General features: G+C 50.1%; 2 protein-coding genes and 1 long non-coding RNA gene across 10 annotated transcripts in view; 1 reads left to right on the top strand and 2 right to left on the bottom strand.

Annotated features, from left to right (window-relative positions):
* Positions 1–7,627, bottom strand: part of Chi3l1 (chitinase 3 like 1) — an 8,156-nt gene extending 529 nt beyond the window's left edge. The window contains exons 1-10 of the mRNA XM_042682265.1: positions 7,514–7,627; positions 7,281–7,310; positions 5,900–6,101; positions 5,424–5,480; positions 4,717–4,867; positions 3,652–3,773; positions 2,312–2,435; positions 1,378–1,560; positions 323–439; positions 1–123 (exon numbers count right to left, since the gene is read on the bottom strand). The exon at positions 1–123 is cut by the window's left edge and continues 529 nt beyond it. Of these exons, the coding sequence (XP_042538199.1) occupies positions 1–123; positions 323–439; positions 1,378–1,560; positions 2,312–2,435; positions 3,652–3,773; positions 4,717–4,867; positions 5,424–5,480; positions 5,900–6,101; positions 7,281–7,310; positions 7,514–7,538 (1,134 nt within the window). The 5' untranslated portion in view covers positions 7,539–7,627. The remainder of the gene's footprint in view (positions 124–322; positions 440–1,377; positions 1,561–2,311; positions 2,436–3,651; positions 3,774–4,716; positions 4,868–5,423; positions 5,481–5,899; positions 6,102–7,280; positions 7,311–7,513) is intronic.
* A 3,615-nt stretch (positions 7,628–11,242) lies between these two features.
* LOC122109626 lies at positions 11,243–26,219 on the top strand. Of its 8 annotated transcripts, XR_006147721.1 has the most exons (9): positions 11,243–11,491; positions 15,710–15,797; positions 16,020–16,213; positions 17,133–17,226; positions 17,516–17,611; positions 18,049–18,119; positions 18,312–18,383; positions 23,176–23,256; positions 24,796–26,219. It is a non-coding gene; the product is annotated as an uncharacterized LOC122109626 (long non-coding RNA). The 8 variants fall into 8 exon arrangements; XR_006147725.1 differs by having other exon boundaries at positions 16,020–16,204; positions 18,049–18,383; XR_006147723.1 differs by lacking the exon at positions 18,049–18,119.
* A 4,231-nt stretch (positions 26,220–30,450) lies between these two features.
* On the bottom strand, positions 30,451–43,607 carry Chit1 (chitinase 1). The gene is made up of 11 exons (XM_042682140.1): positions 43,544–43,607; positions 42,284–42,313; positions 40,235–40,436; positions 39,628–39,684; positions 38,169–38,334; positions 37,847–37,971; positions 36,278–36,401; positions 33,780–33,962; positions 33,425–33,532; positions 31,987–32,113; positions 30,451–30,886 (listed from the first exon to the last, which is right to left on the bottom strand). The coding sequence occupies exons 1-11, from the start codon at positions 43,566–43,568 to the stop codon at positions 30,645–30,647; spliced, it is 1,389 nt and encodes a 462-aa protein (XP_042538074.1). The 5' UTR covers positions 43,569–43,607; the 3' UTR covers positions 30,451–30,644.
* Positions 43,608–69,414: the final 25,807 nt, after the last annotated feature.

Below are 69,414 nucleotides of genomic sequence, written 5' to 3'. Positions count from 1 at the left end.
ATCCTTGATGGCGTTGGTGAGCGGGAAGCGGAGATTCTGGCCACAGAAGGAGCCCCGGAAATCATCCAAATCCAGGGCCCACACCATGGCGCCCGCCAGCTGCCTGTTTTTCAGGTACTGCACCTGGTGGGGACAGTCAGGGGGTACAATTGGGTTCTCTGGGGCAGGGAGTGTGTAGGGGAATGTGCTGTGGCCCCCTTGCTGACCCTGGAGACCCAGTACCCAGCACAGCCCTTGGAGCCTGGGATGGAATCTGGCTGCTGGCAGCTGGGCCTCCCCCCGCCCCCCACTTGGTGCTGGCCGTGGCCTGGGGGAAGCCTACCTTGCTCTTGATGCTCTCCGTGTCATCGTACCCCACCCACTGGTTGCCTTTCGTGGCGTAGGGGACCTGCTGACCGAGGATTCTGTGAACTGTTGCACCGCGGAGGAAGTCACAGATCTGAGCAGAGAACAGAGCAGGGATCGTAGGGGGACTTGGCAGGCCACCAGGAGAGGCCATTCCCCAAATCTCCTTCACTTGCTTTAGTATGAAGCCCTCCACTAGGATCTGCAGGCTTCATGCAAACTTGTGAAAAGCAGATGTAAAGGTCCCTGAGTTCGGCTACTGTAGCCCCAAGGACTTAAGGCATCTGATTACCTTCTCCAAAACAAACTTTCTTTCTGGTAGCTCTGGTTTTGAACTCTGGACCTTGTGCTTGTGAGGCAGGCATCTACCATTTGGGCCATACTTTTTGTTACTTTTCATTATTCCTTAATCACACGTTATTTTTTTGAATAGGGTCTCGCTGTGTAGACACCAGCCAGCCTAGACCACAGTCCCCCTATTTACACTTCCCATAAAAGATGACAGGAGTATGCCACTATGCTCAGCTTTTTATTGGTTGAACTGAGGGTTGGAAGGGTCTCATGAACTTTTTTGCCTGAGCTGGCAAATTCCAATCCTTCTGGTCTCAGCTTCCCAAGGAGCTAGGATTACAGGCATGAGCCATTGAGCCCTGCCTGCCTCCTCCCTCTTAAGTAGGGGCATGGGAAATGGTGGGTTTGCACTGAAGGCTGACCCAGGTCACACGGAGCAACAGAGGCTGACTGAAACACAGGCTTTGCCTCTTGGCCATGACATATTTCTAGACTGAAAGGAAGATCCCAGCTCTGGGGCTAGAGGAATATTCTGGAACCTTGGTGGTGCTTGTGCCTGCTGGAGACTTTTAATAGCAAAAGTCATGACCTCCCCTGTCCTCTTCCTTGGGGATTCTAAGCCAATAGAACATATATTTGTTTCCAAAGCAGAAAAGGTGGAAATGGGATGTGAGGCTCCCCTTCCCTGGGGGCTCCTGATGGTGCTGGGGAAATCTTAGCAGCTCCCCCCACTCCACTAACCTCATAGTAGGCAAGGGTCCCTTGCTCCTGGGTGAAGCGGCCTGGTATTCCTGGCCCCGAGATTGGCGCCCCAACACCGGTCTCAGAAGAAGCCAGGGTGAAGCTCTTCCCGAAGGTGGGGATACCCATCACCAGCTTGTTGGCCGGGGCCCCCAGCCTCAACAAGTACCCCACAGCAAAGTCCTATGTTGGGGGAGGGACAGGAAGGAGGAGGAGCAGTTAGCAGAGCAGGTGGTGCTTAAACGGGGAGGTGATCTTCCCCGTGGACCTTGCTACCTGGACAGGTGGGTGCAGTTACACCATGCACCTGGGATCCTGGGCTCCTCTGGGAACCAGACGCCAGCTTAAAACTGATTTTTAAGTTTCATTCTTGAAAAGCTCCTTTGGACACAGGAAGGGATTCTTGGGTGACAGATGCAGAAATCCAGTGATTGGCTCAGGAAGCACAGCGAGCAAATGGCAGATGGAGGCTAGACTCCCACCTCTCAGCCCCCAGCCGCTCTCCTTTCTACCCCTGCTGCCTTCCCTGGCTTCTCCCCATAGGCCACATTCCCTGAGCCAGGGAGAATGCAGACTCAGGACCTCCATTTCCTTATCTAGGAAATGGAACTCGTGGCCACTGCCTGCAGGACTGTCCTGGGGCTTGAACTCAGTGCTTGGACACTGTCCCTGAGCTTTTGTGCTCGAAGTTTAACACTCTACCACTTGACCCACAGCTCCACGTCTAGCTTTTTTTTTTTTTTTTTTGATGGTTAACTGAAGGTAAGAGTCATGTGGACTTTCCTGCCTGGGCTGGCTTTGAACTGTGATCCTCAGATCTCAGCCACCTGAATAGCTAGGATTACATACATGAACCACCAATGCCCGACATGGAGGCAGGGTTTTGTGGTCCTCTTCCCCACCCCTACCCCATTCCCATCTTCCAGGTACCCACAACATTGCTGAATCTGTCAGGACTGGCATCCATCTGGCCCCGGAACAGTGGGCTGTGATGCCCTGTGGTCTGACGCCAGGCTCCATGGAAATCGTAGGCCAATATGCTCATGAAATCCAAGTGCCTGGGGGGGAAGGGGATGGAGGTGGGACGGGAAATTAGAAAAGCCCTTGGCCTCCCATCCAAGGCCCTCAGCAGGATGTGAATAGAGCAAACAGACAGCTGACAGACAGGCCAGGAACCCAAAGGCCTGTTTGTTGTCCAATGCTCGCTGTCCAGTGCAGCTCCCTTGAGCTACACTGGGATGGGGCTCTGGGTCCCAGGAGCATCCTCGAGGCACGAAGGGCTGCCGTGTGAGGCCCGAGCTCATGTGTGGGAGCTGGTCTCCACCTCTCCCCAGCCCTCCCCACCCCGCATGCTGGTGAAGGCAGATTTAAAATGGCATGGGCAGTCATACTTGCAGGGCAGGTGCCAGGACCAAAGGCTGGGGGGGGGGGGTGGAGGGAAGATTGGGGACAAATGGACAGCACCTAATGAGCTTCAGAAATTGGGGGTAAATGTCCAAGCCACCAACCTGCACCCATGTAATCTGTTTAAGTACCGAGCCTCCAAAGAATATCATCATCATTGGGTCTGCCTGTGTGCTTGGGAGAGACCCCGCGTGGCTATTGGCAGCACAAACTCACACACCTAAGGAGAAGCGGCTGCCTGTGGGGTGGGAGTCTCTGAGGACTCTCCAGCATCCTGGTCGAGAAAGCAATTCTTGCTGCTGGGGTGCCTTTCCGGGGCCTAGCACTCAGCCCGTTGTGGAGAGAATCTCCGGTATTAGCAGCTATGTGTCTATAGCTTCTACTTCCCTGTCCAAAATACATTCATAGAAACTTTCTTTTTTTTGGGGGGGGGGTCCGGTCGTGGGGCCTGAACTCTGGGCCTGGGCGCTGTCCCTCAGCTCTTCAGCTCAAGGCTAGCGCTCTACCACTTGAGCCACAGTGCCACTTCCGGCTTTTTTCTTATGTGGTGCTGAGGAATTGAACCCAGGGCCTCATGCATGCAAGGCAAGCGCTCTACCACTGAGCCACCTTCCCAGCCCCATTCACAGAAACTTTCTTAACTGGTCAACAGCTCCCCAAGTGAAAAAAAAGGACAGGGCTCCCCACTTGACAGATGGGGAAATCGAGACAGTGGGCTGGCGGAGGGTGTGACTTGGCCAAGTTCACACGGTGAGGCTTTGGAAATGGAGTCTCCTGAATCTTCATCGGATGCTAGGGTAAGGTGGAGGAAGGAGGGGGCGCACTCAGAGGCACGGGGGGGGGGGGGGGGTGCCCGCGCAGGGGACTCACTGAGCGATCTGGGCTACGTCATAGCTGCTGTCGATGACGACTTTGCCTGCGGACAATGCGGCACTGAGCAAGAGCTGCTCTGTTCCCGGCTGGACTTCCTTTGTGAACTCTGCCTTCATTTCCTGGGTGGGAGAAAGGCAGGTGAATAGAAGAGCCCCCAGCGACGCGGGAGAGATTGGCAGAGAGGCCAAGGTCTCTGACCTTTCCTGTTTTGCTCTGACCTCATTTCTGCCTAGGGCTGCCTAAGATTCCTCCATGATTTTATTAGAATATGGTTGGGCCAATCTCATCTCAAGCCCCATGCCCACCCATCAGCATTCAAAGGCTCCCTGGCCTGAAGGGGCCATCGGAAGGTTGGTTGATGAGGTTGTTTTCCAACACCTCTCTGCGCTTTGTTCTGCCTGGTGCATGAAATCCAAGTGAAAGAGATTGGGTGTCCACATGCCCCTGGGCACCTGGTGATGCCTGGGCCGGCCCCACATCCAGCCCAGTGCCCCTGAACACAGTGCATGCGGGTAGCAGGGGACCAGTGTGGGACTGAACAGGGGACAATGGGCGCTCCTCCAAGTGGGAAGTGGGGTTGGTCACCTGCACAGTCATGGCCTTCTGTCTCTTGGATTCCCGCCCCCCCCCCCCCCGCCACCTTCCCACTGTGGTTAGCAGGAGCCCTCCTTGTCCTGTATGATTTGGGGTCATGAGGCTGAGGACACTCTTTGCCTGTCCTTAGACAACTTCTAAAGCTGGGTGCTAGTGTAATCCTAGCTACTCTGGGGGCTGAGATTTGAGGATCATGGTTTGAAGGTAGCCTGGGCAGAGAAATCTGAGAGACTCTTATCTCCAACTAACCAGCAAAAAGCCAGAAGTGGAACTGTGGCTCAAGTGGTAGAGCACCAAGTTGGAGCATAAAAACGTAGGGACAGAACCTAGGCCCTGGGTTCAAGCCCCAGTGTACACACACACACACACACACACACACACACACACACACACACACAGCTTCTAACTCACCCATAACCCTGACACCTGCCCACCCTCCTCCCTGCCTCCTCTTGAATTGCCCAGCACCTTGATCAGGGTGGTAAAATGCCTCTTGTCTTTCAGTTTGGGGTAGAGCCAGGCCAGGTCCAGCCCATCAAAGCCATGCGTCCTCAGAAACCTGGGCACGGACTTGATGAATGTCCTGCGTCTCCGGAAGCTGGAGGCTATCCTGGAAAATCTAGGACAGAAATTACCCTAAGTGTGTTCAGCATCAAGATGCAGGTGCCCTGCCCTAGCGGAGGGGTTTCCTGGCCCTGGGGAGCAGGGGCTCTGAGTCATCCAGCTCCAACAGGCCTGGCTGGGATAGCTCCAGACTCCATATACAAGAAGCCCCAGGTACCTTGGAGCCCCGAAGCAGGGCTGCTGGAGGATTACCTGGGTGAATGGTGGGACAGGGTAAGCACTGAGCAGGCATGATCACTCTCCTTCCAAGACCTTGCTCCAACTCCCCCTCCCCAAGGCATCCTCCCACACCCCATGTTTCCCCCTTCTCCCTCTGGCTCTGTCCCATCAACTCTGGAAGTTCTTCGTGTTGAGGTTAGAGATGCAAGAGCATGGGCAGGCAACAGGAGATCTATTGTTGAAGGCTGTGTGACTCTCAGTAAGTTTCTCTCCCTCTCTGGGCACTGGCTTCTCAAATATACAGAAGTATATTTAGGCCTCTGTGTCTGGCCAGTCTGGAGTCATTGTTTCCCCGTCTCGTTTCTCTGTTCTGCTCCAGGAATGGGTCCTACCTTTGGGAACCAAAGTTCCATCCTCCAACAGAGAGGAGGGTCTTCAGGTTGGGGTTCCTGTGGGGGCGGGAAGGAGAGGTCAGGGGTGGAATGATGCAAATGCATCAGGGAGGCCACGGGGGAATTCTAGCTTGGGTGGCGAGGCTGGGGTTGGCTCTGGTGTCCTCCTATCTCCAGATTCAGTGTTTTGGTAGGTCACAGACTCGGTGGCAGGTCCTCTGAGTTTAGCTTCCTGTCCTGCCTCCCCACGGGGGGAGCCAGAGAGGAGCGAAGCAGGGTCACAGAGGCCCCTTGCCCAGGGAGCTCCACAGCGCCTCCTACAGTCTGTTCTCAGCACTCCAACATTGCTCAGCTTCCCCGAAGGCCTCCCATGCGGCCCTCCCTGGCCCTGTGGGCAGAGCTGCCTTACCCTGGGATAGGCCCCACGGCTCTGCCCCCCCCCCCCCCCCTCCGGCCTGGCCAGCCCGTGGTCTGACCTGGTTTTCAGCGAGTTGAGCGTGCCGTAGAGGGTCACGTCGTTCCACTCCCAGATGTCAATCTCATCGTTGCTTATGTTGGCGAAGCTGTAGATGATATGCGTGCAGAGGCGGTGGTCAATAGCGTCCGGGAAGCAGCTCCCGTCACCTTCCCTGTACTGGGACCAGTTGGTGTAGTAGCAAACCAGCTTGTAGGCAGAGCCTAAGGGAGAAATCAGGGTGGAACCCAGGCCAGGCCTCAGCAGGAGACTTAGCCGAGCAGCAGTGGGTGTGGTGGTGTAGTGGGAGGAAGGGGGTGGGGGTGATGAGCAGAGTCGTGAGCAGCATGACACGTTGCTCATTGGCTAGTGCTCTACCAGCTATGCCCCACCTCCAACCCCCAAAATGAGATTTCTTGAGGGAGGGCCGCTGGCTCCAGTTCCCTGTCCCTGGGGAGCCCCCCTGTCTGATAGAAACAAGGCCTAGTCTGAAAATGCTTGGAAAAGCTCACAGGTAATGGATGAACACGCTGTAGAGTTGTAGCCAGCATTGTGTGTGGCAGAGTGGGGGGAAGGCCGATGAACAAATGGGAAATGGGACTACGTGCTAGCACTGAGGACTTCCCGGAGACAGTGGCTACGTGAGAAGGCAGAGATCTAGCTCAAGACAGCCAGGGTCACAGACGCCCTTGGCCTTCAAGTTTGACACTGCAGTGGGGTCTATGACTCAGGAAGAGATGCTGGCTGCTCTTCTGTCTCCAGATGGAGGGGCACACTATCTGTGATGAAGGAACAGGAAGTTCTTCCTTCTCTCTTATTCAAATTCCTCCTGCTGCAAATGAAGCCCTTGGTGACAGGGAAAAGCAGTAGTATCCCTCATTGGGACAGCTCCTGCGAGGGGTCCCCTGGGCTGCTAGCCAAGGCCTTCACTGAACTGGAGCCTTTTCAAGTTTCTTTTTCTTTTTTTTTTTTTGGTCGGTCATGGGGCTTGAACTCTGGGCCTGGGCACGGTCAGCTCTTCAGCTCAAGGGAAGCGCTCTACCACTTGAACCACCGCACCACTTCGGGTTTTCTGGTGGTTCATTGGAGATAAGAGTCTCACAGGCTTTCTTGCCTGGGCTGGCTTTGAACCATGATCCTCAGATCTCAGCCTCCTGAGTAGCTAGGATGACAGGCGTGAGCCACCAGTGCATGCTGGTTGTTTTTTGAAGTGAGATCAATTCCCAGATGCTCACCATCTTGGTTGAGCAAGTCTGAGTATTTCCAAGCATTTGGGTCATAGAAGGAACTGGAAGGGTGTTCCCCTGTGCCAAGAGCTCTTCCTCCACGGCCCTGAGCCTGCACCCCACTCCAGGAGTCAGAATGTGGAGCTGGGGTGGGGGGGGGAAGGGTGGGGTACTCACAGCATTGGAGCAGCACCAGGACCACAAAGCCTGAAGGGAAATCCAGAGTCAAACTCCAGGCAGTTGCATCCATCCTTCCTGCCCCCACCCGAGGCCAGGAAGACACCAGAGACACCAGCCTCTTCCTCCCCCACTTCCCTCTCCCCTCCCCACGGCTTGCTGTCTGGCCCCTTCACAGCCTCCACCCCTCCCCGCCCCTGCTAAATCCAGTTGGCCTTGGCCAGCCCAGAGACCTGCTGAAGACACCCTTGGGCCCATCCTGGCTGCAGCTGAGCAGGGTATGCCTGGCACCCCTCTATTGCCTGTGGGATCCGGGGACCTCGCTGCCTAGACAGGGCCTCTTCCCTGGGCCCCACGCTTCCTTTTTATACCATCCCACTGCAACCCACTCCCTACCCCCCCCCCCCCACCACCACCACCACAACCGCAGTCCCAGGCAGGTCCTTCGCAGGAACTGAGCTGTGAGTCAATCCCCAGGCTGGCAAGAGGAGGTGGAGGCGTCCTGTGGTCCTCTAGTGGATTGAGAAAGCTTGGAGTTTTGAAAATGTTGGGCCAGACCTTCCTAAAACACCTGCCAGCTTGGCGGGGGGATGGGGGGTGGGGGGTGGGGGGGAGAGAGGGAATGAAGGGAAAGGGGGGTATGATAAAAGGATAGGGCTTGCCCACATTTCCCAAACTTTCCTCCTGCTCCTTCCCTGGCCACTTGTACTTGCCAGTAGCTTCCCAGCTTTTCTGGCAGCTGCTACCTGTGTTCCTCCAGCCCTCTCTGCCCAGGCCTGTTGCCAGGATGATGCTGAGCAGAATTGAGTTATGTAAGCCACAGCCCTCGAACAAGGCTGTTATTATATTGCCTGCCTGGCGGGCCCTCCCCTCACACATTCTGTCGCTACATGGTCCAGTCTAGGGCCAGAGAACCTAGGGGCTGAGTGGGCACGAGGGATGTACCACCTCTCTTCATGCACACTTTAGCAATTTATGTGCTGATTACCAAACGGGAAAGAAGCCAGAGAGAGAAATTTCTGAGAATGTTTGGAGGCCTGATGCTTGCTACCCCTTTCTAAAATGCCGGCTAAGACCAAGCCTAGACCACAGTGAAGTATCACGGCCTAAACACAAGAGTAAATTAGGACCAGGAGCAGGGCACAGAGCGCCCCCATCAGGAAGGGGCAGGAAGCCGCCCTTCCCTAAGCCCAGGCCAAGAGCAAGAGTGGCTCATCTTGTGGGAAGCCCTGGTGTCCGGGCCCCTGTACCACAACCACAGCCACAACCACACGACGTGTCTTAAGGAAGCTCTGCGTGGGTTAGCTCCTGTTTCTGGATCCTTCTCTTCCTCCTTTTTCTTTTATTGTGAAAATACTGTACAGAGGGGTTACAATGACATGGGCAAGATAATGAGCACATTTCTTATCAAGCATTGCAGCCTCCTGCTTTGTTTCCCCCTCCTCCTTTTCCTTGCTCTCTTCTTTCCCCCTCCCCTCTCCTCCCCTCTCCCCCTTTGCCTCCTCCTTTTTAAATTGTTTTGGCCAAAGTTGCAGAACAACTCCATTCTGTGTTCACTGTAAATTAATTGACAGTGAGTGAAAAGTTTAGAACTCCCAGGGCCAGAATGAGCCAAAAAGGCTTCTCAATCAAGTCCCTTTGTTTTTACAAAGTGATCTGACGGTAGCCTCCTTCCAGGGAGGGCTGCCCGGGCCCCACTTTTCTCTCCCTCTCTCCCTTTCTTTCTCTCTAAAGCCCCAACAGCCCCTCCCTTCATTGACTGCTTTTGTACCTGAGATGATTGACAGACATCGCAGCCAATGAGAATTTTTCCCTGCTTACTGGGGGGCACTGTAAGGAGGACTTCCTTCTAACGCTGATAGATACAGTGTAGTAGCATCTGCAGGCAAAAATTCTCCCAACAGGATGAAGGACATGAAGAAAACACTTCCTATTTTCATCTCTATCATCATAAAAATTATCTCACAGGCTTGGGGAGCCTTGGCTTCTGGTCCTGTGAGACCTTAAGCTCAGTTTATTAACTCCACACATTCTGTAGGATAATGGCATTGCCAAGATTGTTCACCCACTTTCTGTCTCAAACTGAAGCAGGATAGACAAGGGGAAAATGAGGTATGGAAAGCTTACAGCAAATACAGGAGATATTCATTCCAAAGTCATTTAGGGGAAAATGAGGCATGGTGAATTGAAGAAAATGAGGTCTGGTGAAGGCAAGTCAGAAACATGGTATTTAGAAACACAGAAGCACTAAATGCTTCAAAGGGAGACAATAGGATGCACTCCTTCCTGAGAGATGCATTTCTCACTCCAAGAATTCACATTTGTCTGGTAGGATGTATACCTTCCTGGAACAAATGCTCCAAACTTAAGCAAACTTACCCAAAATGCAGACAATAGGATCTTTATCTCAAGGATAAAGATCTGTTTTATGGCAGGATGAATTCTTACCTGGAAAGAATACTCCAACATGCAGAAACTCAGAAAAGGAAATACCAGGTGTCATTAGAGCAAAGGCAAAATGCCTGTCTTTTCATTACTTTGAAGGCAGACTCATGCCTTTACCCTATAAACACCCCTACCAGCCACGCAGCTGTGTCTCGCTCTTTCTTTCTTTCCCTTTGAGAGCATCCACACTCTGCTAGAGTGTGCCCCTGCCGCCCTGCTGGTCTGCTGGTCTGCTTGCTTAGTTTCTCAATAAAGCTCCACCAAGGTTTCTTATTATCGCAACTTGCCCGGAAATTCTTATTCTGTGATCAAAGTCAAGGATCCCAAGTGAAGAGTCCCTACCTTTTTTTTTTTTGGTCGGTCATGGGGCTTGAACTCTGGGCTTGGGCACTGTCCCTCAGCTCTTCAGCTCAAGGCAAGCGCTCTACCACTTGAGCTACAGCGCCACTTCCGGTTTTCTGGTGGTTTATTGGAGATAAGACTCTCATGGTCTTTCCTGCCCAGGCTGGCTTTGAACCACAATCCTCAGATCTCAGCCTCCTGAGTAGCTTGGATTACAGGTGTGAGCCACCAGCGCCCAGCCGGAGTCCCTACTTTTAGAAGGAAACTTCACAAACTTTCACCGGCATCTGGTGACAAAACAAGGGACTCACCTCACGGGTCATTACCTTTCACCTTATCTCACATCACTTCCCTCCCCTCCCTCTACTCCACTCAAGCGGGTCGCCTTTCAAATCCACACGTGCCAGCTACTTCCCCTCCACAGCTTGAAAGGGTCTGAGATTTATGCTTCAGTTCCATGGATCCTGTCAGATCCCAGGTCGAGACTAAGGGCTTTGGCCATTCACTCACAGTAACATGAACTTCACGTTTGGAGCGGACTTGGAGCCTAGGTGCCATAGGAGTGATGTTGGAGCTGCTCTAGGTTAAGGAACCAAGGCCTTTTGCCACAAAGGCCTTGCCTACGCTGGAGGGAGACGTTATCTCTATTACACTGGACGGCACACAGGCTGTCTTTTTCTCAGAAGTACTGTTTCTATCTTCCTAGGCTGTTTGGTACACAAACCACCAAACAGCAGCTGGGAACAGCCTCTAGCCAGCATGCCTGCTCAGAGCGTGCATCAAGGCAAGCTGCCCAGAGATGCCACCTAGCTTCTTTGACCAGTTTATCCCCATCTCTCTGTGCTGGGGGCAGTCATGAGCTCTTGGGGCAGCAGTCCTGAGCCTTGTCACCCCTGCCCATGGCCTGAAGTAGCAAGAGCTGATCAGCCACGAGGCGTAAAAAGAGGATGTTTTCCTCATCTCCACCTTTAAAGTCATTGAGCTCAGCTGTCTCTAACCACAGGCCTTCTGTTTCCTGTATTGCCAAAGCTAACCATGCCTACTGAATGCAACTTGTTATAAATATCTTAATCTGTCCCTTCCCTGCCTTATTAAAAAAAAAAAACCCACAATTGTATAAATAAATAAATACGTTAAACCGGAACCTGGGCTGCTTTAGTCCCTCAGATTTCTGGGTGCTGACATCCTACTTGGTCCTAGCTTTCTCTAAGGGGTGTGTGTGTGTGTTTTCCTAAATCTCCTATGTCTTCCCTCAGAGACAGCTTGACACAGCTGGTCCACGGCACTTCTGATTGAAGCTTGAAGGTGTCTCATCTCCAGGAAGAACAGCCCATGGAGAGTGCCATTACAGCCCAGCGCAAGTATACACGGATGTGGCAGTTTACTAACATCTGCGTCATTAGCCAAACTACAGAGTCAATAAGGTAGGACTGGGTCAGATTTCAGCCTCTGTCCATGCCAGTTTCTAATGTGTAATAGGTACTTATGAAAACATTCAAGGGGAAGCAGAAACATTTAAACAAGAAAACAATTGTGGGCCAGGCACTGGCGGTTCACACCTGTAATCCTAGCTACTCAGGAGACTGAGATCTGAGGATAGTGATTTGAAGCCAGCCCCAGGTAACCTGTGAAAGTCTTATTTATACTTAACCAGTAGAAAACTGGAGATGGGAGTGTGGCTTAATGGGTAGAGCACCAGCCTGGAGGAGAAAAAGCCTAAGCGAGAGGTCAGAGCACTGAGTTCAAGCCCTGGTACAGGCAAACACACAATAGTAAAGAATATAAATGGTCGGATTGGGAATGTGGCTTAGTGGTAGAGTTCTTGCCTAGCATGCATGAAGCCCTGAGTCTGATTCCTCAGTACTACATACAGAAAAAGCCAGAAGTGACACTGTGGCTCAAGTGGTAGAGTGCCAACCTTAAGCTCAGGGACAGTGCCTAGGCCCTGAGTTCAAGCCTCAGGACTGGCAAAAGAAAAAGAAAAAAGAAAAGAATACAAATTGTGGAAAGCGAAAAGGAGTCAGAATTCAGAAAGAATGGCTTGTCAAATGCAAACACAGCTGCTAAGAAGGGAAAAAATGAGCAAGACTGCCTGGATTGTGTAAACCACTGTGTTCTAGCAAGTTCTCCACTGTGACCACACATTTTCACTCAGCAGCCTGGCAAAAACCAGGTACCAAATCAATCTTCTCAGGACTGCAAATTCATAGGGGAAAGTCAAAGCTCATTGTTTCAGAGTCCAGAACCTATCAAGCTAACCTGCTTATTGGGGGAGCGGGTCTGCAGGACCCTGCACCCCCCTCCTCAACCCGCATCTTGTAATGGTCTGTAGTCCGATGCAAAGCTGAGAGCAATATTGCCTTTCCTTTCTTATGGAAAAAATCTTAAAGTGTGTAAGTTGCTTAACAATTCTCTTATTCAGCATCATTAAGCTATTTTGTTTGATTTCACCAGCATTTACTTCTATTCGAAAAGAGCTGTGGATTGGCACATTGCTTTTCCAAACTAGCACCAGGTGAAGTAGGGGCCCCAGGGAGTATCTGTCTGGAGACTTTGTCAGAAGCACCCTCAACACTGGCGCTTGTGTGTGCCAAGTAATTATATGAAATTCTTCTCGGAGCTACTTTCTCTTGGATTCCCATATTTGCTAATATTCCTGGCTTGCCAGGAAGTGGCATTATTTGCAACCTGTAAGGCCAGAAATCTGTAGGTCACAAACCAAGAGCAGCATTTTCTGGAGAATTTGTGGTTGGTTTCTGTAAGGGTGGCTGAAAGGAAACTCGCACGTGGGTCAAGGGAAGAGGGATTATTGAGAGAGGGCGAGAGCAAACCTCCAGCCCACATGATGTTGGACAATTTCTGCCGACGCAATGGTAAAAGGCCAGAGGTTCTGTGTGTTCAGCCTTTCTTTGCTCTCTCGGCTTGTCCTTCTCTCTCTCCTGGCACGGGGGCAGGCTGTCCCTGCCAAATCACCTAAGAGCGCCTCTCCCACTTGAGCCACTGTGCCACTTCGGGTTTTCTGGTGGTTAGTTGGAAGTAAGAGGCACATAGACTTTCCTGCCCAGGCTGGCTTTGAAATGGGATCCTCAGATCTCAGCCTCCTGAGTAGCTAGGATTACAGGCATGACCCGTTGGCACCCAGCCCCTTCCATTATTTTTGCTGGTAGAAAAATAACTAACATTGATTTATTTAGGTTATGAAATTACAAAATAAAGTACTAACTTAATGATCATAACCAATTATCTTTACTAAAAGGTATTACTTTTGCCCGACACCTGTGGCTCATGCCTGTAATCCTAGCTACTTAGGAGGCTGTGATGTGGAGGACTGAAATTTGAAGCCACACTGGGCAGAAAAGTCCATGTGGCTTCATCTCTAGAATGACCAACCAGAGAGCTGAACTAGAGGCATGGGTCAAGTGATAGAGCAGCAGCCATGAGCAAGAAAGCCTGAAGAAAGCTTCTGAATTCAAGCCCCAGAACTAGCACACACATACATACATACGACTAAAAGAAATTACTTTTTCTAATGCTAAAAATCACTCTGACTTAGCTAGACACCAGTGGCTCATGCCTGTAATCCTAGCTACTTAGGAGGCTGAGATCTGAGGATCTGAGGCTGAGATCTGGTTCAAGCCAGTCTGGACAGGAAAGTCCATGAGATTCATATCTCCAATAAACCACTCAGAAAACTGGAAGTGGTGCAGTGGCTCAAGTGGTAGAGTGCTTGCCTTGAGCTGAAGAGCTGAGGGACAGCATTCAGGCCCAGAGTTCAAGCCCTATGACCAACAAAAAAAAAAAAATTACTCTGACAATGTATTACCTGAGACTTTAATTTCTAAATCTTTATTTAAATTTAAACCTTTATATTAATAAGAATTTGGATGACTAATCAGTATTATTGTGTCCTTGAGAAATAAACATGATTTTAAAATAGCCTTTCTAGGCGCTGGTAGCTCATATCTGCAATACTTGTTACTCAGGCGGCTGAGATCTGAGGATGGTGGTTCAAAGCCAGCCCAGGCAGGAAAGTCCATAGACTTTTATCTCCAATAGATTATTCAGAAAAATCCGGAAGTGGTGCTATGACTCAAGTGGTAGAAGGACGACACACAGTCCCTGAGTTCAAGCCCCAGGACTGGCACACACACACACACACACACACACACACACACACACACACACACACACAATGTGTATATATAAGTGTGTGTATATGTGTGTGTGTGTGTATATCTATCTATCTATATACATCTTTTCTATTGTTTAACACAGTGAAGCATAAACAACAGAAACAGTTTGAAGAGCTTACACAAAAGCCTTTCGGTTATGTTCATGTATATCCTAACTTTTTTGTGTGCCAGTACTGGGCTTGAATTCATGGCCTCACACTCCTGCATAGCTTCTTCAAGACTGGTGCTCTGCCACTTGAGTCACACTTCCACTTGCAGCATTTTGCTGGTTAATTTTGGAGACATGAGTCTCATGGACTTTTCTGACTTTTTTGAGAAAGATTAAAAAATCTGTAAAAATAGGGAGATATGTCTGAAAAACAATTGATTTATTTTTATCAAGGGGAAAAGTAGGATGATTTTGTCTTAAACCAAAAATGTTCTTGGTAAGCCAGAACATAAAGAAAAACAATAAAAGGCAATAGGCTTAGATGGCCCAAAGGGAACTAAAGTTTATTTTCTGGGGTTTAAAATACTTACAAATAATGAGTTTGAAAGGAGCAATGTTGCGTGTTAAATTGTTTTAATAAAGTTGGCTCAGTATTGGATTTACATTAGCACTTCATGCGTTACTGCACACACAGGGTGAAGCTAGAAGCCTTCCTGTTTATGAACAGACTCAACCTTCTCCCAAGGGACAGAAGTCCCTTCTCATCTTCCACAAACCTGATTCCCTCCAGAAATGGGAAGATTATCTCAATTTGTCTGCAGGACATTTTTTTCATATTTGTAGAAGAGGTAATTTTTCTCACATCTTGTACAAGTTGGTGGAGCTCCAATAGAACAGCAGAATCTGAGCTATTAAGAAGTCAATCAGTCCAGGCAGTGATGGCTCACTCCTGCAATCCCTGCTACGCAGGAAGCAATTCAAAGTCAGCCCAGGCAGGAAAATTCATAAGACTTATCTCCAATTAATCAGGGGGAAAAAAAGCCAGAAGTATGGCTGTGGTTCAAGTGGTAGAGTATCAGCCTTGAATGAAAAAAACTAAGGGACAGTGCCCAGGCCCTGAGTTCAAGCCCCAGGACCTGCCACAAAAGAAAGAAAGAAATCCAAGCCAAGATGCATTTGTGTACACGAGGCACATTAATTTAGGATGGAAAACAGCAATGCTCCCACCTGCTTCACATACATCCTCAGACTCCAGAAATGCCAGACTTGGGCATCACACTGCTTTTGTGAGCGAGTCCAAGTATCTAGGACACCCTCCAGGCTGACTATTTTGGGGACCATTGTTTTGGATGACTCTGTCGGTTTGTTGTTTTCCTTCATGTCTAGCATGTTGGGTGAGGCTTATTCATGGCAAAGTGTCCTCAATGGTCACCACGTTTGCTCGGGTAAAGGAAGCGACGTGGCTTCCTCAGAGGATCCTGTGAACCCTGGTTGTTGTTGTTGTTATTGTTGTTTTCCAGAAAATCCATGAAGACAGCTGGTGTGAGTTTCCTCAGCCAACGTGAAATTGATTTATTGGTTCACAGGCAGGGTGGACTCCAGGGACAGGTGAGGAGGCCATACCCAGGTGGGCTCCTCTGGGGGTCTGGGTTTGCTGGGCCTGCTGGCGCATGTGGGGAGCAGATTGAAGAGAAGGCAGGGTGGAGACTTGCCGACTGAGAAGCTGGGTCGGCATTCTCACCCATGCCAGGGCACCTGGCTTAATTGAAGTGACTTTTTTTCCCCAGTGCCCTTGAGGTTTGAACTCGGGGCCTTGTATTTGCTTTGCAGGCATTCTATACGGAAAACCTTCAGCCCCAGTAAAGTGTCTTTGCTTTCCTGCACCACCTCTGACCTGGCTCTGCTGTGCGATTACCACCTTCTACAGGCAAGACGATTTTGCGACTCCTCAACTAAGCACTGAAGTTAGGAGCACTTGGAAGGAGGATATGGAGGACTTTTGCCATAGCCAAGAGGTGAATCAGGTAACAGCAAGAACTCTGAAGCCTCCCTTTCATCCTTAGATATTCTTAAAATGGAGAGGGAAGGAGAGGAGAGGAGGGGAGGGCAGGGCAGGGAGGGAAAGGAAAGAAAGGGAGGGGAGGGGAAGAAAAGGGAGAGGAGGAAGAGGAAGAGGAGAGAGGAGGGGAGGAATGGGATGTGGTGGGTGGTGAGTGGTCGGGATAGGGTGGGAAGGAATATAATGAGATAGAATGGAAGGGAAGGGAAGGGAAGGGAGTTGGGGTGGGGTACACTGAGGTGGGGTGGGGTACACTGAGGTGGGGTGGGGTGGGATGGCATAGTAACACGTTTTCTCCAGAGCCCAGAAAATGCCTGTGGAGGAGAATATTTGTACAATAAAGAGTTTGTGACAGACATAACATTGGTTCCCATGTCTTAGTCCCAAGTATCGTGAATATGTTCCTTACGTAGCAAAAGAGAATTGGGCAACATGTCTAAGAATCTCAAATAAGGAAGTTAGTTTGACTTTTGGGGAACCAAAAGTTGTTGTTGCTTTTTGTTTCATTTTTGTTTTGTGGTTGTGGGGGCTGAACTCTGGGCCTGGGCGCTGTCCCTCAGCTCTTCAGCTCAAGGCTAGCGCTCTACCACTTGAGCCACAGTGCCACTTCCGTCTTGTTTCTGCTTATGTGGTGCTGGGGAATCAAACCCAGGGCCTCATGCGCGCGAGGCAAGCGCTCTACCACTGAGCCACCTTCCCAGCCCCACAAAGGTTTCTATGTTGAACACAGAAAAGGGGAGGTGCTGGCGGGACAGAGGTCAGAGAGAGGTGCTTTGAAGGTGGAGGAAGGGTTAATAAACCATAGAATACAGGGAACTCCTTCTCCTCTTTGTCTCTCCATTTTTTTCCCCATCTGCTTCTCTCTCTTCTTGCATCTGCTCCAGTACTGGGATTAAACCAAGAGCCTCAAAGCCCTCTTCCACTGAACCACATCTCCAGCCTGTACACAGGTGGCTTCTAGGCAGTAAATGTGGCCAGGTAAGCGATTACATCTGGAGCTTCTTGAAGGAACACAGACCTGTTGACAACTTCATGTTAGCCTCATAGAACTCATCTAAGACTTCTGAACTCTGGAACTGTAATATACTAGTCAGTAATGCTTGAAGCCTCCCAAAATTCATGACAACTTGTTACAGTAGCCACAGGAAACTCATACAGAGATTGCTTTCTCCGCTGACAGCAAGGAGCAGAGAGCAGAGACGTCTCCTAGTCTCTCTGCTACTGCCCGCCTTCAAGTCCAATCACCAGACTTTGTTTGTCCCAACAGCCCAAGAGAATGCAGGCCATGGGCCTGGCAACAATCTTTCTCCTGCTAATCAGGGCCTGGAGGAGGTGAGATGACCTGAATGGAAATGAACTCCAGGTAGGCACTTGACTACGAGTTCCACATGGAGGGCAGGATAGATTTTGTGGCCCGGAGGTGCTCCTGTAAGGAGCTGTCACCAATGTGGCCTTGGGTCACTGCTGTTCCTTGGATGGGAGTCAGACTCAGCCCTTTCCACACTGGCTTGGCAACGTTGAACATAGCTCAGAACATTCCAATATGACTTGAGGGGTGGGGGAGTCTCGGGATGATGGGCAGGAAGTACTCGTGGAGAGCCAGCCTCCAAGCTGCCCTCTGCTCTGATACCACATTGAGGAAGCCATAAATCTGGGATGGATTCCTGCTCCTAGCTGGAGCCCAAGAGTCAACCATCTCTTACCTGCCTAAGGCCGGTCTTCCAAGCTTCTGTTTTCAATAAAGAGTTTGCTTTTCCAAGAGCACCTCTTCCTTATGGAGATGGTGCTCCCCGCCTACAGACAGGACCTGGCTCTCCTCCCAGGGCACCGCAGAACCCGGAGAACAGAGTCCAGCATCCCTACCAACTCAGGTTTGGTTAAGTCTTATATTATCCCCCGCAGTCCTGGAGGTTATTGGGGGTTTGGGGCTGGAAAACAATACCACATTCTTTCTCAACCCTGAGAAGGAAGAGTAGAGAAATGGGTACGAAGTGATGGACAGGTACAACGCAGGCACCCCTGCCAAGTCGTAGAATGGAGGTGTCGACTTTTCTCTCTTACAGATGGGGAAAACGAAAGCTTGGCGCACGTGGCGATTGGCACAAAGTCTTGCAGCTTTTATGTGGTAGAACAAAGTAAGAGCCAGACTTAGCTCTTTCCACACTGAGCGTGGGGGTTGTTTGAGAAAGGACAGCTTCCTCCTGGGGACCAGAGAGGGGAGAAGGAAGGAGAGCGCGCTGGAGAAAATCACGCGGCGCAGGCACACAATGGAAGGGTTGAAACCAGGTCTGTCCTAGATAACTGGTGTGGTTCTTGCCAGGAGAGGAAGTCAGAGGCTAACTATAGACCGAGGACCACGGCCCGGAGGAACTCACTCCGTCTCAGGATTGCAGCTTTCTCTGTGGTTATTTTCCACTGTCCTCTCTTTCCCTGCAATGCCCAGTGTTTAAACCTAGAAATGCAAAGGGGCAGCTAGGAAGCTGGTAGCCAACTTTGTCCAGTTCTGAGACTAGTTTGGAAGAGGTAAAGCGGAGAAAGGCCACGCTGTGTTGTTGGTGTGAGCAGCATGGAGAATTTTTAAAGGGAGGAGATAGCTGAATCCTTGGTGGTTTATAAAGAGGAAAAAGAGCTCAGTAGAGTCACTGGAGCCAGCGCCTGCCCACATCCCTTCTCCCAGGGAATTTCTGGGCCCCTGTAAGAGGCCAAGTATCAGGCTGAGCTGGTCCAATGAAGAAAAACACGTGCTTCAGTTTGGCTGGCCAGGGAGGTATCTCCAAGGAGGCAGCCTTAAGCTAGAATCTGAGGGAGTCAGGCATGCCAAGAAGAGGGGAAATGGCCGAGGGAGAGAATATAAAGTCCCAGAGAAAAAGGAGAAGCAAGTAGGCAGAGCAGTGTGGCTATCGTGGATTGCGCTAGGGGAGAGAAGCAGGAGGTGGTGGAGAGAGACAGGGTCTGGGCCCTGTAATCAGACACTCCTGACCTCTTAAATAGTGGCACAGAAGAGGATTGATGTTTTGGAATGCGTCTTACTTCCCAGTAGAAAACAGACATAGAAGGAAGCAAGTGGAAGAGGCCAAAGTATGAATGGCTATTTTTAATTGCAATTCTCTCTCTCTTTTGTATGTGTATGTGCCAGTACTGGGGCTTGAACTCAGAGCCTCAAGCTTTCTTAGCTTTTTCACGGAAGCCTGGGCCTCTACCGCTTGAGCCACACTTCCACTTCTGGCTTTTTGCTAGTTAATCAGAGATAAAGAGTTTTGAAGTTCTGTTTGTCTAGGCTGGCTTCAAACCAGAATCCTCAGATCTCAGCCTTCTAAGTGGCTAGGATTATAAGCATGAGCCACCAGTGCTTGGCTAATTGTAACCTTTTTGAGCCAGGTTCTTGTTCTGAATTTCCAGACTTAAGGGATCGTCCTGCCTCAGCTTCCCAAGCAGCTGAGATTATAGGCATGTGATACCATACTGGTTATGCATAGTTATTAACCAGGTTCAGGCGGGAGATTGGGTGCTGTGTACAGGTTGGTGGGTTACAGATGGAGAGAAGGCAGCAGACTCAAGACAGTTACTATGGGGAAAGCAGCAAACTTAAAGGTGTGTTGGATGGAAGGGGCAAGAGAAGAGGAAGAGCCAGGAGCTCCCTGAGGTCCTAGTGCAAGCATGTGTGGGAGGGGTGGGCACTGGAGGCAGGCACATACATCTACAGTGAGCTGGCGGAGTTTCAAGGGAGCAGACACAGCAAGCTGCCCAGTTGGTTTGCACAGCTGGAGGCCAGCAGGAGGCCTAGGACAGAGGTAGATACAGGTAGATAAAGATGCTATTTTAAAAGCTAGGCCTCAGTGGCTCATGCCTGTAATCCCAGCCACGGAGGAGGCTGAGATCTGAGGATCATAGTTCAAAGCCAGCCTTGGCAGGGAGGTCCATGAGACTCTAAGGCTAATCAGAAAAAAATCAGAAGTGGAGCTGTGGCTTAAGTGGTAAAACACTAACTTCCCTTGAGCCAAAAAGTGAAGGAACAATGCCCAGGCCCGAGTTCAAGTCCCAGTACCAACACACCCCCCCACACCCCCCCCCCCCACACCCCCACACACACCTGAGCAAAAAAATGAGCTCTTTGAGGAGAGAATAGGAGGAGGTCCAGGCTGAGTCTAAGGCAGCAGATGTATGGAGACAGGGTGAGGGGTGGGGAGTTGTATGTTGAGGGCCACAGAGCAGGGCAGTGGCTTCATTCCTTTATACACAGGTTCCAGGAGCTAGGAGCAGCCGGGGGAGTGGAACCCCAGGCAGCAGTTAGATGTTAGTGACAGCAATTAAGCAAAGGAAACTTAAAATGGAGGATTCTTCCAGGCCCCGACTTCGTCCCTACAGGTAAAAATGTGAAGCAGTGGAGAGACAGCTGTGATGGCGGGAGGTAGAGGTCCCAGGCTGTCTGTCTCAGAGACTCGCAGCCCATCAGCCTCAGCTAGGATCAGAACAGCCGAGGGAAAAACTGGGCGAGAGGGAGGAAAGAGGTGACACTGTCCAAAAAGAAAGGTGTTCATTATCCGACATATGTAACTGTACCCCCTTTCTACAACGGCCGTATAATAACAATAAAAATGGTTAAAAGATCTGAATAGCCCGTGGAGGTCAGAGGATGCTTTTTAGTCCCCTATGCACCTAAGGATTAAGGAAAGGCTTTGTTTCACACTAACGTGGATGGACAATGAACAGTGCCAAGACAATAGACCTTTAATTGACCAAAACTGAGATGCAGGCCCTTGAACCAGACCCTTTGGGCTCACATAGTAGGCTCAAGGCCTCCACAGCAACCTCAGTCCTGTAGGCTGGGAATTTCTCGTGCTAATCTCAATATATACTCAGATCCCAAAGGCTCATGCCATCATCTCACCTGACAAGCTTTCAGTCTATTGAAAGTATATTCTTTTCCTACTCAACTATCACTTTCACTGTGTTTCATGCCTTGCCTGAATTCTTCTCTGGCTGGACACAAGAATAATGAGTAATCTTGTCTTCAAGAGGCTCAGCATCTATGCTTGGGGCAGTTGTAGGAGCCTAGACGCACAATACAACATGGTATTTAGATAGACTGACCCAGGAGAAGGAACTAGAACTGTCTGTGGTCCTGGTCCTAGAAGCTGGGTCAGGCCTAATCTGTGGGACAGGCCTTAGAAACTGAGGCCTATTTCTGACCTGGCCTCCGCCCCCCCCCCCCCCCCCGCCCCTTGAGACCCCCTAAGTTCCTTGGAGCCCAGTTTTGTCCCTTCCCTCCCGCTGGGCAGGTGGTCAGCCTGGTTTTATTCCACCCGTGTGCCTGCAGGCAGTCCCTCTCCCTCCTCTTCTTCCTTCTCCTCTTCCTCCTTTCCATTCCTGTCCCAGCCACCCTCACCCCGCCTTCCTCTCAGATCCCCACCCCTTCCCGGACAAAACTGTTTTCTAAAAACCAGGGATTAATGTGACAGGGAAATGACCACAGCCTGGAGCCTTGCCCTTGATCAAGGCGGGCTGTTTTCTCAACAACAACAAAAAAGTTGCTTCATTTCCTGCTGTTGAGAAATTGGGCCTGTTGACCTGCTTACATTTCACACTACTTGAAGAAAACGGAGAAATCCGCCTGCACTGAGCCTCTCAGGGAGAAGCAGGTTAACCCTCTCCTGCTCACTGCCCAGGAGCTCTGCCCACCGCCCTCCCTCCCTCCCCAACTGCTCCTGATGCTGCTGCCTGGCCAGGGTCCCCCGTGGGGCTGGCACAGATCTGTCCAAGCTCCACCCATCCTTTTCTAGTGCTGATTCCCTTCCTTTGCAGCTCCCATCCCCGCCCTTCACCCGCCTGGTCTAGACACAGCCTGGGGGGCCTGGCTCTCAGCCTGGGGTCCCAACTCTCAGTCTCAGAGCTTCTTACCCAAGGCTGCTGTGGGCCCCCCCAACCCCCCACCAGTCTTGTCCAGGACTCAGGCTCAGTGCTGATGCCTTTACATGTTAAGGCTCCATTGATCAATCAGACAGCCTTTTTCCTTTCTTTGAACGTATTTGGTTCCATCTCTTTTCTTATGGCTCATTTTGAAGCATAGTACTTTGTGGGCATGTATTCGCCTCCTTTCTAGATTCTGTAAATTCCAAAAGATCAAGCCTTGAGTCTGGGGCCAAATCTCATTTATCTCCATCTACAACCTGAGCCCTGGGCAGGCTTTTGGAGGAGGTTCATTCCGACCGGAGCTCATGGGAAAGTGTTAAGCCAGGACATGGTTTGCTGGTTCTTGAGGAGAATGTCCCTTTGACAGCAAAGGAAGAAAAGTCTGTGCACTCATTCATTCATCCATCAGCCAACACTTTTAATTACCTACTATCTGCCAAATAGTGTTAGATGCCGGAGCTGTGGTCATAAACAAGACAGACGAAGTTCTGCTTATATGGAGATTTTCTTTAGTACAGCAAAGGACAATCAGCAAGAAAACCACAGCCAGGGTAAAAAATAAATAAAGCAGAGGGATGTGACTGAGCCCGGGGGAGGCGGAGGCTCTTCAGAGGAGAGCCATGGATGGGCCAGTGTCTGTGGAAGATCTCCAGAACAGTCCAGAAGAAGAAAATACATCAAACCAAGTGTGAGGTCAGGGAAGGCGGGAAGAAGAGATGGGACAGTCAAATGGCTTCAAAGAAGCAGAAGGAAAGAGCTGTGCAGCATGGTGAGCCAAGAACAGTGCACAAGGATAATCACAGCAGACAGTTCTGCACGGAGCTGGCTCATGGCAGAAATGGTATAAAAGCTCCAACTCAGATGAAGACTTGAATCCAGACTCTCATTACCAGTGGTGTGAGGACTTTTAGGTCTTACTTCCCTTATCTGCAAAAGACCTAACCTTTAAAGCTCTTGTTAAGATTAAGTGGTAGAGTACAAGTAAGCACCTAACTATGCTGGCATTATAATTTGTAGCTGGTAATAGTCTGAAAACTCGCTGTGCATGACGGGAGATGCTTGGAGCTGGGACAGTCCTGACTTAGCAGATGACTAAAGGTGTGTGCGTGTACTGCGGCCCTCATCTGCTCTTCCTTCCTTCTTCCTCCACTCTCCCCTGACTCTCCCTTTCATCTTTCTAAGTTTTGTTGTTGTTGTTGTTGTTTAACTCAGGGCCTGGGCATTGCCCCTTAGCTGTTTTGCTCAAGCTCTGGTACTCTACCACTTGAGCCACATCTCTATTTCCTGGGTTGTTTTTTTTTTTTTTTTTGCTGGTTAATGGGAGAAATGGAGAAATAATTGGAGAACTGGAAAGTCTTGTAGACTTCCCTCCTTAGGCTGGCTTTGAACCACAATCCTCACATTTCACCCTCCCCTTTCTTATGATTTTGTCTTCCTCTTTCCCCACCACAATTTCTCACTCTCTTTTCCCTTCACATTCTTCCATGTCATGTCCACTCAGCTGCCCCAAATATAGAAACCATATTTTAAAATACTGTCACTCCTGTTTATTTTGTACAGTTTTTCCTTTGGCTTAAAAAGCACTATTTTTCCATGTTTTCTATATCCTTTGAGAGTGAAAGTAAACAACTGTGGCATCCACACTGAAATTCAGTAATTTTATACAATGATAGGGCCCTTGATGATTATGCTTTTCCACTGAAGTCACGGCCTGTTAATAGAAAATGGCTCCCATCACTGGATTAAAGGCTTAGGAAGAGATTGTCTCAAGGCATCAGGGCCTGCTATCCCGTGGAGGATCCCTCCACCAGGCATCTGAGGAGGGGCAGCCTGGCTATTCTCCAAAGGCGAGGAGCCTCTGAGTCACTCCAGGGATGCTCTGGACAGAGCCTGGGCATCATGCTCCCCTGCTGTGTGGCTCTGGCTCTGTGGAGGCCTCGCAGAGAGGGACAGGTGAGCCAGGAGGGACTGCCGGGCTCAGCTGGTGGAGAACAGAACCCTGAGTGATCTGGAGAAGAAGTGGATGTAAAGGGCAATGTAAGACAGCTAGCCCTCCATTGTTGTGGGCCTTGTGCTTGGCCAAGAGAGGCAACTTTCCTATATGTGTGGGCACATGGGCATCAGGTGGAGGGGAGAGCCATGGCCAGCAAAGGCCTGCCTACCTGCCTTCCTGCCTTCCTTCCTTTCTTCCCTCCCTCCCTCCCTCCCTCCTTCCTTCCTTCTTTCCTTTCTTTCTTTTCTTTCTTTCTTTCTTTCTTTCTCTTTCTTTCCTTCTCTCCTTCCTTCCCTCCCTCCCTCCCTCCCCCCCACCTCTCTCTTGTTCTGGGGCTTGAACTCAGAACCTGCACACTGTCCCTTAAATTTTTCACTCGAGGTGGGCATTCTACCATTTGAGTCACAGCTCTGCTTCTGGCTTTTTGGTAGTTAACTGAAGATAAGAGTCTCATAGATATTCCTGCCCAGACTGGCTTCAAAAAGTGATCCTCCATGTCTCTCCTTTTGAGCACCTGCACTCTGTTGGAGTGTCTCTGCCTTTCTGCTTGTCTGTCTGTCTGCATGCTTAGTTGCCTGCCTGCTTGCTCATTTGCCTACTCAATAAAGCTCTGCCAAGTTTTCTTACCATTGTGACTTTTCTAGAAATTCAAATTCTGCCATCCAAGTCAATGACCCTACCTGAAGACTCCCTATTTTTAAAGGGACACTTCACAAACCTTCACCTGCATCCCATCAGAGTTTTTGGTGACAACGAAGGGATACTACAGGAGGTGGAACTTCTGCAGCTGGCTTTGAGCACAACCACAACCATTTTCCTGCTTAGAGCTTGGAAAGCCTGTGAGTTGACCTCCAGAGGAAGACACCAGCAAACTGCAGCGACCATGAATCCCCAGGTGTTGGCCTCATGGGAAATCCTTGACTCATTAATCACGCTGATGAGTGCAGTTGACTTAGTGTTATGGTGATGGTGGTGCCTAAAACTGAGTTAGCACTTGCTCCTGCCTGGCCAAGAGGCAGAACTTTAAGCAGAGAATCATGATCATTGACAATGTAACTGTGAACTTCACCCCGGGAGAGTGGGCCCTATTGGATACAGCCCAGAGGAAGCTGTGCAGAGATGTGATGTCAGAAATTGCCAGTCATCTAGAATCCATTTCCAGTCCACGTGGCAAACATGGCCGTCTATACACATACAGGTCAGCAAGAACATCTGCATCATCAGGTCAATGGAATCTCTGACCATTGAGGCTGTAACTGTGAAACTGGTGTTAGTTCATCTTTAATGGTCTCAGAATTCGGCTGTGAATCCATCAGGACCTGGAATTTTCCTTATTGGAAGACTGCTTATTACTTTCCTAATCTCATTGCTTATGATGGGTCTATTTAAGCGGTTTACAGCTTCTTTGTTCAGCTTAGGCAGCTTGAATGTCTCTAGGAATTTATCCATTTCTGCTAGAGTTTCCTTCTTATTTGAGTATAGGTTTCAGAAATAGTCTCTTATAATCTCTTGAATTTCTTGGATGCTTGTTGTGATGTTTCCTTTGTCATCTCTAATTTTGTTGATTTGAGGGGTTTTTGCTTCTTGTTTTCGTCACTTAACTAGGGGGGCTGTCAATTTTATTAACTTTTTCAGAGAACTGACTTTCTGTTTGGTTGATTCTATATATAGTTTTTTAGGCTCTACTACATTGATTTCTGCCCTAATGTTTATTATCTCTCTCCATCTACTACTTTTGGATTTGGTCTGTTCCTGTTTTTCTAGAAGCTTTAGATGAATCATGAAATTGTTATTTATTTGAACTGTTACTATTTTCTTTATGTAAAATGCATAGAGCTATGAACTTTCCTCACAGCATTGCTTTTATCATATCCCAAAGATTTTGGTATGATGCATGTTCATTTTCATTGGATTGTAGGAACTTTCTGATTTCTTCCTTTATTTCTCCAATGACCAAGAAGCTTGATCTTAAAATGAAAGTGGAGTAGTTTCTGATTTATTTCATGTCACAAAATGGCATGGAATAATCCAGCTAAGAAACAAAAATTCTAAATAAAGCTTTTTAACACAGGAGAAAAAAAAAAGCGATCCTCACATCTCAGCCTCTTTGAATAGTTAGGATTACAGATGTGAGCCACAGGCAACTGGCCCAAGGCTTATCCTGAAAGAGGACTCTTTCTGGGAGAGGGTACTATCTGGTGCCACGTGAATGATCAAGCCTTCCCTGTTTTGTCTCCTGAGAAGGGACACCAGTGCTGGGGATGGCTGGCGATGGCCAGTAGGTTGTCTGGTGGGAGGTGCTTACTGTACAGTAGAACTCCAAGTGAGAAGTGACTTGCCCCGCCCCCCCAGGGTGTACGTGGATGAAGGGGAACAGGCCACATGAACTGTCCTCCATGTAGCATCACCCTGAGTCTGAGTGCTGCAGCAGTATCGTTGTAACATCCCAGACATTGGGCATAGGACCCTGCCCTGGCTCATGTTATGGAGCTGCATCTCTCCTTCTCAGAGTCTACCTTTCAGGGTGGCAGGTGGGATGGAGGCTGGGGCAGTGCACTGAAGGCTGTGCTTGACCTCAGTAAGACAAGACCAGCAGCCGGTGGGTCTAGGCTGGTTAGGGTGGGCTGGAGTCTTGGTGGCCCAGCTGCTCTGCTTTAGAGGAAAGTCAGGGTCAAGTGGGCAGGGCAAGGTAGGAGTGATGAGCATTGGACCTAGGATCTTCCCCCTCTTGGTGCCTCCCCTCTCTGGCTGGGAAGTGTGATCTCCCAGGAACAGAGGGGCTGAGGGAGTGGGAGGGTTAGGAGGCTCTCCTGCTAAGCCAGGGCTTCTGGGCCACCTGGCCTCCATAGGTTATTATTGGCCTGGGTGACAGCTGGGAATGGCAAAGATACCCTGGAGAAAGGAGTGGGTGGGTGGGGCCGTCCTAAGCTCCCAAGATCTCCGTGCCATCTGGTGGGGCCGGGGAAGGTGGAGGAATGCTGGGAATGTCTGTGTGCGCCCCTCCAGCCCCTCCCTGGGCAGATGAGATGAGATGTCTCTGAGAGAATATTTCTCTCCTTCAGATGTATTGGGAAAAATCTCTGTTGCCCGAATGGCTGACTTAATTAAGACATCTGTCTGTTCTCTCTGTACAATGCATCTGGATATCGTGGAGTGGGTTTTAATCAATGTAAGAAGTAAAAAGGAACAGCAAGAGTGCCTACTAGTGGTAACCCCTGGACCAGGCCTGGCTCCCAGGAAAGAGGCCAGAAAAGCACAAGGAGGGGGTCCCTGAGGAGACAAACCTTATCACAACTGTTGATAAAATATGCTCCCCAAACCTGGCTGTGGGACCTTCAATCGTCTGGATATGCCCCAGAGACTTCTGGGAAGAGGGAAGGTTAACGGTGCCTGACTCAACCCTCTTTAGGGGCCTGAGGGTGTGAAAATGGGAGCAGAGGTAACTAGCAGCCTTTCTGACTTCATTTCAGATTGGACTCTTACTCAGGGGAAACAGAGGTACTGAGTTTTGAGTAAAGCATGAATTGTGACCCTGTCTCCTGTCAGCCCTACTTGGGAGAGGGTAGAGAGTATACTAAGATGGCTTCACTGATGAGTATTAACATACAGATGACTAAGGAGCAGATCCGTCCTTTTATCCTATCAGAAAATGGAAAGAGACAACTCTCCAGCTCATAAGAGGCTGGCAGAATCTTAATACCCCAGATCAGTTTCTTATTGGCTGGGGCAGTAGCTAAGAGAGCAGCCTCCCCTCCCCCAACAAATATAAGGAAGAAAAACATGTAGTCTCATTATACTCAGGAGTATAGAAATGCAAAAAATATATAAACAGTCTAGCAAGCTACAAAAATGATAATACTGCACAGCACAACAATGTGGCCATAATCCCAGTGATCTAAGATGAAGTTAACAGGGAAATGGATTAATAATGATTATTTATTAATAGAATAAAATCAAAACAAAAAGCTACTCAAGAGGCTGCAGTCTGAGGATCACAATTTGAAGCCAGCCGGGACAGAAAAGCCCATGAGAGTCTTAGCTCCAATCAATCACACACAGACACACAGACACAGACACACAGACACAGACACCCCCCTCCACCCCCCCCCCACAATGCAATTGGAGCTGTGGCCTATGTGATAAAGTGTCAGCCTTGAGTGACAAAGCTAAGGGAAGGAGCCCAGTACCTGAGTTCAAGCCCCAGAACAAAAAAGAATAAAAGAATGGGAGGGAAGGAAGGAAGGACGGAAAGGTGTAAGGTTTGGATTTAAGAAAAAGACTCACTCATGTAGATGATATGATTGTCTGTATAGAACACCAAACAGAATTTTCAGAATCATTACCAAAATGGACAGAAAAACTGGGCCCAGGGGTGCAAGTCTGTAATCCCAACGCTCAGGGGCCGATGTTGTATCCTTACCTGGGTGTAACAGGAGTTCCATTTTATCATGAAAACAAAATAAAAATGCAGGAGCATTGTAGCTCTTGATGAGATGCGAAACATTCAACAGTTGTGGGGGGTCATGGGGGGACCCGGGTCAGCTGGTCCTCCATGGCTGGGCTTGCCTGGGACCACAGTGCTCAGGGATCTAAAGTGATACTTGGCAGGAACACAGATTCATTTGATTACTCTTCACTAGGAAATATTTGCCATGCACCTAGTGCAGCTTCTGGTCAGGCAAAAAAAAAAGTTCATTCTCTCCTGGCTGGCTGCTGACGTTGTAAGCTGGAAGGGCTCAGGAGAGCAGTGCTCTGGTCATTAAAGAGGACTTGATGGAAATCCTCTTACTGGAGGGACAGAACCAATTTCGGCACTTGAAGAGAAAAGGGGGAAAAACAGCAATGATATGGTCCAATATTTATTAAGTCTCAAAAATGCGTCAGGGAAGAAGGAGGCCAATAAGACACATTCCTCGCTTTCAGCAGCTTGGAATCTGGTGCAGGGTCTGAAACATGGGATAATGTTAGGAGCATCTGAATGAAGTAGCCCGGTGCTGCAGGGTGACAGGCTGACATCACTGATGTCCAGGGCACATGTAAGTGTGTCTTGCAAGAGGTTAACCAAAAGCTGACTCTTTTTTTTTTTTTTTTAAACTGTGTGCTGGTTCTGGGACTTGAACTCAGGGCCTGAGCCCTGTTCTTTAGGTTTCTGCCCAAGGCTGGCCCTCTACCATTTGAGCCACAGCTCCACTTCCACTTTTTTTTTCTGTTTAATTGGAGATAGTCTGTCAGTTTTGTCTGTCTGTGATCATCAGATCTCAGCTTCCTGAGTAGCTAGTATTTGTAATACTAGCATGAGCCAATGGCACCCAATATCTTTTGAAGATTTTGAGACAGGATCTCATTATAAAAACCAGGCTGGGGAGAGCAAGGGAAGGCGTGACATTATCCAAAAAGAAATGTACTCTTGTGCTGGGAAGGTGGCTCAGTGGTAGAGCGCTTGCCTTGCATGCATGAGGCCCTGGTTTGATTCCTCAGCACCACATAAGCGAAAAGAAAAAAGCCAGAAGTGGCGCTGTGGCTCAAGTGGTAGAGCGCTAGCCTTGAGCTGAAGAGCTGAGGGACAGTGCCCAGGCCCAGAGTTCAGGCCCCACGACAGGACCCCCCCCCCCCCAAAAAAAAAAGAATACTCTTTACCTGACTTATGTAACTGTAACCCTTCAGTACATCACCTTTACAATAACAATTTTAAAATGTTTTAAAGAAACGAGGCTGCCCTCAAACTTAGCATCCTCTTTCCTCAGCCTCCTGAGTGCTGGGATTACAGGCATGTGCCACCACACATAGTGTGGCCCACTTTAGGCTTTGGTTTTGGACTTAAAATTGATTAGACTCCGGCTTCAGTTACAGTTCCTATAAAATGAGAATAATAATTGTGACCTGACAGGAACAGTAGAGAGGTAAGACCTGTAAATCACCCCCACCCCACAGCTTTAAGTCTGAATTCTCACTGAAATGCCCAGTGGCTGACAGCAGAGGACTGAAGACAGGGAAAGCGCTTCTCTGCCATCTAGTGTACATCGTGGGGGTGATATGCATGTGGAGCGCTGCAGGAAAAGTGCTTTGCTCCAAAGGCTCCTGAACTGAGGACCAGGGACTAGGTGCCACCCTGGCTGAGCCCTGGATCCTGTCACCTATGTACAGGAAGATGCCCACTGGAAGGTGAGACCCGCACAGGCCAGGCACACCCGGAGCGGACCAGCTCTCCCGCCTCTGCCCGCCTGTGTCAGCCTCCCTCAGGGCAGGTTCTGACTCAACAGTTGCCTGGAGAATCTCTTTAAGTTACCACACTTTGTGGAGAAGGGTGCAAACCAGAAGTTTATTTTGTAATTAAAGAGAGAAAAATGGAAGCCCTGGAGGAGAGCAGAAAGCCTGGTTATGAAGAGAACATACAGAGGTCAGCAGGGCCAGGCGGCAGCCCCCAGGAGCGAGAGGCAGGCTGCAGGGCCATCCCAGGCGCTGGCCCCAGGCAACAAGGGAGGGGCCAGGGGGCTCAGGCCCAGTTGCAGCAGTTGCAGGAGGTGCTGAACACCAGGCCTGATGGGCAGTTGAACAGGAACTGCCGGCCCCCTGCACAGGTGTAGAAGGTGGACAGGTCCCGGGGGTTGGGGTAGAGACCATCATCTTTGCCCTGGCAGAAGGTGTCATGTCCAGGGCTAGGACCCCGCCTAGGTTCCGAGGGCTGGCCAGGAGCAGGCACTTTTGGCTTTGGACTTGGAGGCATGGAGGGAAGACCTGGGAAGACAAGATCGATTCAACAAAACTGGTCCAGGAGGTCCCAAACCCAAGGTCCCTCCCAAAGCAGCAGCCGAGGAGACAGCCCGGGGACCCTCGCTGCTCGTGTGGACCACGCCACCACTACGCTCAGGAACCTGACAGGCCACACCTGGGCTACCCACACAGCAAGCAGTCATCAGCGGCTCTGAACCAGCAACAAAGCCCAACCATGCCAGGTGCTGGTGGTTGACACCTGTAAGCCTCAGGAAGCTGAGATCTGAGAGCTGTGATTTGAAGCCAGCTCAGGCAGGAAAGGTGAGAAACTCATCTTCGTTTAACCAGCAAAAAGCCACAAGTAGAGCTGTGGCTCTAGTGCTAGAGCGCCAAACTTGAGTGAAAAAGTGAAGGGACAGGCTCAGGCCCTGTGTGAATTCAAACCCCAGCACGAGACACACACACACACACACACACACACACACACACACACACACACACACACACACACACACACACACACACACACACAGCCCAAGCATGATACTGGTAAAGGGCACCGGAGGGCTCCATGCTGCAGGCTGAGCACAGGCTTTCTCCTTGCCCAGCTGTGGCTTCCAGGCTGAGCCTGCGGAAGAAAGCTCTGCTTACCAGGGAGGCCTTGGCCCGCATTGCCACACAAGGAAGACAAGGAAGAAAAGCATGAAAGGGAAATTGTATTGAGTTTCCTCAGATCCTGAGGTACATGAAATCAGGGAAACCACAATATTGGGGCAGAATTCTTTCTTTAGAAAAACCAACAAGTAGCCAGGTGCCAGTGGCTCACGCCTACAATCCAAGCTACTCAGGAGGCTGAGATCTGAGGATGGCGGTTCAAAGCCAGCCTGGGCAGGAAGGTCCATGGGACTCTTATCTCCAATTAACCACCAGAAAACTGGAAGTAGTACTGTGGCTCAAGTGGTAGAGTGCTCGCTTTGAGCTAAAGAGCTGAGGGACAGCGCCCAGGCCCAGAGTTCAGGCCCCATGACCTACCTCCCCCCAAAACAGAGAAGTCAACAAGTGTGGTTTGAGAGGGGGTGTGCCCCACCCCAAGCTCTACCTCTCGTGCCTGGCCCCTCACTTACTCAGCTCCTGCCGCAGCGTCTGGATGAGTGGGTAGCGGCCTTGGTTGCAGAAGGAGCCAGAGAAGTCATCCAAGTCCAAGCTCCAGACCATGGCCCCACCCAGGCCCTTCTGCTTCAGATAGTTGACCTGTGTGTGTGTGGGGGGGGGGGAGGTAAATGCTGGCACAGGGACTGGGGACACCGTGCAGGCCAGCCCCAGAGCCCAGCCTCTTCCTCTGGAGCAGGCCCTACCCTCCTCAGGCCCACGAGTGGTGGAGAGGTGGAACCAGCCTGGGTGGCTGAGCCCTGGCCGGGAAGGATATGAGCACAGCCAGGGTAGGGGCGGGCAGAGGCAAGGAGCAGTGCAGTGGACCATTTTGCCTTACCATCTCAGTCAAGCTGCTGCTTTAGGCACTGTCTACTGCTGGGATATGTTTGGATATCATGGCTTCCCACAAGATCCAGGCATGTTTTACTCCCCATCTTCATGGCTCTTCCCCCCTCCGCTCCCCCTCTCCTCCTCCAAGCTCCCGGGAGCACACAGTGCATTGGTGTGTTCCCTCAAAGGGGCTCCTCTGTCCCCTCAGCCAACAAGGGAGCTATGGTGCTTGCCCTAGAGGGGGGGGGGGTTGTTCCCAGTCCCTTTGAGGGTCTTGTTCTCAGAGACCAGCCTCCCCTACCTTCTCTGACTTTGCTCATAATCTCCTCCCAGAGACTCCCACTCCCTTATTTGCTTTTCACCCATTTCATACTCCCTTCTCGAATCTCCCTCCACCAGCATCACATTTCCTCTCACCCTGGATTCTCCCAGAGGATTTAGCCTGCACTTCTAGAAGGACCTGCCACTATTGGTGTGGGGTGCACAGACAAACAAGAGCAGTTCTTTTTTTCAGGGGCTGGGAAGGTGGCTCAGTGGTAGAGTGCTTGCCTCACATGCATGAGGCCCTGGGCTCGATTCCTCAGCACCACATAAGCAGAAAAAGCCAGAAGTGGTGCTGTGGCTCAAGTGGTAGAGCACTAGCCTTGAGCTGAAGAGCTGAGGGACAGCGCCCAGGCCCAGAGCTCAGGCCCCATGACCAACCAAAAAAAAAAAAGAAAGAAAAAAAAAAAAAAAGATCAGCTCTTTTTCTCTTCTTAGCTCATGGTGGAAAGAAGCCAGAAAACAAATGAACCCATATTCAGGCCCCAGAAGGAAACCAAAGGCCCATGATTTGAATGTGTCCCAAATTATTGCCAATGGATCAAGAAAAATAATCCACTCACCATGCAGATGCAAGCCTCCCAAGAGGATTGCTCAATGTGCCAGCAATAGTTTTCTCTGTGTTGACATGCAATCAGCACAAAGATTGGCGTAATGTTGGGACATGTATGATGAGTTCTGGATGTTGTCATTTGAAATGATTGCCAGGCCTCTGGTCTGCCCTACCACCTCTCCCGTCGCAGGAGTACCCAGCCTTACCTTGGCCTTGAAGCTCTCTACATCATCAAAACCCACCCACTGCTTGTCCTGAAAAGCATAGGGCACCTTCTGGTCCTTGATTCTCTGAATTGTCTTCCAGGAGCAGACCTGCACAAACAGAGGGCAGTGCTGACAGGAGGACAGACAGCCCAGCAGGAACCTCTCTCCCCACCAGGAGTAGACCAGAGTCTGCAAAAGTCTTGTGTGAGGACACCTGGAGAATGCAGGGGTTCTAAACAGAATGACCTAGAATGATGGATCTGAACTTTGGGCACCTGGCAGGGACAGTGTGGAATTTACTTGGTCCCCTTGCTGCCAGGCTATCCCATCCCCCATCACTCTTGGTTTTTCCCACCTCATAGTAAGCCAGTATCCCTTTGTCTTTAGTGAAGGGGCCAGGGGCTCCAGGTCCCGTGATGGGGGCCCCCACGCTGGTGTCGGACGAGGCCAGAGTGAAGGATCGTCCATAGGTAGGCATGCCAAGGATCAGCTTGGAGGCAGGGGTTCCCTTCTGCAGCCACAATTGTACGGCAGCATCCTGGTGGTGGAAGAGGAGGGGTCAGTGAATCTGTCTTTCAGGCTCGCTCTGATTGCCTTAGAAGGGGGTGGGGGGTTACTCCAGAAAGAAGGCTAGGAGAACAGGACCCTCAGCTGGAGATCTAAACGTCTTGGTCAGTATTCCAAATCCTGCCCATCTTGAATCCCAGTGTGAGAAACTGTCTAGTCCACTAGCCAAAGAGTCAGATAACTGTTCTTCAAAGTTAGGGCACAGCAGTACAAGTTAGGCTTTGGATTCCAATAAACCTTTCCTGGATGAATATTAGTCTACTGAGTGTCAGAACCTGTCCTAGACAGATGGTGGGTTCCATCAGTGAAACTAAAAGAGATGCCTAACTTGCTGGACAACTTATTTGAAATGGAACAAATCCATGTAGCCATCCAAGATGGCCTTGCATGAACCGAAGGGCCTGGTGCAGAAGGGAGACCTAGACCACGCAACTTAGAGGAGCTTCAGTGGCTCTCATCATCTCAGTGTAAGTTTCGCCTGAGTGTAAGAGCAGGGACTTCCATCTGTATCCCGTGCCTACAGCAATGCTCAGCACTTCAATGCTCAGAAAGATCAAAGGTGAACACCCTGAACAAGATCTTCCTACCTATGAACGAGGTCCGCCCACAATCATACACTGGGTGATACAAATCTCCCAGGCCATAGGGGAGATTCCCAGTAGGTGTACTGAGTAAACAATTGACAAGGATATCCCCGCCCAAACCATAGTTACAGCTCACTTTCCCTAAGAAGCTGCTCTAGATGAGTCCAGGTTGTCTTGCTCTTAACACAGGGAAAGATTTTTATTTTTTGTTTTTGGTGGAATTGGGATTTAAATTCAGGTCTTTGAGATTGCTAAGCAGGTGTTCTAACACTTAGGCCAATACCTGTAGCCTACCCCCCCCCCTTTTTGTTCTATTATTTCTCAGATAGAGTCTTGTACTTTTTTGCCTGGGAGCTGACCTCAGACCATGGACCACCTACCTATCCCTCTAGGTGGGACCACAGGTGTGTATGACCATACCCAGCCATTAAAGATCAGTTTTCATTCTCCTGACTTGTTTTTATCAGTCTAGTTATCTTTGATCAGACTTGAGCTTTGTAGAAGTCAGGGCTCCCTGTTCACCTGACGGGACACTTTGAGACAAGTTTGGAAGCCATCTCGAGATACAGAGAGGGAGGAAAAGGCCTCGCTTCTCCATGGACCCACGCATGCCTCGTGAAGAGAATGACATGTGGGTCTTCAAGCATGCTCACCTGTCAGTTGAATGTCTGCACAGTTCTGCAGATGAGGGTAAGCAAGCCGGCTCGGTGTGACTCACCAGCCTGTAGCTGGCATTTTGTGAAAGAGTCACAGAGGTTAAAAAAAAGTCTCATTTTATGGGCTGGAGGCAAAGCTCGGGTGGTACAGGGCTTCCCTAGCAAGGGCAAGGCCTTGGGTTCAATCTCCAGTATAGAAAAAAAAAATCAAAGTCCCACAGAGATTCCACTCTCCCAAAAGCAAAAAGCATTCCAATTTAAGGCTTTTTTGTGGTTGTTGTTTTAAGAAAAAGCAAATACGGTTGTTCTTGATTTTTAAGATAAACAGTGGGCTTATTACAAAAATCTGTTTTGCTCAAGGAGGAGCAGTGGAGCAGACAGCCCACTCATCTGCGGTCTGCAGACCACTCCTGCCCTGTTCTGGGAAGGAGAGTTCTCTGAGTGACATCCCCTGAGATGCGATCACCTTCTGGAAGATCAGCAAGTAGCCAAGAACCAAAGCCCTCTCCCATCGTCTTGAAGGAAATGAAGTGAAGATGTGAAGTAGACAGGATCCGTATTGTCTGGAGACTCTTCAAGATGTCAACACAAAGGTGTTTTCTGTTTGCTATCAGTGAGGAGGCTGCACAAAAGGTAGCCTTCCCCCTCAGCAATGCCCCAGCAATGATGCTCTGGGCATCAGTGGCTCCGGTGGCTCAGACCTATAATCCTAACTACTCAGCAAGGTCCCTGTTCAAAACTAGCCCAGGCTGCAAAGCCTGTGAGACTCTTACCTCCAAATTAACCATCAAAAAGCCAGAAGTTGGAGCTGTGACTCAAGTTGTGGAGCACCAGTCAGGAGCAAAAAGCCAAGTAACAGTAAGAGGCCCGACTCTCTCTCTCTCTCTCTCTCTCTCTCTCTCTCTCACACACACACACACACACACACACACTCCTAGTTTCTCCGTGCTCTGCTTGGTTTCCCTGGATTTCTTTTCCATTAGGTCCTTGAGGTTTGAAGGGCCTAGACAGGGTCTGCGGGTGGCGGAGTCTCCCCAGCCACTTACCACGTTCAGCTCAGCGTTTGCACCTTGCTCTCCCTGCCTCTTGTAGAGGGGGCTGTGATGTCCTGTGACCTTCGCCCAGGGGCCGTAGAAGTCATAGGTCATAAGGTTGATGAAATCCAAGCTCCTGCGGGGTTATGGGGGAAGGGTGGAGAGCGTCTGCTCAGGATGGGACCCTCTCTTCTCTGTTCTTCCCCCTTTGCAGCATCTAGGGAGGGATCCTGTGACCAGAGGTGGAGATGCCAGGCTCACCCCCTAGTTCTCCTCCCATCTCCTACCCTCATCCCAACCTGAGGTTGGCAGTTCAGGTCTCTGGCATCCTCCCACCCTTGGGTCTCCCTGGTTCATTAGGACACCTGGTGCTAATTCATTGTTTTGGAGAGGAATTCCATTCAATGTTTCTCAAACTTTAGTGCGCACAAATCCTTGGGAACGTCAGTAAAGTGCAGGTTCTTCCTCCATAGGCTAGGGGCAGTTCTGAGAGTCCATATTTATTTTTTGGGGAGGGTAGGTGGGTAACTTGGGTTTGAATTTAGGGCTTGTGCATGCTAGGCACACGCTCTAAGACTTGAGCTGCACTTCCAACCCCTTTTTGCATTGGTTATTTTCCTTGTTAGTATCTTGCCTGGAACTAGCCTAAGCCATGATCCTCCTACTTTCCCTGTGTCCTTGGAGGTGACAGACAGACACTGCTGTGCCCAAACATTATGGGATAACAGTCATGGGCTACAGTGCCCAGCCATTGGTTGGCTGAGATGAAGTCCCTCCAACTTTTATGCCTGGTTGTCTTTAAGCCACAATTCCCCATCCCTGTCTCCCAAGGATGACAAGATTGAACCACTGTGCCTAGCTGAAAGCCTATGTTTCTTTCCTTTCCTTTTCTTCCCTCTTTCTTTTCCCTCCTTCCTTTCTTCCTTCCTTCCTTCTTTCCTTTCTTTTTTTTCCATTTCCCTCTCTCTCTCTCTTTTGTGCCAGTACTAGGGCTTGAACTCAAGGCCTTGTATCTTGCTATCTCTTGTATCTTGCACTCTCTCTTGGCTCTTTCACTCAGGGCTGGTACTCTACCACTTGAGCCACACCCCCACTTCCAGCTTTTTGCTGGTCAATTGGAGATAAGAGTTTCTTGGACTGTCTCTGACAGTGCTGGCTTCGAACCTCAGTCCTCAGATCTCAGCATCCTGAGTAGTTAGGGTTACAGGCATGAGCCACCTGCACCCAGAGGAGAGTTCCCATTTCTGATGAGCTGGAAACTGCTGCAGGTCCACACCCCACACTGAGGAACTGATCAGCCACCCCGCCTCTTGGAGATCTTAAGGATCATTTCATTCCTCTCCCCTTGTCCTAGGGCATTTTTGCTTTCATGTGAGTTCCCAAGAAGAAGGGAAAGATCTGAAAAGAAGGATCTGGAATGGTAGGGTAGCAGACATGGAACAAGGCTTTCCTGGATACATTGTAAAATCTCTGCATCATGCTCTGTAGGTAAAGGCCTGCTCCATGAAAGACACTTAGGCCATGCTGGGCCTCTCCCATCTCAGAGATGGACACAGGGTCCAAGTCGCCTGTCAGACTCACTGAGCAATTCTGTCCACCTCATAGCTGGCCTCCACCTGGCTTCGCCCAGAAGGGACAGCAGCACTCAGCAGCAATCGTTCCTTCCCCGAGGCCTGGGATTCCTGCTGGAAGGCCTTCACCAAGTCCTGCGGGGACAGAGGTGTGAACCCAGGCTGTCTCTGCAGACCCCCACGGTTCCTGTGGCCACCCACTCTCAGGAGTCTGAAAACAGACCACGGGACTGAGCTGAGGATCACAAATTCACGAAGCCGCTGACCTGGGGAGCAGAGCAGCACCCCAGACTCTGGGTCCCTTGGGGAGCCCTGGCCCCACTCAGCCAAACCTGCACCAGGATGGTGAATCGCTCCTTATCCACCGCCGGGCTCCCACGGCTTGCCGGGTATTCCCAGTCAAGGTCAAGGCCATCAAAGCCATTTGTGCGCAGAAATCCGATGGCTGAGTCAACGAATCTCTTCCGGCTCTCTACAGTGGCCACCATGTCTGTGAACCTGGGAGTTGAGGGGTGGTGGTGGTGTGGGGCTGCCTCAGACCAGATAGGAGGCCACTGCCTGGTGCCCGGTGTGTGTGTGTGTGTGTGTGTGTGTGTGTGTGTGTGTGTGTGTGTGTGTGTGTGTTGGTGGAGGGGGGGGAACCACTTGTGTTTGCATGTCTGATCTGGAAGGGGCTCAGAGACAGCACTTCTGGGAATGCTGGGATATGGGTGGGGGAGAGGAGAAGGAACAGTAGATGAGCCTTTTACTCTCTACCTACCCCTGAACACTGACATAACCAGGGCACAGTGACTTAGTAAGAGTCCTGCTGCCCAAAACTCCTTCCAGAAGCTTCCACCGCTTTCCTGAACGGTCCCATCCTGAATTAGCTACTTTTAATACAATCCACATGGAGGTTTAGAAAAGATGAGGAGTTAGTCCCCACCATGCAGGGAAGGAGAGGAGCAGCAAGGCTGGCAAAGGGCTGGGTGGACTGTGCAGTTGTCACCATTGTAAGTCCAAAGCTCTCTCTCCATACTGTCGTGTGGCCCCAGGACTTGTCCCTGGGCTTCTTGGAGGTCTGAAGTTCCTAATACACTGACCCTAATTCACTCCTAGGAATTTCTAATTGATGTAATTCATGGTGGTGGTTCTTCAGTGGAGTTGGTGCATCTGGGACCAGCAGGCTGACATCCCCAGCTTGTCAATGAAGTGTCTGAACATAAGGATTATTTGGGGGAGATGTGTTCACAAATGCATTTTAAAAAATGTAGGCGATATAGCTTTGGAACCTCTACATTCTGTATTTATTTATTCATTTGGAAACATCTATTCATTCCACAAACCAAAAATACTCTGGGAATGCCAATTAATTGGCATCTGAACTCAGTCTCACAAACTGCCTTTCACACCCAAAACTGGAACAAAAATAATCTTTCCTCAGACAAAAGGAAGACTTTTAGAGGTCTCAGGCATTGGCTGTGTCTGGGGTCAGGTGATCCCCGTCCTGTCTCTCCCCAGTTCATGGGGGGGGGGGGGCGGCTGAGGCCTGGAGATACCAGAGCTCTCTGTGCTGCTCTCCATCCTGTTCTTCTAACAGGACTGGGCCCAGAGCAGCCTGCACCCATGCCCACCTGCTGCCCTCCTGATGGCACACCAGCCACAGAAGGAGAGAGGCCCCAGTGGTCAGCTCTCCTGCCCCGGGCCCTGCCTCATCCGGGCCCAGATTCCCTCAGCTCAGCCTCTTCGCCAGGGCTCCCCTCTGGCCAGCACACCAAGCCCCCACCCAGGTAGGTATCCACGTCCACTCACTTCTGGGTGCCAAAAGTCCAGCCCCCGACGGATAACAGAGTCTTGAGCCTGGGATTCCTGGGAAGACAAGAGATGTTTGAGGATTGACCCCACCTGCTCCCAGGGCCTCCTGACAGGGGGATGGAGGAAGAATGGGGTGGGGGGGGGGTCGGGATTGAGCAGGGAGCTCAATCCTCCCCATCACACAGCACACAGCCTGTGCTGAGCACACTGGTGGTTGGAGAAGAAAGACTTAGAAGATGTCTGGTCTAACCCGGGAGACAACACTCGTGTGTCACACATAAGGCATTAGGAAATTGGAGACCAGGATCCTCAGAGAGGCTTTGTAAAGGTGACCTTCACACTTAAGCCAAAGGGTGAGTGGATTTAGGACATTCCCAAGAGGAAGGGAATTCCCAGGGGAGGGAATCCCACCTGGATCTCGCCTGGAAGGGTCCTTGAGATTTCCCTCCTCTGTCTTTATCTCTTCTCCAGAGGCCCCGGGGAACCCAGAGCGGTGAGGTGACTCACCCAACGCCACACAGCAGGTGTGTGGCAAGATAGTAGCGATGGAGTGTGGGTCCCCGTGCACCCACCGCCCCCGTCCCCCCCCCCCCCCATGGCTCACGTCTTCTTCAGGCTGTTCAACTCCTGGTAGAGAAATTGGTCATTGTGTTCTAGAAAGGTGAGCTGGTGGTCATGTATGCTGGCAAAGGCGTAGATAATGTGGGTGCACAGGTCAGGGACCACATCCTTGGGCAGGAACTGAGCTGCTCCCTGGCGGTACTGGGACCAGTTGGTGAAGTAGCAGACCAGTTTGGAAGCAGAGCCTGGCCCGTGGGGGAAAAGGGGGAAATAAATGACTAACAGAGGCTTTAGGAAAACCAGTTCTCTCTGCTCCGAGGCAGATAGTGACTTTGGATTGTCTGTCGCACACACCTACAGTAGGTCAGGGCTTTGACTTACACCAGAAATGGGGTACATGTACTGAATAGTTAGCAATGGCTTCCAGAGGCCAGTTTGGGGGTTCTCAGGATGCCTAGGAGTGCAGGACCTCCGTAACTACAGAAGCAGAGGCTTGGGAGCTTGTGTGGCCAGCATGGCTGCCCAGAGCGCAGGGATGGGGGAAGGGGGTCAGATCCAAATCTCCTGACCCCTGACATTCTTTTTGTTTTGTTTTGCCAGTCCTGGGGCTTGAACTCAGGACCTGGGCACTGTCCCTGGGCTTCTCTGACTCAAGGCTAGCGCTCTACCCCTTGAGCCACATCACCACTTCTGGTCTTCTCTGTGTATGTGGTGCCGAGGAATGGAACCCAGGGTTTCATGCATGCTAGGCAAGCACTCTCCCACTACCTTCCCAGCCCTCCCCTGGCATTCTTGAAAGGTAGTCAGCTCAGAGCCCAGGTCCCCAGGGCCAGAATCTGGCAGGCAGGCTTCTTTCAGCCCCAGGAGATCCCCCTCCCAGGCCTGAAACTTCATGGAAGTGAAGACCAGTGAGATCCCAGGGGGAATTAAACATGGCTGATGCATCTGCCAAAGGAAGGGAGGCAGAACTTTGCTATTGCAGCTGGGAATACTTCATGTTAATCAAAATGCAAATGCATGGAGCAGCATAGAGGACGCCCCAGTGACAGGCCTGGCATTATGCTTCTTTAATCTTGCATTAAAGTGACTTACACTTGTTTGCTCACCCTTGTAGACAATCTGTGTTCATCAGCCTCACTGCTAAGATTCTAATGAAGAGCCTCTCTTACCTATGCAGAGGCAGCTTGCCTCTGACATCTCTGCGGGAAGACTGAAGGGAAGCCTCTGTTACCTGGGGCAGGGGTGGGGGAGGGAGAGGAGGCAGCAGTGATGGCTGACCCCTTGCAGGTCAGCCCAGTTCTGGATGGACCAGGACATCAGAAAGCAAAAACACTGGTCTTCACTTATATATCTGCCAAAACAGATTTTGGCTCCATCTCTTATTTGGCCCTGGCCCACCTAAAATGATTGGGTTTCCTGAGGTCTCTTCTCACCCCAAGCTCTATGATAGGGTGATTTGGAGAGGCCAACATTTTATGGCAGGGTGGGGTGGGATGCTAAGTTCGGACTAGAGGGTATCGGTGCTTCCCTTTTCCCCAGCAGGGTCCCTCTGTAACCCCAATCCCCGCGCAGCCATTGAGAAGGGAGAGGAGGGGAGGGGTTCAAGAGAAAGCTCAGGAGCACCAAGGGCCAACCTAGGCTACCCAGAAGGCTCCAGAGGAAGAGAAGGAAGAGGAGGAGGAGGAGGAGGAGGAGATGATTTTGGGTGGTTACTGACCCATGCAGAGGTCATCTAGAATGGAACTGGCTGGCAGGGTGAGGGTGTGGCCTGCAGTGACCTACAGGAAAATTTGGGGTACCCCATAGCAAAAGGAGGAAGGAGGGCTCCACAGAGAGAATATACTCCAGGACGTAGGAAGGACACAGGGAGCTCTTGTCCTGTCCATAGCCCTGGGCCGTGGATGGGTCTTGTAGAATGGAAGCAGTAGCGTGTGTGTCAGCTCTGCAGTTTGTAATCATTCCCTTGAGATCTAGCAAAAGTGCTCGGTACACACGTGTGTGTGCATTTGCATATGTGGATGTGGATGTGTGTTTGGGGGAGGGTTGCATAGCAAAGCCAGGGCAGGGTTTGCCTGAAGGTATAGACACTTACCCCACCGGACCAGCAGCAGAGCCATCACACCTGAAACATCAGAGGGAAGGCAGAGGTCACCAGGTCAAGGCTAAGGTCAGGATGTCATCCACACCACCCCAGGCCCCAGAGGCAGGTGGAAGAACACGAGTGGAGGAGGTAGTGAGGGCTGGTTTCCCAGAATGGATCCAGTGTCCATCCTGTCACCCAGGCCAGGCCACAGAGAGTCCCTTTCTGTCTGGAAGCTAATAGAAGGTTCCATGGGCTGAGGTTGTCCTTGCTCGAAAGCAAGGAAGATGGTGTAGATTTGTAAAGATCTGGGGAAACTGCTGGGAAGAGCCCACAGAGGAGGGAAGGGAGGAAGGACTCATCGCCACACCCACTCCACACACACACACACACACACACACACACACACACACACACACACACACACACTGCCCGCCCTCCCAGCTCACAACTTCCTGCTCCTTCCCACAGCCTGGCACCCTTGGAGACCAAGGGCTGGCAGACGCCTTCAAAAAGGTTTCTCCTGTTTTCTGATGACCTTTAAACTTAAAAAAAAAAAAACCAAAAATAAAATAAACCCCAAAGCCAAAACCTACATGAAAGCTGGACAACAGAGATGGGAATCCTGGCTACTGGAGAGGCTGAGATCTGAAGACCAAGGTTTGAAGCCAGCCCAAGCAGGAAAGTCCCTGAGACTCTTGTCTCCAATTCACCAGCAAAATGCCAGAAGTGGAACTGTGGGTTAAGTAGTAGAGTACCAGCCTTGAATGGAAAAGCTAAGGGACAGCGTGCAGGTCCTGAGTTCAAGCTTTAGTATGGTACAAAAAAAAAAAAAAGATTTCTCTCCCCTCTCCCCCTTTCTGGTGACCTTGGCTTTTCCTGTTAACTTAATAAAAGCTTCATGAAAATTTCAAAGGCCCCAGGCTGCCCTATTGCAGGAAAACCCACATAGGGTTGGAGAGAATCATGCAGAGCCAAGAGGCAGGACCTGACAAGGAACAGCAAATGCCCCCACAGCAGGGCTCACTGACTTGGGTTCCAGGACAGGAGGACTTACAGCCTGTAAAAGAAAGCCTTCGCGTACAACCCAAAGGCTCTTGGGGTGAAAGCTGAAGACCCAAGAGAAAGCAAGCCAGGAAGCAAGGATCCAACCTTCTGCAGTTCTCCAGAGTCTTCCTTGAAGACAGCAGCAAGGAGCTACAGGCTATGCCCTTCCTTTTCTGTCCATGGATCCGAAAGCCCAGCCCACTCTCCCCATCCGAGCCCACGTACCTGCCCAGGCCACTGACCGAACCATGATGCTCTCTCGGTGGCAGGCTTCAGCCCTGTGCAAACCAGAACCTGCTCGGCTCTTATTTGCCTTCCCTGTCCCACCCCTGCCAGTCATGTTGAAATCCAAGGGCTGAGGGAGGAGAGAGAGGAAAGTGGCAGGGGGGGGGGGGGTCAGCTAGTAAGGATTGAGCAAACCTGACACAATGGTCTTTAGCAATTGGTGCTTCTTTGGAACAATCCAAGGATGCAAAGTAAGGTCTTCATGTTGCTAAACCAGACAGGAAAGTAAGCGTGTTTATAAACTTCCAGCTGGCTGTGTGTGAACCTCCAGGTGGCTGAACATAACTTTGTTCTTCTTGGGGTGAGCCAGTGAGGACCATGAACAGCCCCAAACCACCTGGAACTTTGGAGAGGAGGGATGGCTCGTGAGCCAGGGCGGCGGCGTTCTACCCCAGTTCTTCGGCTTCTCCTCTGCCCACTCTTGAACTCAGTTTCACCATCTGTCAGGCTATGAGGTTGCCAAAATTATTTCTCTCTTCATTTTTGGTTCACTCCAGCGTTCATTAGAGCAGTTGAGATGCAAAGGTGAATAACCTCTATCTAAAGAGGTGAGACACCCTGGAAAAGACAGGGGAAGGGATAGTGGGAGATAAACAGATAAATGTTCGACAAGAAATGTACTCATTACCTTACTTAGGTAACTGTAATTTCTCTGTACAGCACCTTTACAACGAAATAAAATATAGTAATAATATTAAAGAGATGAGCATGCACAAAAGGCCTCAGGAAAGTATTGATCTCCAGATGAGAATCTTGAGTAGCCATTCTCTCAAAACTCACATTGAAGCTTAGAAACTTTGAAATGTTAAGGAATACAACCAAGTTAGAAGCTATCCAATCATTGCTCATAATTGAAATGTTGAGCTGTTACCCAAATAAAATCTGTATGCAGAAACATATCTATGCACATATAAATGACACAAAACCTTCCATTTACTAGACTAGAAAAACAGACCAGAAATTGTATTAGTGTTTGACAAGATGGCTGGATTTAAGGTGAGCATGCAAAAAGTAAAAGCTTTTTCTCTACATTACCAACAACCAATGACAAGTAGAAATAAGAAAAATGTGTGATTGCAGTGTTACAAAAACAATAAAGCATGTTGGGTGTGGTGGTCCCAGCCATAGCAAGACCTAATAATAACAACAACAATATTCAGGAAATTTTAGTAAGTTCAATAGCAAAATACAAAAAAAATTGCAAGATGCATGCCTGCAATAAACTTGACCATGCTTGTGCATGGAGAAAAAAAATATCATTTCATTTTGTCCATTCTTCCCAGATAGAGCAAAGAAAACAGTTAATGACACACACTCTAAAGAACTTACTATCAATCCTTTGGAATCAAAACTGCATGGAAGGAGAGGAATGGGATGGGGAAAGATGGAGAAGAACGGTAGAAGGGGTGACATTGATCAAGACGCATTGTACTCATAATCTGACTAATGGAATGCAAACCCCTTTGTACAACTGCTGAAAGAAAATAGGTGGTTTTGTTTTAAAACCTGCATGGAATTGGTGCCTAACACAGGAGCCGAAACAGGTTTGAACACACAGGGAAAGGTATGTAGACAATTAGGAATAGAGCAGTTCCTTTCCAGGGTTGGGCAGGGGGTGGGGAGGGAGGTTGTGACTTGCCCCCATGGGGCATGTCCACCAGCCACCTGCCTTCCTGCAGGGAGAGTAAGACCTCTGGACAAACTCTGCTTCTCTGGCTGAGCATCCACCTGCTGGGGACATGGCAAACAGCAGAGGGAAGCAGTGCGGTGTGAGTTGCACTTACTCCACAATTGTGTCTCAGTGAACTATGCATACTGGGTCTAGCTGGCGCCATCTTGGCATCTTGGTAGATGATGGGGAGTTTCTGAAAACTCTTAGAGGTGAAACCCCACCCCCACCCCCAGGTGATAGATGTGCCTGAATTCCTAGAGGGAGGGACCTGGACTTGGACAATAGGTTACTGGAACTGCCAGACTTGTACCATGAAGTTGCAAAACTCTTTGAAGGCTCCAGCTCCCTGTGACACTGCCCCCCCTGACCATGACCCTATTCAGGTCCCAAACACCTCAGCTGCCATTTTGTGCCAGGCCTTGTGTCTCCTGACTCTCCTTCTATCCCACTTCAACTCTCCACTGGAGTTGATCTGGTTTGTTGAGATTGTTTTTCTGCTCTTTCTTTACTACCCTCGTGGCTCAGTTTCCTAATGATGTTAAGTGTATTTGAGACGTTAAGTTTTTTGGGGACATGTGGCTATTTGCAGTCACCGGCTTTCTAATGAAGACTCCCTAGTCAGCCTTTCAAAATGCATCTTCTCTGTATCTCACAATGGAATTCCCATATAATACCAGGTATGATAGAGCACGTCCCAGGCCGACCCCCTGGTAAGAAGCCTCCACCAGGACGGAGGGATGCTGGTGCCCACTGTGGCCCTGAAGTCTGTTCTCCAAATCTGCCCCCTCATCTGTGGAAGTGAAGGCTCCTCTTCACTCCAGGCTTCAAATGTGTGAGGATAGGGACTTCAGCTGGGGCCTGGGGACAAGATACACAGCGACACTGGGATGGGTTCTGTGGCTCCTGAGTGAAACAAAGATCCTGGGTGTCACTGGCAAGCACCTTGGCAATGTGGTGGATGATAGGGGATTTCCAAAAACGATTGGAGGTGGAGTCCTACCCCCAGGTGATAGGTGTGCCTGAATTTCTAGAGGCAGAGACGCCAGTTTGGAAAACAGATTATTGGACTTGCGAAACCTGTACCATAAACTGGCAAGACTCTGAACTCTCAACCCTGCCCCGACCATGAGCCTGTTTAGTCTCTGCTTGCCCACCGGCTCAGCCACCATTTTGCACCAGGCCTTGTGTCTCCTGACTCTCCTCGGTCACCATGGTGTCTCACTTCAACTCTCCATTAGAATTGATCCGGTTTGTTGAGATTGTTTTCTGCGCTTTTTTTTACTCTATTACTCTCGTGGCTCAGTTTCCTAAACAGTATTTTTTTTTGAGGCTGCAGGTTTCTGGTGGACGTGTCTGCCTACAGTCGCCGGCTTCCTAATAAAGACTCCCAATTCGAACACTTAAAATGTGCCTTCTCTGTAGCTCACAATCAAAATCCCCTATAACATAAGGAACCTAAGAAAGGCCACTCGGGGGCCTGAGACCCCTCATCCCCCACCTCCTCAGCTTCCATTCAGGGGCTGTGTGCAGGCTTCTGTTTCTGGGACTACCATCCACACCTTGCCTGCTGACTGACTCTGAGGACACTACTTCCTCTCCGTGGGCTCACTCCCCAGATTTATCATGGGATGTGTGTCTCGAGCAAATTACACAGTGTTGGATAGGAGTCAGCGTGAGCGTACTTGACTTCTTCCCGGCCTGGGTAGGAAGCTTCCAACCTTCTACCCTTAAGTGTGATGATGACTACAGATCTGTACGCATACACGTCTCTTAACCAAGATATATGTGTGTGTATATATATATATATAATATATATATGTATACAAATCATGTGTATAAATAATAAATCCTCTAACAACTGCCATAACTATATCCTCTATTTTTCATCATTTGGTTTAAAAATATCTTTTTTTTCTCTTTTCTGATATTTTGCAAACTTTTTTAGCTATCTTGCTACTGATTTCAAGTTTCATATCATCACTAATGAGCACGCTGAGAGAACCAATTTTTAAGGAGAGCAGGCTTACTTTGGCTCTGTTTTGGAGGATCCAGTCCGTCTTTGGCGGATCCATTCTTTTTAGGGCTCTGGTGGAGGCACTGAGGAGCGATGATTGTGGGGAGCACTGGAACAAGCTGCCCACCTCACGGCTAAGCAGCAAAGAGGAGAGAGGAAGGGGCTGGGGTTCCATAACGATCTACCAGCCTCCCCCGAGACACAGCCTCTCAAAGAGTCCATCCCCTCCCCGGGACACCTCCCTGGGGAGGCCAGCCCTTGGAGAACATTCTGGATCCAAGCCACAGTGGTGTGTAAAGAAACAGTAGAGATTTAAGTGAATGAAATCCATTCTTTGAAAAGGACCCACCTCTTTGGAGATTTTGTTGAGACTGGGATTATTGCTATTTCCGTTAGATTCGGCTCCACTGATCTCAAACAATTCAAGGCAGGATGAGAACCTCCCCCTACAGGAGAATGCAGGGATCTCCTTGTGCCTTACAGTCTTGACTGCTCACTTCTTGAACTGTGGGAGTATATATATATATCACTTGGCTTTAAAAACTGGCTGCTAGCTTTCAGATCTCTGGAGAGATCTTGGCTCTGTAATCAAACCTGCAGCCTCTAGGAGTCCCCCTTCCTCTCACTCCCCTTCCCCCCCCCCCCCACCATCCCCTGCCCCAAGCAGAGGAGGACTGAGGTAGCATATGCAGTGAATGACAAGTGCTGTGAACAGTTGACTCAGTCCTCCCTCCTGCTCCAGCGGTGGCAGACTCTGCACATTTCCCCTCAAGGAAGCCTTGCCCACCATCCCCTGTCCTGAACACCGCAGGCAGCTCCTACCTCTTCCTCAGTGAGGCCCAGAGGCCCTCGGAGACTTTCTCAGCTAAGTCCCACCCTGATAGGTCTTACACGTGTGTCTACCTAAGGAGCTCTTTCTCCCCACTGTACTAACACACAGCGGCTGTACACAGAGGTCTATACATGGGATGTTTCCATACACACATGCGAATTTCCCCAGTAAAATTCTGTCAATGCCCTTCATCCCCCTTAGAACAGTTTCACAGATTTCAGTGCTCCATTCCCATGCATGTATGTAAAATACTTGGGCCACAGTCGCACACATCCATATCCCCTCCCACTGGTACCACCCACAACAGAACCTGTTCTGTGCTTCTGTGCTTCATTTTTAAGGGGCAGATTCCACATATGAAAGGAAACTGAGGAAGGTTCTCCTACTTCCTCCCTCAGCCTGCACACCCCAGGAGGCCCAGAAGACCATCAGGAGCAGGTGCATGTTCTCTAGCGGGGTCCTTGGAGCCTGCCCTGCCCTGTGCTGTCCTGTCCTGTCCTGCTGGCCCACACCAGCTTCTCCTTCCCTTGTCAATAGCAACCTTCTGTCCCTCTCTTGAGAGCAGCTGTGGGGCACATCGCTTTCTGGAATTCTAGTTCAGTTCTTGGTTTGTTGGTTGTTTTCAGCCTCATTTGTGCTCTGCAATGGGATTTTTTAAGTGAGGATTTTTATAGCTGTCCCAGGTAGCACAGGATGCTGTACTGGGAGCCAAGTCCTTGTAGGATCTGCTACCTCCTCTCTGGGAGAAGAGGCTCCTGGTTGTTGTGTACCACGTTTGGGATGCTGTGCTTGCAAAGCTGTGTGTGGGAGGACTTGAGGCCTGGGATGACATCATTGTCTTCCAGAGAACATTGTTCTTCGCCTCTCCCAAGCCTAGGAGCCTAGCAGTCCTGGCAGTCTGCGATGACTTCAAACTAGGTTCAGAACTGAGGGCTTTTCCAGGTCACTCAGATGGCTTGAAGCACAGCTGCTGTGTTCAAGGGATGGATGGCTTGTGCCTGTGATGCAGCTCTCTAATATTTAACGCAGAGTCTGTATGTGCACACATGTGTGTGAATATGGTGCCATCAGGCCCCTTCTTAGAGGATACAGATCCCAACATCAGTCCATTAGCCCCAAGGGACTGTCAAAAGCACTTAGCCTTTTGGCTGGTCATTTTCATAACATTTATTCTGCTGACCAATGAACATTCTTTCAGTTACCAAGGATAATTTTCCTGGTCACAATCATCTATGCTGGTAATTATTTCCTTTGGGGGTTTGAAATGTGTCATTCTGTGCTCACCTTACCTTTAGAATTTCTGTGGAGAAATCTGCTATGACTTTGAGCTTCTCTCTTGCAGCTTTTAAGAGTCTCTTCTTAGTCTGAACATATAATATTTTATCTCTAATAATATGCCTTGGTAAGATTTTCGTTTGGTCTTATCTGTTTAGTGTCCTAAGGGAAAAAGCCAACAAAACTGGTGGCTCATGCCTATAATCCTAGCAACTCAGGAGGCTGAGATCTGAGGATTGCGGTTCAAAGCCAGCCCCAGCAGGAAAGTCCATGAGACTATCTCCAATTAACCACCAGAAAACTGGAAGTGGCGCTGTGGCTCAAGTAGTAGAGCACTCGCCTTGAGCTGAAGAGCTGAGGGACAGCACCCAGGCCCCAGAGTTCAAGCCTCATGACCAACTGAAAAGAAAAAAAGAAAGAAAGAAAGAAAAGAAAAGAAAAAGAAAAAACAACATTTCCTGCTGGGTGCTGGTGGCCTGTAATCATGGCTACTGAGGAAGCTGAGATCTGAGGATCACAGTTTGAATCCAGCCTGGGTAGCAAAGTCTGTGAGCCTCTTATCTCCAATTAAGTTCCAAAAAAGCTGAAAGTGGAGCTGTGACTCAAGTAATAGAGCACTAGCCTTGAGCACAAAAGCTCAGGGACAGTGCTCAAGTCCTGAGTTCCAGCCCCAGGTCCAACACAACAAGAAAAAAGAACAAACAAACACCCGCCCCCACACAAAACCTCCTGTGCTTTCTTAAGATTTGGGTAATTTTCTGCTGTTTTATTGCATGTTTTCTATGCTTGTAAAGCATACGTCATACCTCTTTACTTTCTTCTCTGCTCATATTTTTAGGTTTAGTCTTTTAATAGGCAAGTCCAAGAGGTCATTCATGTTCTGCTCATATTCCTTATTTTTTTCTTTGTCTTCATCTGCATATTCTAATAAATATACTTTGTCTTCAAGCATTTGTATTCTGTCTTTAAGATGACACAGTCTATTGGTGAGGCTTTCCACTGACTTTTTATATGACTTATTGAGCTATTCATTTCTAGAATTTTAATTTTTTTTTTGTCAGTTGTGGGGCTTGAACTCTGGGCCTGGGCACTGTCCCTCAGCAATTCAGCTCAAGGTTAGCACTCTACCACTTGAGCCACAGCTCCATTTCTGGCTTTTTCTGTTTATGTGGTGCTGAGGAATCGAACCCAAGACCTCATGCATGCGAGGCACTTGATCTGATCCCCAGCACCAAATAAAAAGTAGCTGTAGCCTCCTGAAGTTCCTTGTATGTAGGGTGTCTCTACATGTGGGCTGAGAGTAAGTCAAGAGTCAGCTGTCTGCTTCTGGTTCTCTTTCAGGCTAGAAGCATCTCTTCCTGGTGTACTAGGAAGTTTTGCAGCCAGTGGGAGGTTCACATTTGCTCTACAGGTAACTCAAAGGGAAGCAGGCTCTTAAACCTAGGTATATCCCCCTCCACAGTGCATTATAGAGTGGAGGGAGCAGAGGAGAAGAGGTGCTCGGTCACTCTGGATTGCAGACCTCTCTCACAAGTCACCACTCTGTTGGGGGTGGGGAGGAGAAAGAAGGCTGGGGGAAGTTGTCTGAGCTGCAGGTCCTAGATACAGAACTCTCAGCCCCACTTGGCAACAAACTCCTACAGAGGCTGGTCTTAGCATCTTCAGCCCCCATCCAGCAGGTCCCCACCCTGTGTGTGAGAGAAAGCTGGGGAGATAATTGATTGGCTAGACCTGAGATGAGAGCTCTCAGTCCTGCTTAGAAGCAAACACATGTAGCTGGGGGGAAGCTGAGCAAGTCCATTGACCATGGGTGAGTGCAGCTGCTACCATACAACATCCCATGCCAGGCAGAAGCTTGTGGAAATGTGGGATTACTGTGGGATGAAGTTCCCAGGGCCATCTGGTCTACCTTGTGGTTGTGTCCTGGCTTTTCCTCATCCTTATAGAGTCAGGGCTGGAGTCACACACTGTCTTCTACTTTTCTCTGTCACCTTGCTGTTTCTCTGTGTGTTGTCAGCTCTTCTTGCAATTCCCAATGCCCTTCCCATCTTTGTCACTTCAGAATATAGTCTCTCCTCTGTTACCCTGACTCTTCTCATTCAGAGTCAAGTGAAGGATGATTCTCGCCCAATATCTTTTGCTTTTTCTTCCATACTTCATTTGTTTTCTTGTCCTTTATTTGATTTATTTTTCAGCTGGCAAGAATATTTCCTCAAGTAAGCTTGTTTTAAAATGTCTTAAGACCTAGGCACCGGTGGCTCACACCTATAAGTCTAGCTACTCAGGAGGCAGAGATCTGAGAATCAAGGTTCAAAGCCAGCCTGGGCAGGAAAGTTTGTGACTCTTATCTATGATTAACCATCCAAAAGCTGGAAGTGGAGGTGTGGTTCAAGTAGCAGAGCCCTAGAATTGAGTGAAAAAGCTAAGGGACGGCACCCAGGCCCTGACTACCAGCACAGACACACACACACACACACACACACACACACACACACACACACACACACACACACACACACACACACACACACACACATTTTAAGAAAGAGTTCTCCCTTCCCCAAGTGGAGTCCACTAACATATTGTATCAGTTATTAATCTATTGCTTTCCAGTCCTGAAACCATGCTTTTTTTTGGTCAGTTGTGGGGCCTGGACTCTGGGCCTGGGCACTGTCCACGAGCTCTTCAGCTCAAGGCTAGTGCTCTACCACTTGGGCCTCAGCACCACTTCTGGCCTTTTCTGCTTATGTGGTCCTGAGGAATCGAACCCAGGGCCTCATGCATGCAAGGCAAGTACTCTATCACTGAGCCACCTTCCCAGCTCCTGAATCCATACTTTATAGATGCTGTGGACATTTCTCCCTTGTCAGCTGCCAGCATCAGACTTTCGTCAGCAGGGGGCACTGACAGGACAGGTAAGAAGAGATTTATTTTCCAGTTCTATTGTGCTATCCTTCCTCTTCGCCCCTGGGACTATCAGCCCCAACACAGCTCCACTCAGAAGTATTGGGGTGCACCCCCAGGCTTCTTCACATCTGTGAACTGGTCTCCCCACTCCTGGTTTCTGAATGGTAAGTTCAGCTTCTTCATCTTGGGTAGATTCCTGCTGAACGGCAGCAGTGGCTCATTCCTGCAGAGCTCACAGGCAGCAGAACCCTGCGGGCAGCTCAGCAGCAGCCTCCAAAAGCAACTTTCTGGGGGGAATTTTGGGAGTATTCAGGAGGGTTGCTGCCCCCAGCGCCTGTGTGCGGCTTTCTGCCCCAGTCTTGGCTCTTGACTATATACTAGTTCTTCCCAGGGAAAACCTGGAGGCCAGCTGTGGCTTCAGGAGAGAGGCAGAGGTTTCTAGTCTGCCTCTTCTTGGTGGGGAGACACACCTTTTCCAACAAGGCCTGGATCCCAGCTTGAAGACTCGCCCTTCTCACCTCTAGGCTATTCTTTAATGTCTTCATTCATTACCATTGCATTGTTAACTCCAAACCTAACGTGCAACCCTGAACTCAAAGGCAGGTGATCTGGGGCATTCTCTTGGCCTCTCCACACCAAATGGGAAGAGCTACTAACAATGACTGCTCGCAGGAAGATACCGTGTCACGGCAAACCTTGTTCCTACAGGGCAATCATGCCAGTTGGGAGAAAATGCCCACAGTGCCCCCATAAAACTGCCTCAATCCCAATGCCCACCAGTGGATCATTGCTTCTTTGCCTTGCTTGGTGAGAAGCAAAGTCCTGTTTCCCTCTGTGATGGCCCTCATATCCTCTCTCTCTGCTACTTTGCAGCCGATTTCCTGGGAAAGCTACCTCCTTTCACTACTCCTCACCTTGTCTTAATGCCCAGCAGAATCTCAGCCCCAGGAAGCCTCCCTGACCATTCGAACTCGGGATTTTTCCAGGTTCTGTCCACTCCATCTAGGGCATTTTCCTCTGTGAGCTTTGTCAGATACCTGAGCTTCCCTGCCAACCTGGTGCTGATCAGCAGGGAAGCCCCCTTATTTGTGTGCACACAGCACCCTCTGCTGGTTCAGCAAAGGTGTCTAATGGGTGGAATAACCAAAGCAGAGAACCAGAGATCTCGCTCATCCAGCTCACCGCATTTACACGTCTTACTCAAGCAAGAAGGGTTTCCTGAGGCCATGGTCTTATATGATCAAGCATAATCTCTAACACTCATTGTACACGGACTTCATGTCAGTCACTGGACTTCTCCCTTTATCTGTACCATAATATTTAAACTAAAAAAAAACTAAACTCAGCTTGGTGTGATGGCTCATTCCTATAATCCCAGCTAGTAGGAAAGCAGAGATTAGGAAGATCATGATTTAAGGCCAGCCTGGGTAAGGTTAATGAGATATGCTCACCCACCCATCTTAGCCAATGAACAGTGGTGGTACGCCTGTAATCCCAGCTACACAGGAGACACAGGCAAGAGAAGTGTGATCCGAGGCCAGTTCTGGGCAGAATGAACTCTATCTGAAAAATAACTAAATAAAAAATGAGGCATGTTGGGGCTGGGAAGGTGGGCCAGTGGTAGAGTGCTTGCCTTGCGTGCATGAGGCCCTGGGTTCTATTCCTTAGTACCACATAAGCAGAAAAATCCGGAAGTGGTGCTGTGGCTCAAGTGGTAGAGCACTTTCCTTGAGCTGAAAAGCTAAGAGATAGTGCCCAGGCCCAGAGTTCAGGCCCCATGACAAAAAAAAAAAAAAAAAATGAGGCATGAGCTAGGCACTGGTGGCTCACACCTGTAATCCTAGCTACTCAGGAGGCTGAGATCTAAGGATCGTAGTTCAAAGCCAGCCTGGGCAGGAAAGTCCATGAGACTCTTATCTCCAATTAACTTCCAGAAAACCAGAAGTGGTGCTGTGGCTCAAGTGGTAGAGTACTTGCCTTGAGCTGAAGATCTGAAGGACAGTGCCCAGACCCAGAGTTCGAGCCCCATGGCCAACAAAAAAAATGAGGCATGGTTCAAGGGTTTGTAAAGCATCTGTTTAGCTAGTGTGTGACTCTGAGTTCAGACCCTAGTACCTCAACAAAACAAAACTAAAGCTTTACTATGGCTACGCTGCTTCCTGCCCTGCACGCCTTAACTGGAGTAACAACCCTTTACTTCTTTGCCCATCCTCCCAACAAAACCAAAGTAAAAACCAAACAAGAAAAGCTTTCTTCTGGGGCTGGGAAGTTGGCTCAGTGGTAGAGTGCTTGCTTTGCATGCATGAGGCCCTAGGTTCGATTCCTCAGTACCACATAAGCAGAAAAAAGCTGGAAGTGGTGCTGTGGCTCAAGTGGTAGAGTGCTGGCCTTGAACTGAAGAGCTGAGGGACAGCACCCAGACCCAGAGTTCAGCTCCCACGGCCGACAAAAAGAAAAGAAAAGCTCTCTTCTACAGCTGCCTTCTTTATGGCTATCTTAGGCAATATTTCCAACTCTGGAAGGCAAAATAAATTGCCAAAGTGTGTTAATCAGCTTTCTGTTACTGCGACAAAACACCTAAGAAAATCTCTATGAGGATCACAGTTCAAAGCCAGCCAGGGACAGGAAAGTCCATAAGACCCTTATTTCCAAAAAAGTCACCAAAAAGCAGATGGTGGGAGCTATGGGTCCAGTGGTCCAGTGCTAGCCTTGAGCAACAAAGCTCAGGGGCAATACCCAGATCCAGTTCAGAGTTTAAGCCCCAGGATTAGTCACAAAAACAAAACAAAAGAACACCAACAAACAAACAAAAATGAGCAGCTGAGCTGACAATGCTGTGTGACTTGAGGAAGTTCCCCAAACAGCCCGGGGAACACTCCCCTTCGACTACTCATTGGCCGAACTGTACCACATGACCATAGTCACCTGCAGAGGTGTGTGTGTGGGGGGGAGATGTAGTCTGTAGTCTGGACAGCCATGTTTTCCAGTTTCTACCACACTGAGTATGTGGCCTTAGTCAAGTCTCCTGGCTTCTCTGAGCCTGGAGATAAAAGCATCTTCGCAGACAGCTTGTGTTTACAGGCACAGCCCCCAAGCCCAGCAAGGCCACACCCACCCACTTCTCCTTGACCGGATATTCTGGGATGGACGGTAGCAATTCTCATGATTTCCAACAAAAAGCCCCGGCCCTAGCAGCCAGAGTCTAAGGCTGACTCCACGAGACTCCCAGAGTCAGCTGGAAACTGGCCAGAGCTTCTGATTGGGGCTTCAGGTAGAAGAATAAGAAAGCCCCCACCCCATCCTGGGACCTTGGCGAACACACTACCTCCCACCGCACCTGGTATCTTCCTGAGCCTGCTAGCAAGTCTGCAGGAGCTATCCACTGTTGCACGGCTCCCTGCAGCCAGATCTGAGGCTGGTCCTCAGATGGTGGATGAATCCCAGAGCACGAGGACTTATTACGAGAAAGATCCCAGTCATGCTTCCAACTGGGAGAAAGCAGAGGGCTGCCGCAATGGGCTCCAATCAGGCGCTGGATTTTCGTATGCTCCAGACATTCAGACTCTTCAAACAAAGAGGCACAGAGAGTATTAGACTTCCTTAGACGGTCACTGTCCCCCAAGTTCACAGCACAGCCTAAAGAAAGCGACAGGGATTTGCATGCATGTTTTACGAAGAAATGATTTGAAGGATTATTTGGGTCTGGTACCAGTGGCTCGTGCCTATAATTCTAGTTACTTGGGAGGCAGAGATTGGGAGGATCCTGGGTCAAGGCCAGCCTGGGCACAGAGTTTTTCAAAATGCCATCTATATTAATAGGCAGGCGTGGTGGTACAAGCTACTCAGGAGGCTGAGACTGGGAGGATTGTTCCAGGCCATGCCATCTCAATATTTTGCCAGTTTAGGGCTGGGAAGGTGGCTCAGTGGTAGAGTGCTTGCCTTGCATGCATGAGGCCCTGGGTTTGATTCCTCAGCACCACATAAACAGAAGAAGCCAGAAGGGGCGCTGTGGCTCAAGTGGTAGAGCGCTAGCCTTGAGCTGAAGAGCTGAGGGACAGCACCCAGACCCAGAGTTCAATTCCCCCCCCCCCCCAAAAAAAAGCCAGTTTACCTCAAAAGACCTGTCCTGATCCTTTTTTTCCTAGTAATATTAACACTCCACGCAAACGATACCATGCTTGTCCTATGATTTCACTCATTCTTGGCACAGATCTCACATGCCCGCGATTCACTGCATTTTCACACTGCATCTCACACAGCCCTGACTCACAAGGAACAATTATCCTGACAGACTTAGAAAGGGAGAAGTTGAGTAAATTGCCCAAGGTAACACAGCTAGAGACTGATTGAACTGGGGTTCGGATCCTGATCTACGGCCACAAATCCTTGCCCTGGAATCAGTGTTCCAGTGAGAAGGGTTTTCTTGACCCAAAATGTTGACCCCTGCCCACTGGCTAAGAGATCTTGACTCCACCAGAGAATCAGAGAGAAGGTGCTGTGAAGGAACCTGGGAAGTACCAGTGCGGCACTGCCTCCGACACCCACCAGACACCACACATCTCTTCCTCTGACACCTACCACATCAGCAGCCTGGGAAGCCGCTGGGGGACAGGAGAAGCGATGAGACTCCACAACTTGGGACGGGCCTGCACGATCTTGGTACCACCTCAGCCTGGTAGCAGAGGCCCAGGATGGGATAAGAAGTGGGGACAGCCACAGGACCTGGCCGGCAACTCTGAAAAGCAAAGGCTCGTGTGTAACCTGCAGTGACATTTTCAAGGTTCACCAAAGCCTAAAATCAAAGCACTCTTTACCAACAGTGTCCATGAGAATGGAGACTGAAGTAGCCGGACCTACCTCAAACACAGCCCCTCTCCTTACCAAGCAGATCTGCCCCCTGGCAAGAAAAACCAGGGGCCTTCATAACCCCTGAGGTTCTAAGCCTGGAGGATTGAGGCCCAGTGACCTCTTGATAAAGAGCAATGGCCCCAGCCCCGCCTGGACTCCCAGCAAAGAGTCTGGCCTTTGGCCCAGGGCATTCACTCTCCATCTAAAAGTCGCAGACTTTTTGCTTGAAGGTTTCAGGAGGGAAGGTGACTTTTGGTAGTCTCGCGAGGCCCATTCCCTCAGATGTGGCCTAAATTCTGACCACAGATAGGAATGTGTGCTGCAGGTCCAGCCGTGTCCTCTGTGCCCTGTGTGCTGAATGCTTAGTCCTGCGCTCAGTGGGAGGGTTCAGGAGGGAGCACTGGTCCAGGGGAGCCACTGGCCAAGGAGAGCATGGGAAGGGAAGTGCAGGTGATGGCGATGCCCCCTGTGCAGTCTGCCTTCAGGGCCCAGGCATGCCCAGAGGCATCAGTGAGCATTCTGCCCTGAAGGGGCAGAATTCTGCCTTCAACTTGCTGAGTGATCTCAGATTTGCTTGAAATCTCTGAGCCTCATCTTTCTTTCTACCGGACAGGAAGGTGAATCCTGGATGGAAGTGTTTACTACTGCTTGTTTTTCTTTCTTTCTTTCTTTCTCTCTCTCTCTTTCTTTCTTCTTTTCCTTCTTTTTTTTCTTTCTCTCTTTCTCTTTCTTTTCTTTTTCTTTCTCTTTCTTCCTTTCTCTTTCTTTCCATCTTTCTCTTTCTTTCCTTCTTTCTTTTTCTTTCTTCTTTCTTCCTTTTCTTTCTGGAAGGACTTATTTGGGCTCAGAGGGCTCAGCCTAAGGTCACTAGCCTCCCACCATGAAATTGGGGAGAATATCCTGGCAGGCTGGAGCCTCTCGATTCTTGGTGCCTATTTCTAAAATGACCAGCAGAGGGAGGCAGATCTCTGTTTTGGTGCTTGAGCTGCCTGGCTGGGAGCTGCTGGATTGCGCTTGATTGCAACAGGCTTTAGACTCCAGGCTAGGTGTGGCTCAGCCCATAAAAGTCACCAATCCCCAGAGGTGTGAAAGAGCTGAGCGTGTTTATTTAAAGCTAGTCACTCTTTCCCACCCATCCGGCTTGGGGGGGGGGAGGGTGCTTCAGTGCACTGGGAGTGCCTGCACGGGCCTCTTTACCTCCTGGAGGGTGGGGGAGATGGGGGGGAAGGTCCCCGGTGGGAGGCCTGCAGGGACGTTGGTCCTGGAGGAAGCCAGCCCCAGGGCCGGTGCCCAGAGCTCCTGCTCTCTGGCTGGAGGAGGAGTTTGCAAAACAACCCTTAAGAAACAAAACAAACACAAGCAAAGGGGGACTGGGGGGGGGGTAGATCACCTCTGGTCTCAGCTGGCAGTGCTGGCTCAAGTCACCCAGTCATCCCGGGCTGTCACCTGCTGGGCCAGCTGGGGGGAGGAGGGATGCAGGTCAGTGTCACAGAGGAAGGGCAGCAGGATGGCCTCTGTCCAGAGTTCCCTGAGGCTGCGGGAGAGGGGAGTCCCCACCTGGCTGTGACCATACAAGGTGGAAAAACTGAACTCAGACTTGAAGAGTGTGTGTGTGTGTGTGTGTGTGTGTGTGTGTGTGTGTGTGTGTGCAAGGCCCTTCCCTGAAGCCATCCTTCTTGTTTCCCATAGCCCAGAACACCCCATTTAATGAGCTTCCTTTCCAAGTTGAGGTACAGAGAAGAGACTTAAAGAGCAGAGGATTCTGGACCACTGAGTGACAAGCTCTGAAGAAAAATCTCTGACTGGAGGTATGGCTTGGAAAAGAAGATGGCTGCCCCGGGGTCATCAGGAAGCAGAGTGGTCCAGTCTAGTCCAGTCCGATGACTGCAGACACTCTGAGGGATTAATAGGAGGTAAGAGCCTGGAGGATTCATCTGCCCAGGCTGGCTTCACTGGAGTGTCATCCTGAGGCAAGGAAGCCACAGCCCGAGTGTCCACTGCCCCAGAGGAGATGTTTGGGGACCTGGAGCCTGGTTGCTCTACTTGCTCCTTGGAAACCTCCAGTGGTTCCTGTGGCCCTAAGATGGCCTCTGTAGTTCCTTCCCAGCCTTTCTTCGTCCCAGGTTCTCGGCCTACTCTGCGCTGCCCTCCGTCCTCCCGTCTTGGACTCCCCTCCTGCCCTTGTTCTTCTGGGAAAACCTCAGTGTCTAAGATGAGGCCCATATGGTTCCTCCTGCGTCTTTTCCCACCTCGGTATGTGATCCTCCATTGCCTCTGTGTGCTGAGGGCCTGGACCCTTTATCTCTGCTGTCTTTTCTAGTCCCTTCTGTCTCAGCTCTGCAAGGCCTAGAACTGTGCCTGGTATATCTTTGCATCACTGACTTGCCATATGTGTGCGTGGGGGGGGAGGGAAATGGAGGGGTGGGGAGCTGGTGTGCCTGTGGGGTTGGGTCTCCACAGTGGAGCTGCTTAAGGGCCCAGGGTCTGTTTTGATGAAGGGCTTGGTTTATTGCCATTGCTATGATTCTGTGATTGGCCAGCTGTGTGATTCTGTGATTGGCCAGCTGTGTGACTGGCAGACTCTGTGATTTTCCAAGTCTCTATGCCTCTCCAAGTATCCTTTTCCTAGTTAGTAAGAGAGGAAATAACCACTAAATTCCACTTACACGGTGATTGTGAGATTTGCACAACACATAGATGTTTTGTAGAGCCAGGCATACATACATGCATTGCCTTTGCTCACAACCATATTTTGTCTATCAGCAAACCCTGTTAACTTTCTCCTTGAAAACATTTTTCCCATTGCTTGGTGCAGTCCAGACGCTAAGACACTGACATATGCTTGTGACATATTTCAGCAGCTTTCTGCTGGGTCTGCCTGCTTCCATCCTTGTCCCACTTCATTCATTTCTACACAGCTCCCTCTGTCACCTAGCATATGATTCCTTTTGCCAGAGTCCTCTTTGGCCTCCCTTCCTTACTCAGAGCAAAAGCCCAAGTCCTCCTTATGACTCCCCTGCTTCCCCTGTCTTCCCCTTTCTCCAGTAGCTCTCCTAGCTCCTCCTACACATTGTCCTGCCCCAGTGCCTTTGCCCTTACTGTTTCTTGGATCTGGAATTCTAGTCATCAAGAATCCTCATGCCCTTCTCACTCTCTGAGTTTTCATAGGTTGCCTCCTCCTCCAGGAGGCCCTCCTTGGCCAACCCTGCTCATAATAATGTGCTCACTGCCGCTGCCTTCCATTCCCTTCCACCTGAACCTTTATTACCAAGAGAAACATCTGTCTTGTGCGTTTCTCTTTCTCACTGTGTAACTCCCCAGAGAGAGTGGGGATTTTTGCTGAACTGACCCAGGCTGCACACCAACCTCTTCAGAGTATCCAGAAAGAGCAAGAGCTTTGTGAACACCTTGTTGAATAAATAGATCAGCTCGGGCAATTTTGTTACAGACCATTTTGCCCTCTACAGAAGCATTTGGTTCTCTGAAGCCGGGAAGGGAAGAAGAGCTCAGATTCCCATAAACCCTGGCCCAGCAGCCACCCAAAATCCTGGGCTGGGCTTGGCTGGGCCTCTGTTTGCCAGCCCTGGGCAGTTAGAAGTGACTCATCAGTGGCGGTCTGGCCTTCCCAGGGTCCAGCCAGCCCTGCTGCCTCCAGTGCGGCCGTGGCTGGGAGCTGCGGTGAGTCCTCTGCTCAGGGAGAATGGGTACTGGGGCCTCTACCCAGGAAGAGGGAGTGTGTGTTAGTCAGCTTGCTGTCACTGTAACAAAACACCTGAAGAAACCAAATGAAAGGAGGAGAGGTTGAATTGGGCTCAGGGTTTGAGGGATTTCAGTCCAAGATCCAGGCTCCATTGCGTTGGGCCAGAAGTGAGGCAGAAAGTCATGTGTGTGTGGTGGAGGAGGAGGCTGCTACCTCATGGCAGCCAGGAAGCAGAGTGAGGTTAGGAGGGAGAAAGAGAAAGAGACAGAGACAGAGAGACAGAGAGGGGGAGGGAGGGGAAGAAGGAGGGAGAGTGGGGAGAGAGAGACAGAGACAGAGAGACAGAAGGGGAAGGGAGGGGAGGAAGGGAAGGAAGAAGGGAGGGAGAGAAAGAGAGAGGGAAAAAGGGAGGGAGGGAGGCAGAAAGCAGGGGAGAAAATACACTCTCCCTAGGTGAATCTCCCGCAGTGACCAACTTCTTCCCTCAGGACACCCTCCCTGCTTGGGTTTCCTCTGCAGCCCTCACACTCTGGACCACAGGCTGAGCATCTTTGCCTCCAGGCTTTTCTTTCCTTCATTCACCAGGGGATCCCCAGAGCCTAGAGCAAGGCCTGGCACACAGTGAGCGCAGCCCTGTCCCACAGCCTTCCTGGAGAAGAGCTGGTTAATAATGTCACTAATGATGTCATTTAGAGAGGGAGGGAGGGAGGAAGGGAGGGAGAGAGGAAGGGAAGGAGGGAGGAAGGGAGGGAGGGAGGAATCCCCTACAATGATATTGCCCCCTGCTTTCTGGGGACACTTGGGGACTTCCAGACAGAATGAGACCCAAGAATTCCATCTGAATGGTGACGTGTCATCCAGCATTTGTTTACAGAGGAGGCTGGAATCTCTCCATGCCTTCTGCTAAGGGGTTCCAGGGTTGGAACACGTTGAACTGAGCAGGGATGCATTGTGACTGGGCCCGAGGCAAGCCACACATTCCTGGAGGCCTACTTGAACTGCTCTCCTCTCTGGGCTCCAGGGCACTGTGGTCAGCCCCATGATTAGATAACACTTGTCGGCCAGCCAGGCGGCTGTGGGCCCTTCACAGGTGTCCTTGCCTTCCCAAGTAGCCTGAGTATTTGCTAACAAGGTAGACCCTGTCTGGTTGACTTCCGGTGCCAGCACCTAAGCCTGGAAGTGGCGGGATGAGTGTTTGTGGCATTAAAGGAAAGCATGCGGAACACAGTTATGTCAGGTGTTGGGGGTGTGTGGGGGCCCAAGTGGGCCTCAGTCCTGTCCCTCTCAGTAGGGACTGAGGGATTGTGTTTGGAGGAGGAGGAGCCACTGAACAACCAAGCTTGGTGTTGGAGCCCTGTGGCCCTCTTCCCTCAGAGGGTCAGCTCTAATTACAGTTACATGCACGGAGGGGTTGCTGAGTGCTCGGTGCTGTTCAGAGCATTCCACCTGCTTCGCTCACTCCATTCCCATAGCTCTTTGAGGTAGAGACAATTGTTACACAGATGACAAGAAAGCAGGGCCTGTGCTAGGTGGGGTAAAGGTTATGAAGCTGGTGATAAGTGACCAAGCATGAATGTTGAGAGTTAAGGGAGTGATCTGGAAAGGGACTTGTTGTCATGGAAACCCAGTGACCCCAGGGCTGTGGCGTATGCTTCTCAGAGCAGAGGCTGGGTTCCTTCTTGGTCATGCCTGTAGTCCCCATGCCTCTGGCATTGGCTCTCCACATCTGAGGAGCAGCCTTCAGATTGCAATCTCTAGAGATTCAACCTGGCAGTGGAGGTTGGGCGCCAGCGTTGTGGATGGTTCTGTTCTGGCTGCTTGGGGTGCAGCCATCCAGACTTCCTCCCATTTGAGCCAGGAATGAAATACCGATGAACTCATCGTGACCAGCTCCCCGCTCCCAGGCCTCAACCTGCAAAAGTCTTCCCAGGACTCATCCTCCCTCTTTCACTTCACTTTTAACTTTTAATTGTGTGTGTGTGTGTGTGTGTGTGTGTGTGTGTGTGTGTGTGTGTGTGTTACATTGCTGGTACTAGGGCTTGAGCTCAGGGCCCAGACACTGTCTCTTAGTTTTTTTTGCTCAAGGCTGGCACTCTACCATTTGAGGCATAGCTCCACTTCTGGCTTTTTGATGGTTTTTTTGGAGATAGGAACTTCATGAACTTTCCTGCCCAGACTGACTTGAAGCCATGATCCTCAGATCTCAGCTTCCTGAGTAGCTAGGATGACAGGTGTGAGACGCTGACACCTGGCTCCTCATTCACCTTACTGCCCACTGGGTAGGGAGACGTCTGTGCAATCCCATACAGCCCACTGGCCTTCTGACCCCTCTCTTGTTCCCAGTCTCTCAAGCCCCTGCTAGGAAGCTCTCTTGTGGCCTGGCACTGGTGGCAAGTCTCAGTTTTGCTCCTAGGTCCCTCCCAAGTCCCTCCCTTTGTCCTAGAAACAATCTCCAGTCTCCCAGCTGTGAGTGACGTCTCAGGCCCCCCTGGAAGGGGGTACAGTGCTGGCACTGGGAGAAGGCCCCATGATGGACCAGGAGGAAGTCAGACAACAAGAGAAATTGGAGAAGGCAGCTGATTTGCTGCTCCCGTCACAGCTCGAAGGCTGGTCATTAGACACGTCCTGTAAATAACATCCCAGGGGCCCTGCTGCCCTGTTGGATCCATGATGTTCTCCTCCCTAAATAGAACTTGACTGTGGGTTTCAGGCATTTCCCCAGCCCTGGGGCTCAACAAGATCCTGGCCCAACCCCTGAGGCCACTGTAGAGCCGGGATGCAGCACAGAAGGAGGAAGCCCAGCATTCAGATCTGAGTATGGTAAGGACAGCCTGGGCAGCAGGCCTGTGTTTCTGGAAAGTCCCCACTGTCGAGGGTTCCTACGGAGGATAGACAGCAGCACACCTCTGTGGAATATAAGCAGATCTGGCTGCAGAATGGGTCCAAAGGTCATCTGTGTTTCAGCCTCCAGAACTTCTTGTCTCAACTGCCCTAGGTGTTCAGATTCCCAGAAGGCCCTGGGGGCCACCATCCCAGTATGCTCAGTTTGTGTGTGGAGGTGACTGAGGAGCATGCTGATTACAGCCTGCTTCTGGTTGCGTGGTAGCCTGTCTCTCCCACCACCCTCTCTTCCTTTCCTCCTCCATAATCGCTTCTCCATCCTGATGGTCAGCCATCTGCCATCCCCACCCCCCAGGTCCCAGGTCCCAGGCGGACACAGGGGAAATCTAAACTTCTTGGGTAACTGAGATAAGACCCTTGATGCTATTAAACATTGACAGGCCCAGGCTCCGTTGCAGAGAAACTCCAGAACTGCTCCATGGGGAGACTGGGGAGTCCACAGCTGCTGGGCCATTAAAAATGAATGGAAACCAACTCCTCTGAGAGGCCCTCGCTCATAAACCGTCGGTTCTCTTGTTAGCCAAGTTGGAGGCCAGGAGGATTTGGAAAACGCCATCAGGCCCCAGATCCTAACAAAGAATCAGCTATTTGTGCCCCCACTATGCTCTGTTGGGTGGAAAGAACACAGGATTGGGGTCTCAGCTCAGCCTTAGAGGAGGACTTTGGGGCTATTGTTTGTAAATGGAGCCAATTATTCCACAAGTTGGTATAAAAATGAAATAAAGTAGTAGGTGTGGATTGTCTAGTACAGGCTTTGGCCTGGTAGAATGCTTGCTTCAAAGCTGGTTACAGTGGCTCATGCCTGGATTTAAAAGTTCTTGGGGGATTGGGTCAGGGGAGGATTGAGATCTGAGGTCAGACTGGACCAAAAACAAAACAAACAAAAAAACTGAAGAGATCCCTATTTCAATCAATAACAATAGGTATGTTGGCATGGACTGTCTTCCCAGCTACTTGGGGAAAGTATGTCTGGGAAGATCTCTATCTGGGCCAGCCAGGCAAAAAATAACCTAAAGCAAAAAGTGCTAGAGGCATAGCTCAAGTGCTAGAATGTTTGCTTAGCAAACAGCCTGGGTTCATATCCCAGGATGGCCAAAAGAGAAGAAATGTTTTGTTTTGTTTTTTTGTCAGTCATGGGGCTTGAACTCTGGGCCTGAGTGCTGTCCCTCAGCTCAAGGCTCAAGGCTAGTGCTCTACCACCTGAGCTACAGCACCACTTCCAAGAAATGATTTCTTAAAGGTTATTTCCTACCTGCATTTTTACTCCACCTCAAACTGCTTCCCAGACTTAGTTTCCTTAGGCAGATACACTGGCCTAGTGAGATCTTGCTACTCAGTCCCAAGAGTCCCAGAGCTGGGCCTGTCTGCCTCTGTCCTCTTCTCCATGGCAGGTAGTTGGAGGTAGCTGGAGGGGCTGTGACTTGCCACCAGCCTCCCCCTGCACCCTGGACGCAGGCTGCCCTTGGTACTGCCAAGTCAGCAGCACACCACTCCGCAGGCACCAAGAATTTCCTGTTTGCCAGCTGGACATGAGCAGACTCTGCCAATGTCTGTTCTAACAATGGCATCATATACTTCCTTGACTCTGGGAGGCCAAGTGTTAAGAGGGGGTGTCTGAGCTGGGTGCCGGTGGCTCACACCTATAATCCTAGCTACTCAGGAGGCTGAGCTCTGAGGATCACGGTTCAAAGCCAGCCCTGGCAGGAAAGTCCATGAGACTCTTATCTCTATTTAACCACCAGAAAACCAGAAGTGGCAGTGTGGCTCAAGTGGTAGAGTGCTTGCCTTGAGCTGAAGAGCCCAGGGACAGTACCTAGGCCCAGAGTTCAAGCCCCAGGCCTGACCAAAAAAAGAAAAAGAAAAAGAGGGAGTGTCTGCAAATGAGGGAGGGAGGGGGAAGGTGGGGAAAGGGGGAGGATGAGCCGATCGTGACCTCACCAGCCCTTTCCCTGCACAGTGTCTGCCCCAATAACCCACTCATTCTGCCACAAGGCACCTCTTATAAGCTCCTCTCTTAAGAACCACCTGCTATTTCCTCAGTGGAACAGCCTCAGGGACAAAGATGGACAGGCCCCAGTCCAGGCTCCAGGATGGCTTGCTGTGGCCGGGAAGCCTGGAAGAGGGAGATCAGGGCCCCCTAACTTCTCTGGTGACTTCTCTGCCCGCTTATTCTGTGAGATCATTGTGGAATCAGATAACACAATAAACTGGAAGATAATTACCATCTATACAATATGGAGAGGGACTGGGCAAAGTGAGTCAGGAATATTTTGGCCAACCAGTTTTTGACATTGACCTTTTCTTAGAAAAATAAGTAAATAGGCTGGGGATGTGGCTTAGTGGTAGAGTGTTTGGCTAGCATGCATGAAGCCCTGGGCTCGATTCTTCAGTACCACATACACAGAAAAAGCTGGAAGTGGTGCTGTGACTTAAATGGTAGAGCAAAAAAAGAAACTCAGGGACAGAGCCTGGGCCCTGAGCTCAAGCCCCAGGACTGGCTAAATAAATTAATAAATATTTTGTTTTTTAAAAAATGAAGACAGGGACTGGGAAGATGGCTCAGTAGTAGAGTGTTTGCCTTGCATGCCTGAGGCCCTGGGTTCGATTCCTCAGCACCACATAAGCAAAAAGAAAAAAAAAAATGAAGACAGAATGTTCAGACATTCCACCTCCCACATCCCCAGAATGGCTTCCATGGGGAGACACTCATCTTTATGATACATAGGAAGAAATGGAGCATTTGCTTTATTGAACTGGAGTTTAGAGGCCAGACAGAATCTATACACACACACAGCTGCTGCTTGCACAGCACATATTATGTATTTTGTGTATATACACATATACACTGTGTATGTGAATACAAAAAGGAATATATTATACACACATAATAATAATATATTATACACACTGGGCCTGATTGATAACTGTCAGAACTGGGAGAAGAAAGAAACCAAAACAGCTCATGTTTGCTCAATTGGTACTCCACCACTTGAGCCCTACCTCCAGTCTACCATTCTGCTGCTTAACTGAAGATGGAGTCTCAAAGGCTTTTCTGCTCCAACTGGCTTCAAGCTGTGATCTGGACCTCAGCCTCCTGGGTAGCTAGGATGACAGATGTGAGCTGCTCCAAGCCCTTTGTTTTAACGAGCAGTGATTGAGTCCTCAAGAGTTTTATTCCGGCCTCATAATGTAGAAACAATCCTCTATGATAGACAACACTGTCCTTTCCAGATGATGCACAGGAAGGCGGCACAGAGAATATAAGGTAACTGGTCCAAGCTCAGATCTGAACCCAGCAGTGTGACACACAGCAGTCTGCATGCTGACTGTGCATTGCTAGTTCACTCTCTGCTAGGAAGACACCATCCGAGCAGCTTTCCCAGCCAGGAGAAATGCTTGTGACCATGAACAAGCCCAAAGAAAGGTCCCTGGACCTTCAGACCGCAATCCTCTCCCCGCTATGGATGCCAGGTCTGCTGATAAGTCAGGAATAAAGCTACCCTGCACCTTCTAGAACTCTCTGCATCCTGGGGTAGCAGAGTATTTGTCTGTCCAGGGCTTGTGCCTCCTGGGCTCATGGGCCCCACTGACAGCTGGCTACACCTGCTGCTTTCAGACCGGAAGCCGCTGGGCAGGCGAGCCCTCTGCCACACTTGTGAGGTGACAGTCTGGATCAGAAGGGACAGCTTGATCAAAACTGAGCACAGAGACCTTTATGACTGTCCCCGCTCTGCGTCCTCACGCGCAGTCATTCTCTAAAGGGCCCCACAGAGCTTGGCTCTGCAGGCTCTCTGGGCTCCTGCGGGGAGCTGCCCTTCTGTGTTCATTAGTAGATCCCAGTGAATCCCAAATCAGCTTGATGCATAAAAGAAAGAAAAAAACCACTACACACCCTCTATAGACAGAGAACAATTTGTCTATGTGGCCCTCTATGATAGAAACAAGGTTCGGCCTCACAAAGCGGCTTGGCTGTCTGCCCTCTTCTAAGCACACTCTTCTATTCAATGCATTTAAGTCCCGCTACTCTGGGGAACAAAGAGGTTCAAGCCTCAGATGGGCCTGGAGGCGCAGGCTTATATACACACCATGCTTGAGGAGAGGCACAGATAAAGGGAGCACACACACCATGCAGAACACTTGAGGCTATTTCTACCCCCCTCCCCACCCAGCCCTAGCCCCTCAGCAACAGGTGCACGTTAATGAGGAAGCTGGACTCAGCTGCCCAAGGAGACCAGACTTTCCTGGTGTTGTTAGATATGCTGGGATGGCAGCTGGTAGGGATCCAGGGCCAGGAGGAGTGGCAGGCAGAGGTAACGTGAGGCTCTGTGGCCGACAACCTATCTCCCGTGTCCTTTCATTTGGTCTTGAAGCTACCATGACTTCAAGAGCTCCCTGCCATCATTTGCCCCAGGAAGAAGCAAAGGGTTTGAGTGGCCAGGAATTCTGGGCTTTCTTGCCTGCCTGAGGAAGTCAGGCAGGAAATCTCCCTGGCAGGGTCAACTCTGCTGGATGGGAAAATGAGGTCTGGATGTCCACAGACATTGCTTCCTCCATCCTTGGGTAAAGGAGCAAGTTATGATGGCAAGAAGTGGGAGTCCCAAGGGCACGCCAATAAGAACTGGTGGCCAGAGGCAGCTGAGCAAGAGCAGCAGAGGGTACTCACAACTGAGACGGGGTTGGGTCACCCCACTGAGGACAGGAGTGGGTTAGGGCAGACAGGAAGCACTAACCTGAGGGCTGCCCAAGGGTTGCCCTTTTGTGTCAGGAAGCAGGGTCCAGGCCCTACGGTCACCTGACTGCCTGGGTCTTCAGTCACCAGTCACCAGAGGTGAGAGGCATGCAAGGGGAATCTCTTCCTGTGCCTTCAGTGGGAGGGCAGCTGGTTTGGGCTGAGGCCACATTGGGGAAATAGGTTGATGTGGTGTGGGTGGGGAAAAGGGGGCGGGCTTTCCTGAGTGTTCCTTCTGGGCCAGAAGTGCTGCTGGTTACCCAAGGGCTTCCGCTCTAGCCAGAATATCTACTTCCCTCCACGAAGATGGGCAAGGGTTCTTCTCAGAGGGCTGTGAACTCACAGGAAAAGCTGTCACACTGTCGTAGCTGTCTGAGGAGAGTCTGCACTGTACCAGGAAGGCCCCCTTCCTTTCCTTCTGGCCTCCTGACCACCTCACCCAAGACAGAGCATCTCCCTATCACTGGGATTTGCTGAGAAGACTTATGGAACTTGCTTTGAGTGGGACCTTACTCTGGGCTCCCTGCCCTGAGGAATTTCCCATGAGGAAGTCAGTTTACCCTCCAGACTGCCCAGAACACGCATGAGAAGGGACAGTTCCCCAAGTTTCCAAAGTATTTCCACCAACTATAATTCTCGTGACTGCCAGGATAAAGGGGTCCAGCCAGCAAGCGTCCTCCCCCTTTCAGGGTGAGGGAAAATGGGGCTCAAATGGGTAGAGCTGGGATGCAAACCTTTGTCCTGTGCTTTCCATCCTTGCCGGAGGCAGGATGAAGGAGGAGGTGGCAGCCGTGATGATGTCTGGGAGGCCCAGGGAGGTTCTCAAAGGCAAATGGGACACTTGTTGATTCTGGCTAACGCTCCCTGTGATATCCAGGATTACGCAATTGCTGCTACTAATAATAACAGCTACTATTTAGCAAGTGCTCACTC

The sequence above is a fragment of the Dipodomys spectabilis genome, unplaced genomic scaffold (assembly GCF_019054845.1).
Source record: "Dipodomys spectabilis isolate Male_0828 unplaced genomic scaffold, ASM1905484v1 ptg000069l, whole genome shotgun sequence".
NCBI classification, from domain to species: Eukaryota; Metazoa; Chordata; class Mammalia; order Rodentia; family Heteromyidae; genus Dipodomys; species Dipodomys spectabilis.
Note: the sequence above shows the minus strand (reverse complement) of the source record. Positions and strands in the feature narration are given on the sequence as shown.

Bases quoted from the DNA above. Each gene is read 5' to 3' on its own strand.
- Chit1 (XM_042682140.1), bottom strand. From the start codon at position 43,568: ATGGTTCGGTCAGTGGCCTGGGCAG. The intron at 42,314-43,543 runs GTACGTGGGCTC...CTGATGTTTCAG, and splicing joins TCGGTCAGTGGCCTGGGCAG to GTGTGATGGCTCTGCTGCTG. The intron at 30,887-31,986 runs GTAAGTGAGGGG...TTGTCTTCCCAG, and splicing joins GACGCTGCGGCAGGAGCTGA to GTCTTCCCTCCATGCCTCCA.